We start from the raw sequence: 62,111 nt of genomic DNA on the forward strand, positions 1-62,111 counted from the left end.
CCAAGCCACAGGCACAGCATTCAAGGGTTGGAAGCCACGGGTTAGTACAGAAGCTAAGGCTCTCTGCCATTTCCCCTGGGAAGAGACATGAACTGCTACTTTCTGTACAAGAAGGAGATATGGTCTGAGGCAGAATAAATGGGTCTCGGAACCCAGAGATGTATAAGGTGGGGATTGGGAGTTACCCTCAGAGCACCTGCTCAGGAGAAGGCTTGAAGTTCCCAGAAGGCCACTGGACAAGGCAGAGCTCGAGGAGCAAGAAGCTCAGATTCTAGTCTGGGTGAGAAATATGGGTAGGTCATTTTAATCAGACATGTTTATGCCTCATATGCAAAACAGGTTCTTAAAAAAAAAAAAACAACCACGCAGGTTAACTAAGAGGCAGGTGCACCTGCTCACTGCAACACGGGGGGCTGTCATCAAGAACAAAGAAATGCCTTGTAAACTGTCGTACAGAGATCCCCAAAGCATGGAGAGAAAGCGGGGGCAGAACTGTGTGTCTGACAGGCTTCTGAGATGTACAATGGGTAGACCACATACACATATGCACGTCTACATGGAAGGGATCCAGAGGAAACCCGAGATGGCACGCAGGTCCCTATCTGGGGGCCTGAGGAGTGGGAAGGAGATGTTCGTGGCACTTTATGTGTTTAATATATTAAACTACTGGTTCAAAAAAGTATAAGGAAAAAAAAATCTGAGGCTCTGCTTTGTCCTGAGTCAAATGGAAGCAAAGCTGTGGGAACAGTCACCTGTCTCACCATTCCAAATACCACAAGCCCCCAGGACCCTGAAACAAGAGCTAATCAGCTTCCTTGCAAGGCCTACCCCAGAATGGCATAGTCAGAAATCCCTCCTTTGGCTTGACTTCATTTCCTATTGATGACACACCCAGCACTGCCTTCCTCTCCCAAGTACCTCTTAACAGGTACTCCACCACCCCTAACCTCCCTTACCCCCCTTACCCCCTCTGACCCCACCCCTACCCCCTCCCACCCACCACCACCCACCCCCAAGAGCCCTCCCCAGCTGGGTAAGTTTAAGCCCCTTATTCTCCCTCTCTGGGAACCTGGGATTGTTTGTGTTTCTGGGTGAGGAACAAGCTCACTAGTTCCTGTAACCAGTCAGGGAAGGGGAAATGGAAAGTAAAGAAAAGAGAGGCCAGAGAGCAGAAGTCCATTGCCTGACGGCTCTTCTCTATACATTCCCATCTCCCCTTGTGTCCACAAACGCAGCAAATGTGTGAGTGCATGTGCATATGCACACACGAGTAAGGACAACACACACACACACAAACACCCCCCCTCCGACTATCCCTCCTACTCCCTTATCTTCAGTGGCCTCTCCCTGGACCACACAGGTGAGTGCCCGAACCTGCTGTCACCATGACGACTGCTCAACACCAGCAGATGGTATAGGAATATGTGTCCATGGAGTTCTCTAGCTCCACCACCCACATGGAGACCTTCTCCCAGACAACCAAGACCGTGGGAGGCAAGTGGAATGGGTGAGGGAACATGAAGGGGGGTCTCATGGGTAGCCTGAGTGTTTGCCATGAGTTGGTCCTTCAGGAGCCCCCATACCAGAAGCAACCTCCTCTGTTCTGATCCAAGGTTTGAGCTGGATGGTCGGCACAGCTCAAATCTCCCGGGGAGAAGAGACTAGGAAAAACATGAATGGCACGGATGTGTGTGAAGGATTGCTACAGCATGAATGTGTGTGAAGGATTGCTACACTCTTCAATTGCTTAAGACTTCCAGAGCCCGGGGCAAATGGACTGTGTGAACGTCACACTTGCAGGAAGGTGTAGTTTATCTACATTGAGGAATACTAATCCCACTTAAGAAATGGGAGACCGACCCAGCCGACAGCAGAGGCAAGACAAGAGCACAAACAAAAGCCCTAAGTGATCTTAATCCTTGGGGGCTGGACTTGAAGGAGAAAGCACCAAAGGGAAGCTGAGGAGGGGTCTCAGGGCAAGTCTGTTCCAGCTCTGTCTCTGGTGGAAGCAATTAAAAGATGGCTGGGGGGGCTGGAGAGATGGCTCAGTGGTTAAGAGCACTGGCTGCTCTTCCAGAGGTCCCGAGTTCAATTCCCACCAACCACATGGTGGCTCACAACCATCTGTAATGAGACCTGATGCCCTCTTCTGGTGTGTCTGGAGACAGTGGCATACATAAAATAAAAATAAAAGATGGCTGGGAGCCAGGGTATGGAGCAGCTTCCCTCACAGCCACTGAATCTACCTTCAAGGTCCCCAAAGAACAGAGTCGAAGTCCTCTGTGTACAAGGTCATGAGATAAACACCATATCACTCTGGCCAGTGAGATAGCCTTGAAGTAAGAACTCAAGGTCTATGATCTAAACGAGAAATTGCAAAATGGTCTCTTCTCATGACTCTCAGCCCTAGCTGTGAATTAGAGCCATCTCAGCAAAGGGGTGGGGCTGGAAAAACTAGCCATGCCCAGAGTCTCTCCCCACACCATTAAATCGGGAATGTTTTTAAGCTCCTCGGGGATTCTGGTGTGCAGCCAGGGCTGAAAGGACTGACCAGCAGAGTTCAGGCAGGAAATGGGGAAACGTGTATGGGGGAAAGAGTGGGGGACACTTGAGAGAACACCCTTCTGAGGAGATGGTTGTGGTTCACCTCCCACTAACTAGCAATTGAAATTCACATGTGACATCTTCCCTTTTCCGTGGACGGCTACTTTTTGTTTACACGTTGTTGGAGGTCAAATAAAAGACATCTGCAGGCCAAGTGCGGCCTCGCCATGGCCTGTTTAAGACCTCTGGTTGCTATTTAAAATCAAGACATGAGAGAGAGTGTCTTAACAAAAATGCTTTCAGTCTCAGTCCTTCAGACAAATACAGATAGCAAAAGCATCTACTTCACTAGGCTGCCCTGAGGATCAACAAAATCACCTCTGACATGTGCCCCCACATGGCTCACGACACAGGAAGGACTTCACAACGCAGGGCAATTATTATTCATTGATAACTTATGGCCCGTGAAGCTCTTCTGTAGTTTATACCGCAGTGATAGAGCACTGGCATAGAGCCTCTCGGGGTTGGCAATGTGTCCTGTCCCTCACCCAAGTATCACTACTTCCAAGAGAACTAATATTGAACCCACAGACTGGCTGAGAACATCTAGAACTGAGTCAGCCAAGTTACAGCCCTCCCAAGAAGAAGCAAGCCCTAGAACCTTATACTAGGGGACCAGAACTTCCAGGAGAGAAACCCAAGAGACAGACAGAAAGACACCAACTGACAGGCTGACAGGCAGGCAGGCAAGCAGACAGACCTCTCTAAAAGTCTCCCTTCACATATCTGTATGAGCCTCAAAGTGACCCTATAAAGGTCCTTGATCACTGAGTGGTGGAGAGGTGTTAGTGCCCCCTAGTGGCTGAAATTTGATAGACTTTGATGACGATCATCTCTGTGGTGGGCCACAGATGGCTTCCTGTCCTGTCACTGCCCTTGCTTTCCATGCTCCGCCCACTCAAGCAAACCAGAGCCCTGAATGCCTGCCTGCATTCCCACCTGGACGCTTCCAGATTTCTCTCTTGACCCATAGGAAGTTGTAAAAGGAACACAGCACAGCGTCATTGTCTGCCTGCGGCCCTGAGCTCCAGCGCCCTGCCTGGAGAAGCGTCTCTGAGTTCCTAAGAAACCATCCTATCACCTCCCTGAGGGTGTACCTCCCCCTGTAACTCCCCTAGTCCTTTTTCTCCCCCAGCCCCCAATACACAAGCTCCCTACTCCGGGCTTGACCCAGATCCCCAGGAGGAGGCAAAGAGTGTTAGTGCTTCCAACATACAGGCTCTGGAGTGAAATATGTCCTGTGCTTACCATAGGAAATAAAGCAGTGTCCAGAACCCTGGTTCAGAGAACCCCCAAGCCCACCCATGTCCTGGAAGAGGGAAAGAGGGAACTGCTAAGATCTATCATAAAATCAACAAGAAGCACATGCTAAAGGTGAGGCTGGACCCCAAAGAGATAGACGCCTAGAGACCACCCACCCATCACGTACCCCAGCTGGCCCCCTGCCAGGGCAAACTGGTGGCCTCAGAGAGCCACCATGGCAACCCAAAAATAGTGTGGGGAAAGGGACACTTGCAGGATGAGAGGGGTCTTGGGGCTGAGGTGTTGCCAGAGCTAAGAGGTGTCCAAAATTATCTTCAGGGCAAGGTGTTAGCTAGGACAAAGCCAGAGGGCAGGGATACAACCAGATGAGAGGGAAGCATGGAGTCCAGCAGACAACGCATAGGAGTCAACACAAGGACTCAGTGGAGGCTACATAGTGAGTACATAGGGGTCATGATGGATGGAGTGACACAGAGAGCTGCTGAGGGACATAGGGACCTAGTAAGGGACTGGTCATAGGGAAGGGGCTGGAGATCCTGGAGTCTCCAGAAAAGGCTTGTCAAGGACCAGTCATCCTTGAGGTATATCTACCTTCTGGGTCACTTCCAGAGACTTGCTGCCCAGCCACAGTTTCTGGCTTCCAGAGGCTGCTGAAAGGAAGAGATGGGTCACTGGAAGGCTCTATAATTTCTAAGGCCCTCCCGACTCCCGCTGTGAAAGGTAAAGTTCTGCCCCCCTCCCCAAACAGAAGTCGGCTTCTTTTACCACAGCCCCATCTTTGGATCTTCTGCCCACACGCAAGCTTCCCCGGAGTGGCCTCTTGCACACGCCCTGTCACTCAACAGGCTCTCTGAAAGCCTGTGAGTGCCGTGCAAACAAGAAGCAAACCAAGTTTATTCCCTCCTGTTTCCTCTAGGGTCTAGGCCAGTGCCTGAGATGAACATATCAATTGCATTAAATGAAATACTCATCTCACTTGGGAAAAATGGAATATAAATTCAGACTCAGGAGATCCATGCCCTTTGGGAGCTCGTAGCCCAGGGAGAGTGTGATGTGGAAACTGATCTTTTGCTACAGAATCAGCCAGCGCACGCTCATTCCCACATGGCTTGCCCAGTTTTTCACACGTAACACCAACACCACCCCCCACCACCACAAAAAGCTCTCATTTTTTTCTTTTCCCTTCTCATAGAAAATTTCTGTGCCACCCGCCTCACCCTCTCATGGTGTAACTCTAATCCACCTAGAGTGGCTGACCTCAGATGACTCAGGCAACTACAGATACATTACAAACAATAAGCACACAGATGCCATTACACTGTCCTTGCTGGCAACAGAGGCCAGGCCTGTCTCCCCCTCCTCTTCCTCCTCTTCCTCCTCCTCTTCCTCTTCCTCCTCTTCCTTTTCCTCCTCCTCCTCTTCCTCCTTGTTTTTTTTCTCCTGAGAACTAGGCTCCTGTCAGACTGATCCCTCTTTCTGTCCTCTGGTCAAGAAAAACTAGATCAAAAAGCTGTTAAAGAAGATGGGAAGTGAGGGGAGATCCCTGGCCCAGGATCCAGCTGAAGCATTTCAAAGGCTTTTGTCACAAAAGCCCTGAGTTCAAAACCCACAGAGAGTGGAAGGTTATCTCAAGATCAGTACAGAGGGAAACGGTAACAATCTTGGTCCCCCTCTAACAGTCTAGGGTTTCCCTGACCCAAAAAAAGAAGCAGGAGGTGACAAACGAAAAGGAGATGCTGATGACTTGGGACAAAGTACCCAGTAAGGACTTTGCAAAGGTCTATGTGGAGTACGACTCCCTGACTTGGGAAGGCTGCTCAAAAAATAGAGGGAAATAGAAGTGGAGGGATATGGAAGTCAGTGCCCAGCAAGGAGCAGGAACCTGGGATCAGGCCTGGGCTTCTCCTCTGCCTTGCAGAGGAGAAGACATACACATGCACGCACGCACTCACGCATACACCCACGCACGTACACACGCACAAAGATAGCCTGTGTGCCACAAATGCAGCGAGGGAACCTAGCACCTTCCTACCTTTACTCCACATCCCGGGTTGCATGCATGTGAACTCAGACAGACCTAGATTCAGATCTCACTTCCGTTATCTTGGGTATCTCACTGAGTTTCAATTTCTACATCAGCATAAACTATACCTCTCTTGTACATCTATTTTTCTATTGTTGTCGTTTATTTGCTCAGTCAACGAACTCTTGCTAAGCACTAACCATGTAATTATAGAGTCTGTGTCCTGGCCCAGACACATAATGACTGCTCTGTGAATGGTGGTTCCTTCCCCATCCCCTGAAACCCTACTCTTCCATTTTCCAATTGATTAATTCATTTAGTGGGGCAGGAAGTATTTATTACCTGATGAGCTTAGCCCCTTAAGGGGTTTCCTCCAGGATTCTGGGCACAACCTAGACAGAGTCCAAATGCCTCTGATCCTTGAGTTTTAATGAACCAATCTCTCTGGTCATTAGAATTCTGAAACCACTAGAAGATGTAGAAACCAAGGTTGACACCACCAATGTCTTCACCTGCATTGGAGCGAAAGGACCAAGATGGTACAGGTCAAGGTGGGCAGCACCTAGTCAGGGAACCACTCTGGCCCTACCATGGCTTCTGCATCATCTGCCTTCTCATGCTCTCTCATAATCTATAAGCCAGTTCCTCTCATAGCCAATCAAGAGGACACCCTCTGATACTGTTGGAAGAGGCTGGTTCCTAGACCTTGTTTCTAATCATTCTGCCATTTTTGTTTTGATCTGAAATTGTCACTTTCCTCTTCCCATGCCTTTGTCTACCCACCTTTGAACAGAAAGCCTGAACTAAATAACCCTGAAGGTAATGGAACTTCTGCTCCTAGCAGGGACGCATCCAATGGGTTCATACAGATTATGATCCTTACAGGAAGACAAAAAACTTTGGGTATCACCAGGCTGGATGACGAAGGTGGAGAGATTTATGGGGCCTGGGTATGTTTAAAGAAATGTGCATGCATCCTCCAGAGTCTGTCATGATCACTCTGGGGAACAGGATCTCTTTCTAAACCCCTTCATTGCCTTTCACACCTGTTCTCAGAGGCAGGACACTGAGCCTTTCAGTAAAACACAGACGGACTCATTCTGAGCACTAAGTTCATGTCACAACCACACTGAGTGGACCAGACATGGATGTGCATGGTTTTGATAGAAAGTCAACACTTCAGCATTGCAAATGCTGTAAATGTTGTCTCAGATATGCTAATAGGATAAATCACCTGAAAACACAGAATATTCTTACAATATAGTGATGTGGAAGAACAGGCCGTCACTCATGAATCGAAGGTTTATTATAGAATAATATTGTTAGTGATCGTGACAACAAACTGAAGAAGGTATTTGCTATGTGTAAGTTTGGGGTACACCACGTTGGGTCACACGCTTCCAGCCACCCACCCAGGAGCTCTTTGGACTGAGAGTGAAACACAGGCACACACCAGTTAATTTCAAAATGCCTTGGCCAGCTCTAAGGCTGGCCACTCCTAAATCTCCCCTGCTACCCCAGGCCCAATCAGGGAAGTGGCCAATGGCCACCCACCCAAATTCTCACATAGCTGTTTGGCTTTCTCTCCTGCAGCTTCTACGTCCGATTCTCACTCCAGCCCCAGTCATGGTGATTCTCTGTCTCTTTTTTCCCAGTTCCTTGCCCACACAAATCTAAAGGTCCCGCCCCGTCTACTTTTGCCTAGCCATTGGCCACTGGCATCTTTATTGATCAATCAAAAACCAATTGGGAACAAGGATCTTCACCGTTTGGACGTGCAGATTCCCCATTAAATCAAAAACCTAGACTATCACCAACGCTATCTATGATAAAGATCAATGTTATCAGTAATATAATGTTCATAAATAATTTTTTAATATAAAGTAAGTGTTGGTATCAGGAACTGGCTTTACAGTTGAGGACCACCTCCAAACCCAGCAATGACAGTGACATCACCCATAGGCGACAGGGACCTGTGCGTCTGTTGCCATGGCAACCACCATATATTCCCAGCATCCACCTGGCTCACCTCCTGCCCTTCCCTGCAAGCAGTTACATCCCTGCCCAAATAAAAAGCAGACCCTTCCTGACCTTCACCCCTTCTTCTCTCTCTTTTCCCCTTTCATCTCTGTTGCCTCCTTTGCCCTCCCTCCCCCCAGTAAACCTCTCTCACGCGGAACTGTACTGGCTTGTCTGGACATGATTCCAGCACAGTAGTAAGGGCTGGTGAGGTGGTTCAGTGGGTACAAGGCTGATGGCTTGGTAAAGATTTACCAAAAGGGTTACCAGATTTCTTCCACGTTCTAGGTCTGTACAACTTCAAGGCTGAAATCACTCAATGAGTGATTTAATGAGTATTTTATCCTATACAATTAAATACTATATCTAGGATCTCTGGTAAGTAAGTAGCCTACAGCTCCGGTCAGCTCATGAGGTAGTTGGGTACCAAGTGCATGCTGGTTACCACTAACATAAACATGAGCAATGCCAGTGCCTACAGCCTGAGTGGGAGATACGTGGATAAGCACCATGGCAGTTTGAGAATGAGAATGGTAGGACTGTTTGGGAAGGATTAGGAGGTGTGGTCTTATTGGAGAAGGTGTATCACTGGAAATAGAGGTTTCAAAAGCCCATGCTATTACCAGTAAGCTCTCTCTGCCTTGTAATTGTGTCTCAAGACGTGAGGTCTCGGCTGCTGCTCCTGTGCCATATCAGATGGTCTGGTCTGGTCTGCTGCCACACTCCTTGCCGTGATACTTATGGCAAGTACCCATAACCCTCTGAAGCTGGAAGCCCCAACTAAGCACTTTCTTTTATAAGCAAGAGAAAAGTAAGATAAATGCATAAATTGCCATGCTGAATAGGAAAATAGGCATCGAGGCCCCAAAGACCTGTCAGGGTTTCAGGGAAAGAAAATGACCCTGAGGGGTCTATATTGGAGAGAGGACTGTGCTCTAAGCATGAAGGCAGTACATGGAGATTGGAGTTGGTACGAAAAGGAAACATGAGATATATGGTATAGATATTCCTTAGAGACTATGAAATACTCTCATGGGACAGTGTAGCATAGTGGTTAAGAGGACAGACTCTGGAGTTAGACTACTGGGGTTCAAGTCCCAGCTTCTGCTACTTATAGATGTGTGATTTAGAGCAAATTGCCTTAACTTCTTTGTCCTAGTTTCTCTGTCTGTAAAATGGGGAATCATCATAGAACCTACCTATGAGAATTAGATTAAAAATTAGTTATAATAATGCCTGTCTGATCGCTAATACTACATAAATGTCCTTTAATTGATGTTAATATTACTGGATGGGGAAACTATAAATATCATAATATGGAACTCCAGAGCAGATGGTGACAAGCAAATAGAATAAAAAGAAGAGTGCTTCTGCAGCTGTAGGCCACAGAAGGTCAATGACCTCCAAACTCGACCTCCCTGCTCCCTGCTGCAGATGAGCCAAAGTTCATGGAAGAAGTGAAACTGGTGGCAGTGACTATGGCAGACAGCTGTGTTTGAGATCCACCCCTCCGAGGAAGAGAATGACTCTGCGTGGCAGTTCAACAGGAAGGGGTAACAAGTATGATCTCAGACCATCTGAGAATGGTCTGACTCATACAGTTAAGATCAAAAATGCCAGACTCAGCAACATGTAGATTCTCTGCCCAGTCAGGAACCTGGTACTGAAGGGCCATCTCACTGTCCATTGCAAATGGCTCAGTGAGAGCTGGTCAGTTGGAATTCCTGTCATGGCAGCCCCCATCCATCCATCCATCCATCCCCCATCCACCCACCCACCCACCCACCCATCCATCCATCCATCCATCCATCCATCCATCCATCCACCCATCCATCCATCCACCCATCCATCCATTCACCCATCCATCCATCCACCCATCCACCCATCCATCCATCCATCCATCCACCCATCCCTCCATCTACCCATCCATCCATCTATCCATTTGCTTTTGACAAGACTCTGTGATGAATACTGAAAAGAGAAGGCTCTTCTAGTGAAGGAGGCAGAGGTGAAAATGAAATTATAATAGTTACTAAGCCAGAGTCAACACACATTGGGGTCATATTGTCAGCTGAAAAATCATAGACCAAACGCTTATTACCTCTTAGCTGTGAGACTCCCCCTGTGAATCCCTGTCTGCTCGCCCCCAGACTGTCAGATTGCACCGACGATATCCCAAAGACTATTCCACCAAGTCTAACCTGGTGGCCCAGTGAGTTTATTGACGTCACTTTCACTCGCTTGAGCTAGGGGTTGCAGGAGTATGGGTGTCTGGAAAGCAACTGCACCACCAAAGCCCCACCTCAGAGTGAGTGACAACTCACAAATCTTCCTCACCGGAGCTTCCTGCTCAGTGTTCAGTCTCCTCTGCCTACCTATGGTTCACTGCTAACATAGTCGTGGGGAAGGGCCTAGCAAACCTCCGTTTCCTGAGGGTTGCAAGTTTCCTTAGCTTCAGGTGTCTTATGAGCCTCCATTCCCTCCAGGAGGGAATGTGTCAGTTCAGGAAATAGCTCTATAACAGCTCTATGGTTCTCACGTCATGTATTCCACCAGTCTGACATATTCCCATATTATACGCAGTTGTTGCATGTGTGTGACAGTGAGAGGCCACACATGTGAACCATGCCTGGATTCTGCCCTACGAATTCACCATTGCTGTGATGGAGGTAGGCATAGCAGCTGTGGGGAGCCAAAGGAAGGCAATGTCACAAAGCCATCGCAAAGCCTCAAGATTATCCAGAAGAAACAAAAGGCAGTTCAGCCTTCAGAGAAGGAAACAGCATCCCCACCCAAAGAAACAACCTGAACAAAAGCCCATACATCAGAGAGACAAGGCAGGGAGGGCATTAGGGCTCTGGACTGTAAAATAAAAGTTGTTGTCCCAATTTACATATTAGCAAACAGACCAGATGGGTGAATGAGTTGTGTAAAGCCAACGCTCTCTCTACCATCCACTTCTATAGGTCACATATTGCACATAAATATACCAGTGCTTCAAGTTATTGTGATTTCTGGGGTTAGAAAAAGAGGGAGGGGTTGGGGATTTAGCTCAGTGGTACAGCACTTGCCTAGCAAGCGCAAGGCCCTGGGTTCGGTCCCCAGCTCGGGAAAAAAAAAGAATTAAAAAGGAAAAAGAGGGAGGAACCTACAGAACTGTGGCGAAAGTGTGTGGGGGTGATTTGGGAGGATGCTAAAAATTAGTCTGTCTACGGGCCTTCCCTTTAGATCTATGAGCAGCTTCAAAAATGCATGTGTAAAAGAAAGGAGCCGCTCACCCCTTGAACGTGAGCTGATGTCTAAGGATGCGTCAGTAGCCTGAGAGGAAGATGGGTGACTGCTGACAAATAGCCTCAAGTACAGTGCGAGCCACACAGGCAAGCAAACTGAGTTGGTCATTAGTGATACACAGAGCGGAGATGGCAGGGAATACACCACAGTGGCCATGGAGGATGGGGACCCTGTGAATACAGTAGTATGTCACCCTCACTGTGGAAGGTACACATTCTCTCTCTGCTGACCCAAACTGTTTGACCCCAGCATACCCTCCTGATGGACACTGAGTTACCCATCTCCCAGTTCCAGCCCTTCACCAGACCCTAACCGACTTGAACCTCCTCCATTCCCCGATTCTGGCCCTCTCTAACCTTTCATATTCTAACCATCCATACTTCTACTCAACCTCTGCCTTGCAGATTCTAAACCAGTTTACCTAACCTCATCTTTTACTTCCAGATTCTGACCATCTCCAGCAACCCTAGTTATCCCATCCCATCCCGACCATCCTTTACTCCCTCTCCATAACTGCTCCACACTGCCTCTTACCACCTCAGTGAGTCTGGGGCTCCCATAGACCAGCCAGTTTAAGTACAACTAAACATCCCAACTCCAGTAACCACCTATATCTCTTCCATCTATTTCTTTCAAGAGAGCATGCCAAGTCTCAGAGGTCCATCCTCCACTAACCAACCTCCCACAAAGCACCTCCTGGTCCTCCTGACCGCCAAGCCTCTGAGCTTTCCTCAGCACCCTCCACCTGTTGTTCACTGCACTCTCATCACCCGTTAACCATTGCCAGCCTTGTTCTCATAAATTTTGATTGACACAGCAACCTCAAATGTCCCCATGACTGTGGTACCCACTCTTTTCCCTTCATTCTCTTTCATGTCAACACTCCGACCCAGTCAGTCCCTGCCCTTCCTTCTCCTCCCTCAGAGCATCTGGCAACCATGAAGAATGGCATGTCAACCAGGCACTCAGACCCTGGCTGAGTTGTGTATGACAAAAGGGTGGCTGAAGAATGACAGCAGGGAGGACGAGACAGGGACGAAGAAAGGGAGCAAGAGATGTTGGCTTGGCCAATGCTCACACTCATACATGCTCCTCACCTCAGATCACAGGCTTGCCCAGTATGTCAATGGTAAAGCAGGGTGAGGAATAACATGCTCATCTTCCCCAACATGAGCACGAAGCATGAATGAAAATACACATTCTGGGCAAACGGCACAGAAAATGAAGTCTCCATATCCATTATAGGTAAGGCCCTCTAAAGGTAGAAAAGGCTCAAGGATGCTGGGCCAGCCTGTATGCTCATAGCCACCACACACACACCCCTATGGCCGCCAGTTCCTCCCTTAACCCCTGATGCCTTGCCCTGTAGATCTCCTTCCACTGACTCGTCCATTGGGAAACACTAGCTGTCTTGTGACCATGAAGGTGATTAAGATGCCCTTCCAAGCAAGGCCTGTTACCCAAAGTGACCTAGTTCAAGGACGGTGTGTAGGTGACCAAGAGGAAGCATGTGTCCATGGAACTCAGGGAAGACCGGGACCTACTCACCATCTCCGATTGTATACATAAAGGCATCAGCTTGGTCCTATTCAGCCTCAGAAATGTCACATAGCAACTGCAACTGTGAACCTCAATGTGCTAGGTGAGGGCACAGCCATGAAGTTGTTTGAGAGCCCTCAGCTCTCAGTAATCAAAGAGGGTGGCTGGGATGGAGCCCTGGACAGTTTGAGTCTTGACTGGGAATGGGATTAGAATATTGGCTTTATAACCAGAAGCCAACCACCTAATATCATAAGTGGCCTTGGTCAAGAGACCTGTCTAAGCCCCTTTCCCACCAGGAACAGGGTAGGGGTTTTACCCTAGCATCTTCGTCTAATGCCTTTCAAATGCACAGCCAAGCGCGCAGTACACAACACATCTTGTGGTAGTCACTTGAGTGTTGGTAAAAAGTGAGGATGCGTTTGGAGGTAAGGAGGAGATGGGGTGAAAGAGAGGTGGGACTGAAGTGTAGAGGTGAGGTTGGTTGCAAAGAGCACTGAAGTGGGAAATAAAATGGGATGAAGTGGGAGGTCAAAGGGTAGGGATAAAGTAAGCATGGGAAGCTGGAGTTGGGGCAGGAAAGGGAGTTCAGATTGGTTTGAACATGATAAAGAGCTGGCCTTGTGACCTTCAACATTCATCACACACACACACACACACACACACACACACACACACACACACACACGCCATGCCACAAAACTGGCATGGGAAGGTTTGAATTTTCATTTACCACCTCTGTGTCCTTGGTGTTGAGGACACAAAGTTGCAGAATACCTATAGGTGTAAAACTAATAGACAGATAAGTAGCTGTAACCCAAGGTCAACAGTAAGACTAGAAAGCATGGCTATTCTGGAACCTCCAAAAGGGGAGAGAACTTATCTGGGAGGGGCTTACGGTGTGAGAGGCAGCTAAACGTGGTTTGCCAGGGGCTGCCAAGCAGACATTTCTAGGTAGGCAGGAGGCTCAGAGAGGCAAGGATCAAACTCTCTGAGCACATCTTAGGAGTGCTGGGCACAGGACAAGTGAGGGATTCAGAAAACTCAGAGCCTGGTGATGCCTCCTCAGGCTAGCCAGACCTCTGGTCAGTGACCTTTCTAACCTTTGCCTCCAAGCCCCATTTGTGAAGCTGTTGTCTGTCTTGAGACCATCTGAAGCCTCCTAAAGCCATGTGCAGTTCCTAGGGCTCTTGGGTAACCATGCACATGAATAGAAGGCCCACCTGTAAAATTGGTCATAGTAGGATAAAGGCAGTTGGCAAGAAATCCTGGATTAAGACAGGGGAGGTGGATGACAAAGTGCCCAGCTTCACCGTAGAAGAGGGAAAAGCTTATGTGCGCTGTATTCTGGTGGTCAGTTGAGAGGGTGGTAGTGACCCACCTGACACTGAGGAAACCTTTCCTCATAATCCCATAGTTGAGAGATACTGCCTAGTGTTAAGGAACGCACCTAAGGGTCAGGATGGGGCTGTTTGGCCACTGAGGTATGCTGATCTACAGGGAATACTACAGGCTCACTCACTAACCATCCTGTAGGGCGTGCCGATTGCCGACAAAGAGCAAACGTCATTACAAGAATCAACCCCACTTCTTTCTTCATTCCAGAGATCATTTTGGAAGCTGAGGGTGCGTGACACCAACTTACTTGGACATAAGCTTGAAATCGCTTTCATTTCTTTCCAAAGAAACCCCTTGGCAGTGTCGGTATTTTAATTATGATTGCTAATTAATTACTAGCTGCACCCCTCCCAACTGATTTCCAGGAGTCGGTGTGTCAAGACTGAGAACTGTGGCGCCAGAGTTGCAATAGCTAGAGGATTCCTATTGCCCAGATCTTACACAGTAAAACCACCTGCACTTTAATAAACATCCATGCCTGCCCTCTACCCCAGGTAAATTCAATTAGGGCTATTTTGAACTAGGACCCAGACACTAATATGTCTCCACATATTTCCCATTTAATGTTTAACCAGAGTTAACAATCATTGGTTTAAGGTGTTTTACACAGGGACAGAAATCAAAATGGATTGGAGAACTAGACATATATGCTCCCCTTCCCAGCTTTTTCCCTCTCTGTTACCCACAGAATCCCCTGATAGATGATGTAACCAGGGACTTGGTAGCCGTGATGTAGAATGTCCCTGCCCAGGATGGGATGGGCCAATGCTTGGCTACTCTATCAAGTGAAGAAATCTGTGGGTACCAGTTAACAAGGATCTCATTCAGGGTGAGGTACCAGCGACAGGAGTTCTGGACCAGGAGGTGGGGGACAGAGGAAGTCTTGCTGAGTGGGCACACTTCCTCCTCAAGCTTCTTTGGGAGTTCTAACATCCCATTATCTCCTCTTCTGTGGTCTCCCACCCTTTGATCTCTTACCTCATAGACATCCCCAGTCTCCTGACCTCTCATCTCCCCACCACAAGCACAGACTACACTGTGGAGACAGCACGCAGACTATAAATTCTGAGTTATAGCTCTGTATAGAGCCACTCTAGGACATCCCAGCATGCCAAGCAGCTCAGTGGTGGTCAGGGGTCCTGTTAGTATGAGGCTGGGACCAACACATTAGTAGAACCAGCCCCCGTAAGAGAGAATGTCTTCACTGGGGAAAGTCTGCGCTTCTGGCCACTGGCAGCCTCAGAGAGGAGGGGGGCTCACACTCAACGAGAAAGCCAACAAGCGGGGATCGAGCATCTGGGACAGTGAGAAGGCGGGGTGGGCAGTGTTCATCAAGCTTTGCTGTCTCTTGTTAGCTGAGCGAGTGGGCTTCTTGGGGTTGAGTGGGGATGCTAAGTGAATGCTTAGGACATCTTGAGCCCCTGGCTGAGGTGGAATACGGCCTGTAAGTGGAAGTGGTGGAGGTAGGGAGACTGAATCTGGGCTTGGAATGTGGATGAGTTGAATGTGTTGGGTGTGTTGAATTTTGAGGAGACTGAAGCTACCGAGTTGGTAAAGTAACTAAATCGGCACATTGTTGAGTAATCAACTTACTATGTTAAGAGTGTTTTCTGAGAGAACCGTTGTAGAAGTGATGAAAATTAAGATTCGAGCATACTGAGTATAGGAACTAGGGGTGGGATTGGGATGGATGAATTTGGGGACCAACTAGACCTCTAGAGCCTCCAGGCCTGGCACAGGGCCTAAACATGTCTGAGTCCTCTGACTCAGTGGTTCTCAACCTGTGGGTCACAACTCTTTTGGGGGTTGAGTGACCCTTTTCACAAGGGTCACCTAAGACTATCAGAAAACACAGACATTTACATCATGATTCATAACAGTAGCAAAATTACAGTTATGAAGTAGCAACGAAAGCACTTTCATGGTTGGGGGTCACTATAACATGTATTAAAGGGCCGCAGCATTAGAGAGGTTGAGGACCACTCTTCTAACTCAAGCATCTTCCTTGGCTGTGTGAGCCGGTAGACAGGACCTACCATCCAGCTACAACCTTGAGAGCTGAGGGCAGCAAAGAGTACAAAGTGCATGGAAGACGGCATCTCAGGTGCGCTACGTGGCAGAGGTCCTCACCGAGATGCCAAGAAACTTCTTTCATATCCAAAATGTCAGTAAGGCTGGGTTTGGGGACCCTGTGGAGCTAGATAAGGATCCATACCACGTTACCACCAGGTGAGGACACAGAGCTACAGGTTCAGGGTCCCCTGAGGTTTCATCCCACAGGGGAAAATGGGGCAATGTACTGATCAAGAGCAACTCATCATATTTCTTATGTCTGGACGAAGCCAAGGGTAACTTCTGGGATCCCCTTGCTTGAAAAAAAAAACGCAAAACAAACACTGTGCCGAAGTAGTATCTCTGTGTGCCAATGGAGGGGGGAGGAGGGGGGAACAAGTAAGACACAGGACCTACCTGCCCAGATCTCACCGCCTGGAGACACAGATGGAAAAGTGAATACTTCCCAGTGTTCTGGAGCAGTCAGACATCTTGGTATGCCCTGTAACTCCACCACGAAAGAGGCTGAGAAAGGCTCTGGAGTGAAGGCTTAAACCTGAAGAGTTCCCTTCCTTACCTGTGTGTCTTCCACCCCAGGAGCCCCCAGTCTGACCTCAGCAGCTGATTAGAGCCCCACAGTGGCTACTGGGACAACCCTCTACATACCCAACTTCTTCTCTGAGTTGTCACCCATTCTGTCCCCCAGACCGCCTCCCCCTGCATAACTGAATTGTGTGCTGTAAGGCATTATTGTTCTGTTGTCACTGATTCTGCCAGTCACCAGATCGCTGTCCCTGGAGCCTAGAAGGAGAATCTTCAATAACCAGAAGAGCCTCCTTCTTCCAAATTCTTTCCAGTGACTGAGTGTGCTGCCTCCTGTTATTACCCAATGCTCACCACTGCCCACTGTGTCCTGACAGAAAGACAGCCTCACCATCAAGGGCTGGAAAACCATCACCAAGGGCAAAAATTAGCCCTAATTCCTCATTAACAACATCAAGTGTTCTGACTACAGAGAGTATCAGATCTTGCTTCAGAATGAGTTTGGAGTCACACACTATGCTGTTTACATGCTAGTAGCAGGTTCAGGAAGGGTCCTGGTTGGGGGAGGGGGTGGTACTACTACTACTACTACTACTACTACTACTACTACTACTACTACTACTACTACTACCACTACCAGCACCACCACCACCACTACTACTATTTGCATGTGGTAGGTAAGGCAGTGGACAGAGGGGGTAATCCTTGCATACTTTTCATGCTTGTGGCAGGTACAGAGGGCAGCAGAGGCCATTTGCAGCCACCCTTCTACACCCTGTGTAGCTCCCCACAGCTACTTAAGCAACCTAAGGCACAACCTTTGCGGGTGAGTGGACAGTGAAGCCTACTTGGACAACCACAAAGGGAGGCTTTATCTGCCTTTGACCGTAGAGAGGCTTTTGTACCCTCTTATCTCAGAGTCCAGAAGCCCTGGAGACATTGACCTAGATCACAACCCTTGTTTCTGATCCTGTGGTTGGTCATATCTGATGAGATAAATGAAGCATAAACAGAGTAAATCTGCAGGGAGAGGGGTAGAGATGGGGTGAGGGCCAGGAGGTGCCAGAGAAGAGGTATCTACTAAGAATTAGAATGACCTCTTAACAGAGGATTGGAAGCTTTCAATAAAGGTCTGGACAGCCCCAAGAACAGAAAAAAGGAGAACCTTTATTGAATATTAACTGCATGGTGGTCACCTTACTCCTTAACCCTGTGAAATGAGCAGCCACTGTTAGTCGTCCTCTTGCAAATGAGGCAATGGGTATCATAAACTTGCCAAAGGTCACAAGCTATCAAATGGCAAAGGAGCACTTCACAAACAGGCTTGCCTGACTCCAGGACATCTGCTGCCTACCACTCACAGAAGGAAAATGTGCTGTTCCATCTTCCAAAAGGCTGGGCAGGTGGCTACAGTAAGGGCACAACCCTGTCCCCAGGGTAACCAACAAACCTCCAATTCTTCCACATTTCTGGACCTCCTGCAAACCTAAAGCTATTTGAAGAGGCCCCCAACACAGTGACCCTGACCTGGAAGCAAAATCCTGATCTCCAAGAAGATGGTGATGCCTACTATGAAGAGGGATGAAAGTCACCCCCACCTGGTTCACTGCAACTGTGGGTGCCCTCAGTGACAAGTACATGGTGGCACAGCAGGAAATGCTACTTCAGAGTGGTGGCTCAAAATGAAATAGGTGACAGTGACCCACTGTACTCCATGGATTCCTGGCTTGCCAATAAAGACCATAGTGAATACAGAACTTGGGATCTGTGCGTTGTGTCAGGAATCCCTGATGGTGAAGAGGACATAGGGTCACCAAAGGGTGCCCAAGAGTTAAGATCAAAGAACTGTGAGGTGGGTTATCGCTTATGAGCCCTTTGAGAAACTCCTCAGAGATGTACATTAGCTTGTGAGTGCTATGAATGATGGACTGATACAGAGGTGAAAAGATACCCTTAGGGGCCCAGATAATGGTGAGGGGGAGGAAGATTATGGAACCAGTTTGAAGCCTGCTATAAAAAGAGGGACCGGTAGGAGTAAGGGCTGGGACTCTGAGTAACAGCAGTTATCTGAAGGGATACAGATAACATCAGAAAGCTAGAAATGAGGGCTAAATGGGCCAAAGAGGAGACCTTAAAATTTGAGTTGACATAGGGGAAGTGTGGAGAAAGAGTTCTAGGATACAATAAAGAGCCGAGAGTACCAGAATCCAAGAAGTAGGAACAGGGAAGGGATCTAGACTCCCTTAATCTAGGAAAACATAAAAACCTTTGAGTCTGCTTCAACTAGTCGAACCCTAGAGTAGCTAGGGGCACTGTGAGTGTGCAAGAATCCTTAGGGACTGTATACATGTGACATACATCGTTAGTTCTAGCACTTGGGAGACACAGGCAAGTAGTTTTCGGAGAGTTTGAGGCCAGCCTGGTCTACACAGCAAGGTCCAGACCAGCCAAGGCTGTATAGTGAGACTGTCTCAAAAAAAGAAGGAAGGGGAGCGTCCCATGGCTCCAGTCGCATATGTAGCAGAGGATGGCTTTGTCAGGCATCAATGAGAGGAGAGGCCCTTGGTCCTGTGAAGGTTCCATGCCCCTGTGTATGAGAATGCCAGGGCAGAAAGGCGGAAGGGAGTGGGTGGGTGGGTGGTGGGGGAACACCCTCATAGAAGCAAGGGGAGAGGAGGGGGGAGGGAATTCCAGAGGGAAACCGGGAAAGGGGATAACATTTGAAATGTAAATAAAGAAAATATCCAATTTTTTAAAAAAGGATAGAAACTGAGAAAGAAAGGAGGAAGAAAGGGAAAGAGGGAAGAAGGGAGGAAGGGGGGGAAAGGCAAAGAAAGGTACAGAGCTGAGCATCCCATAATTGTTAGCACCCGAGGCTACAACCCAGGTCTTCCAGGTTCCACTGAAAACAGCCCTAGGGTATCTTTTGTGCTCCAAGATGAAGGTGGCTCACAGTGCCCGTCCCACCTATGAAGTCCTATCATCAGGACTGGCACCACATACCCCACTTCTTGACCCCATTCAAGTCACTCACTGTGGTCTTTGGCCAGGACTACACCATGACTGGTACCTTGGCTCATGGTGCTATCTACAAGGGTGATGTTTCAACATCACTGTCTATTCAAAGTTCTGACCCAACTTCACCGGCATATGTAAGCCGGTCAACATAAGTAAAGGGCAACAGTGAGTATTGCATGGTGCTAAGAAAACAAACTAGACACGAACCAGAGACACTCCCTGCTATCTACGGTGAAAACACCACCTGGCATGGCCCGGAGAGAGGACACATCCACCCTGCCCAAGGGCAGTGGCTGGAGCCGTTTTTGATTTAATCTGCCATCGAGTGGTACACATAATCTCCCGTCTTATCAGTGACATACATAATGTGCCAGGCACCTGCAGATGTGGGAGTTCATGATCCTTGTTAACCTGTACTGGTGGGGCTGGAGAGATGGCTCACAAGAGCACCCGACTGAGAGGTCATGAGTTCAATTCTGGTGGCTCAAAACCATCTGTAAAGAGATCCGACTGTGTATCTGAAGACAGCTCAGTGTACTCATATATAATAAATAAATAAATCTTAAAAAAAAAAAAAGATACTGGTCATCAGGTTTAAACCAGACTGACCCATCACAATGTATCCAGCAGGGTTCTGCATGAAATCCGTGCCATTTACAAATCTTCTCAAGTGGTTTTGGTACGCATCAATATTGAGGCACACTGGTCTAAGGTAAGGGAGGTGAGAGGCTCGAACACCAGGAAGACGGAAGGGGACCACTCCTCTCACACATGCCTGCCATGTTTTTCTTGGAATGTGCACGCTTGAGATACTGGACTTGTCACGTAGTCTACGTCCTTCACGGCTACATGACTAGCAGTCTGAGCCCTGCAAATGCAAAGCCAGCCTACCATGCTTGGTTGTTCAAATTCCTCCAACCTCCTCCCAATCCTCATATTCAAATCCCAGCATCCTGTCCCCTATCTCTCTAGCTTCTTGCTCTCTCACGTCCTCAAACTCTCTGTGGTGGTGCACCTCCATGGTTGTGGTCGCCATAGTTACAGATCTTTGTTTAGCCAGTTAGAAATGATGTCTTTCCTTGCATTGGAGGAAGGGATGGTAAACCATTGCTCTGTCTCCCAAGTGCTCAACTAAGTGTCTGGCACTAAGAAGATAAGGCCTCCAAAATGACTGCTGAAGTGTGTACAGAACTAAGCCAGGAGGGCATGGGCAGGTTGGGTGTGGGGAAACAGCACTCATTACACCCCCAGAGATCCCTGAGTCACTCTGGTTGGTTTTAGGGACATGGATTAGGAACACGATGTCACCGTTGCCTAACTACCTGTTTCCTCACCTACTGGGTTATGAGTAAGTGCCTAACACAATTCCTGGAAAATGCCGAGCGTGACCAGATGGCAGCTTTTGATCTCATAGCTTGGGAGACCCAGGGACCAATTTCTATGTAGTGACTCTAAGTCCAGCAATTTCAGATCTTTCAGGAGCACTAATAAATATTAGCTTTGATCTTTCCAAGCCAAGTCTAGTCTAACAAGTCAAGTTTAGCGCTGATCACTGAGAATCTTCAGAAAGCAGAGCGCCTCATACCGGCTCCAGCCCGGAGGCATCAGCATCCTGTGCGATAGGAGTCTTCTCACCGAGCCCGCCTTCCAGTACCTGTCACCGTACACGTGCAGTGAAGGAACTGAACGAGAAACTCACTGAGCTTGCCTTCCCTGCTCCTCAGGGTGGGTGGAACAGGAACCATGGGGATGAACATATATGGAGTGGACCGACTCCAAAGCCACCCACAGGAAGTCACCCCGAGGCTTCCCTTCCCTCTTCACAACCACTCTCAACCCTCACCATCCCCTCAGAGCACAGGACACAGTCTGCTGACTTCCTCCTTCTCCCCATCCTGCTCCCTCCCATTTCTTCACACCCTGTAGATCTGTGGTCAGCATTCTTGAGTTTAAATGGATCCCTTAGCATTCAGCCACCCTCCAAGGGAAGCAGGAAGGAGAAGCTCATACAGCTCACTGGTTTTAAATATGTTTTGCGTAGGAAAACCCCTTGAAGGATTTTAAACTAGAGGCTTGAAATGAGGGAGGGTCCCTGAACCCTGCTCCTCCCTGTATTTCTTTGCTCTCTGTCCCCTTGAGAGGTCTCTGTAAAAACTTTAGTTTGGGTCTAGCTTAACAGCTCAGAGTAATACACAGCTTAATAGCAGAGGATAATTCATGCATGTGAAATGCCGTGGGTTTGATCCCCGGGACCAAAAAGAACAGCAACAACAAAACGTTTGGAAAGGAAAAAAGTTTCATTGAACAGCCATGAGGTTTGGACTGCCTACATCACACTCCCCAAAGGCACAGCAAGTACACCAATGGCACAGTTACCAATGGCCCTTTCTACTTCAGGACTAGGGGCTGCTTGTCAAAATCTGAATGCCTCTGGACTAAAGGGGAACAGTATTCTACCAAGGCTTCAGGTCTAAACATCAGCCATTCTAATCCCATTCCCCCCACCTTCCCAACCTTAGAGTATGAGTCTGCACCATTTGGAGAAGCAGCAGATCTGGGCTGGGGAGGTTGAGGAGGGGGACGCTCCAGAGCTAAGGGTGACCAAGATTGCTGGGCACCCATACACTGGGGACTATGTCAAGGACAAACGCAGAACAATGCCAAGATATTACTCATCCCCCCACCCTCCCCCTCCCGACTCTAAACACACACACACACACACACACACACACACACACACACACACACACACGGGAAGTGAGACCCACTGAAACAAGTACAAGTGTCAGCACAGCCAGGGAGCCAGCCTAGTGCCAAGATGCCTGAGCCAAGATGACTCTGACCCAGGCTGTGAGGACAACCAGGGCTCCTGGCACCATGCCTCCACCCCCTGTCTGGGACAGGCACGTGCCACACAGGCAGACAAGTTAGGAAACCAACAGACCTTGGGTTTTAATTTAATTTTATTTTTTTCACACGGGCAGTAGAGGATGGAGTTACCCCATCCTTACTCCCCTTGCATTGACTGTGCCTCGGGTCTTAAGACCCTAAAGTGTCATTTAGAACTCACTCCCAGAGCAGGAAGAAAGCATTGTTGGTGGGCTAGGGGAGGGCCCCAGCTCCGAGCCAGGGTAAGCCCCCCTCAGGAGCTCTCTGAGGCCTGCCGCTTTAAGTCTTTTGCAGACAGCAGGACAAAGTCATATAGCTGGAGACTGGCCCCTTCCTTTGGCATGGTCCACCCTAGCCCTGGGGACAGAGGCTGAGGGTGATGGAACGAGGGTGAGAGAAAAAGGACCCATCTGAAACCATGGTACCCTCAAGCTTCCAGTCCAACAAAGTGCCCTGTACTACTTCTCATGGACAGACACCCATTCACCACTTAAAAGACTTCAAGCCACAAGGCTGGACATGGAAGACAAGACTCCACCTTCAACCAGCCTTCCCAGTTGGGGAGCCTGGGGAAAGAGCTTTTCAAGCCTGCTAGTCCGTGGGTCATCTTGGAGGAGAAAAGGTGGGAATGGAGGGGCCTGACATTGCCATTGGTCCTGGACATAAGAGATAGCCACACTCTTGCATCTAGAAAAAACAGAGGGGTCAAAAAGCACCGTCACCTTCCAGGAGGGCTTTGCTAGTCCTGATGGGGTGAGGGGATGTCTACCTCTGATCAGGTGAGGGATATGAGGCTGCATCTTTGAGCTCTCTGGGTCATCCTGGATTACCAGCTTTCCCAGGAGCTCCTTCAGCCTATCCTCCCTCCCCCTTCAAGCCTGCCACCTTTCCCAGAAGCTGCCTGCTGATCCAGGGCCTGCACACTCCCAAAATCTGGGCCCCAGCCGCAGGAGAAAGCTGAGCAGACCCCAGTCCCCTCAGGCAGCCTTCCTCAGCCTGTAGTCTTCCACTGGCTCCCGGCTCTCGACGGCCGACAGGGCGATGAACATCTGAGCAGCATAATAAGTGGACATGATGAGGGCTCGGGAGTAGGGCACGGGGAAGCAGAACTTGTTGAGGGCGATGGTCAGGTCGGAGAGGATGAAAAGCAGAGCGCCGACACCGGCCGCCAGCTCCGTCCACCGCCAGGCTGCCCCAGCCAGCCGCAGTCCTGCCATAGCCCTCCAGCCCATGAAGCTGATAAGAGTCACGTAGACCCCCACCAGGTAGGTGAAAGCACCTGACAGCCTCGGGTACAGGAGGGCATAGCACAGGCCTGACAGCACTCCGATCACCAGGCCTGTCCGCAGAGCCAGCGGCCGCATGCCAAAGGCCGAGGCATAGAGTATGTGTGCCACAGCAAACATCAGGAGACCTGCAAGTGAGAGAGTATAAAGAACGCTAAGGGAAGGCTTTCATGGCTAACAAGTGCTTGGGAGAAGGGGACTGGGGATGCCCAGCAGCTTTGTCCCCATGATTAAGAGGGGGTGAGAAGAGCTATAGTTTTAAACTCACCGGTTCACAGTCTCCCTTAAAGAACTGGTCCTACTTTAACAGAAGACCAAAGAGCCCAGCCTCAGAAACTCTCCCACCCCCTGTTCCCTCTTCTGAAGCCCCATCCCGCCCCCCACCCCAGGACCCTCTTTCCTACAACCCCAGGTACCCTCCCAGGCAACTCCTCTAACTGCTGACCATGTTCAAAGTATCCGGAGTCCTGCCAGATGAGGAAGGCATCGCCCACAGCGGAGAAGACAAGTCCCGCGAAGATGAGGGAGGCACTGGGGTGGGCCAGCAGGAATCGAAAGCCATGGGCCAGAAGAAAAAGCCAGAGGCAGAAGATGGGCAGGCACTTGATAAGGGCGCTGAACCAGGATGGGCTGGAGGAGGGCAGCCAGAGCACGAAATACACACAGGTAGCCTTAAAGAAGGGCACCAGCTTGGGCCCCTCGCTCTTCACCTGGAGGAGAGAGAACAAGGACAATATTCAGAGGTTGGGGCACAAAAGCTCACGGTGGGATCTAAAACCCTACACCTTTCCCCAAGGCTACAGTGCATACCCCAGCCCTACACCACTGAGAACAAAGAGTTCTGACAGAGAAACCTAGCCTGGCTGGCTCCAAGCAGCCAGCAGGATGTGAAAGACATTATCACCCTGAAGCTCAATTTACCGGGACAGGCAAGGGCTCCACTGTCCGGTCACCCTGGTCCACTCTAGGTTCTGGAACTTGGCCAACAGTGAACCAACAATAACTATTAGGATATTCCCTTCTGCAGCCTAGCGCTGTTCCCTTCTGGCTTTCTCCCCCTCTTCCCCTCCTACAGGCATCCCTTACCACCTCTCTCCCCGGCAGCCTGAGCTCCCAACTGTGTGGAACTGGAGTAAGGTCAGAGGGAAACCACAGAAATGCACTAACTGACCAACTCATGATCCAAGCTGTAGAGCCAGGACTCAGGCTTAGAGCCCTGGCAACACCAGGTGAGTGCCAGGAATGTAGAAGTGACAGTACCCCCACCCCACAAGGCTTTCTGTCCTGCCCAGTCTGCCCCTGACCTTCCACTCTACCTGTGTTAGACTAAAGGTGGCATCAAGGACAAAGAGAGGTGCTAGGGATGCTGGGAAGGGAAATAGATCTGTGTTGGGAGGAATAACCAGTGCTTGAAACACCAAAGATTTCCAGGGCTAGGAAAAGGGGGTGTTGGCCATTTCTTTCCCAGAGAACAAGAGCAACTTGAGGCACCAGAGACAGGAAGGGGGTGGGGAGGGCTTCTGATCTGGAGCCAGCAGACAGGCTGGGAGGAGATGGGGAACTGAGAGGGGGAAGTTGGCCAGCTGACTGGGTCTCAGCTGGATTAGGGGGAGGGAAGCTAAAGAAAGGTTTTACTCAAGGCCACTGCAGGCACACTCTGAGCTGGGGGAGGAGACTCTGCAGATGTTCTGTGGTCTCCTGAAGCTCCTTCCCCTGGGTTCAGGGTTACTGAGCATGAACTGGAGCAGTTGGGGTTCCCTATAGGTTCACACTCCAACGAAAGTGCTTGGGCTGTATGAGCAAGCTGTTCCACACAGGACTCTGTCTGAGGAGACACTTAGATTCCCAGGCTACCAGGTACCTGATACAACTAGGGAAGGGTAGGGAAGAGACAGATAGTGGGTCCAGGGTACAAGCCTGTTCTTGTTTTTTCAGAGGTTAGAGATGGGAGCACAGTTGACACTCCCTTCCCATGGAAACTCCCTTATCAGGGGACAGTCAGGGTGAGGGCATGGCCAAAGGGAGGAAACCTGAGGGGATGCCCAGCTCCACCTGTCAGCCCTCAAAAACATCAGCTTTGCTCCCCTCTCCCACTACTCCCCAGGCCCGTATTTCCTAGAAGAAGCTGGCAGTAGGTGGTGAAATCATGACAGAGAAGTCAGCCTTAGAAGTGTGAAGAGACAATTCAAAGGTGTGAGTTGAGAAAGTCTGAAAAGGAGGTCAAGTCAATAGAGAGAGGTCCACCTTCACCTGTCGCCTGAACAGCGTTCCTAAGGCAGAGGTGTCACCTCCTGAAGATGAAACCAACTTGGAGCAAGATTCCCAGGAGGTCTGTCCCCCTGACCCCCCCCCTTCCCGCGCCCTCTCGAATGCTTCTCTGAGGGCCCACCACGCAAAACCCTACGGCCTGCAGCATCCAGTCCCAGGCCAAGACCCGTAGACCCGCTCCAGACACACATGGATCAACAGAGTCACGCTTCCGAGTCACGTGCACAATGTTTTCCTCCCTCCCGCGGGCAGACAGGGGGGCGCGCGGAGGAGGGGCGCTACCAGAGTGAGGAGCAAAGGACCGTGACAGCCGCCGCTTCCCCGGAGCGGACAGCAGCTTCCTCCGCCCCCCTCGGTTGCCCGGCTTGCCGCTGCCTTGTCCCAGGCCCGGGGGGGCTTGGCCGCGGGCTCGCGCGCTCGCGCACTCACCACAGTGACCGGAGACACCATGGCGGCGGCGGCTGCTGCTGCTGGCACCCGCTCCGGGTTGCACCGCCAGGACGCACCCAGAGCTAGGTGAGCAGACGACTGAACAAAGCTGGGGTGAAGCACAATACCTCCCGCGCGCCGGGCGCTTGGAGTACTGTCTGTGAACCCGACGACGTCACCACAAACCCAGCCAATGAGCGGGCCGGAGCCTCGTGTGGGCGGAGCCCAGTTGGCGGCGCCGACCGGGCTCCCTCTGTTTCTGGGCTGAAAAGGAGGCCCTCCCACCCTCTGAGCGTGGGCGTGGCTAAAAGGCCACGCCTCTTAGGGAGGCGTGCCAGGGCATCCCGGAACGTGACTGCGACCCCCAAGGTTGAGGAGTTAACTTGACTAAGAGATGACCACAACGCTGCCCTGGGAGTACAGGAGATGCATCTCGTCCTGATAAAAAGAAAGGCAGATTCTCGTCAACCTTTGAACGTACTATCTAGGCGGATGCAATTCCTTTAAGATATGGCTTTGACAGTGTAGTCACACCTCCCAATGGGTGTGCACGAGAGGGTGAACAGACTCTCAACCTTCAGCATGGTAAGAGATAAGTATCCAGGCACACAGTGTACTGTATAGACTTGTAGTAGCACTAAGCGAGCGTGGACACTTTTGCACTGAACAAATAAAGCTACAGAAAGGGAGCTGTGGGTTGACCGTCATCCCTCACCATACCACAAAAGCCAAGGAAGAAAACAAGCAGCAGCCTATATGTGGACCCCATAACAGCAACGAGTAAATAAATTACAGGCACTATGTTGCCTTGATCACACACCCCTCACAGCTGCAACAACAGTGACCAGAGGACTCAAAGGAATGTAAACTGACGGCCAGAAATGCAGTGTAATAGTTATAATACTAATAGGTTGGAGCATGTTTAGAAGTGTGTGTTCAGAAGTGGATGGACTGGCAAGGAGTCAAATGGACTGCGATGCAGCTGTGTTTGCTGCTTCCATGGCCTCTGCCTCTCTCACCTAGATTTCCTCAACTGTAAAATGCATGGGTGACCACTAAGGCTCTCTGCTCAATCCAGACAAGTAGTGTAGGATGAAGAAAGGGAAAGGTGCCTGGCTTCAGGAAGTACAAGTCTATCCTAGCAGTCTTCATGGAAATGCAGGTTTCCAAATACATCCGAAAGGGCAGGAATGTGGTCTGTGGTGTCAGCTGTTGGGAAGGCAAAGAGCTGGACCCCAGCCTCGTGCTGGCCAGGGAGAGACACACACTAAACTCTCTCCAGTGAGCCCTTCCTGGGGTCGTTCTCTTCATTTTCCTCCAGGCCTTCCCCAGACATCCTGGTCCCTAAACTACCAACCTAACTTCCCCTCAGAGAGGGACAGCCCTTTTCCTAGTGACAGTATTGACAACCTAAAATTCCAAATCGCATCCCAAAAAGGTGAGGGTCAAAATTTGAGGGAGGGGAGTCACATGCCTAATCTCTAGGCATATTCATGGGGGATTTTTTGTTGTTGTTGTTGGGTTTTTTTTCCTAGTTAGGAGCTTCTCACCTACATTATCCAAGGGAGAAATGAGAATGGCTGTCCCCAAGGCTTTGTCATATACACTATTACCAAATGTGTTGCTCGGAAAGAACATTGAACTGAGACATTAAACTGAGAGCAATATGGACTTGGCTCCTCCTTGCCTGGGACTTACTAGTGGTGTAATTGGGCATTTGCTACTCCATCTTTAGGGCCTCAGTTTCCCATGAAGGGGTTATAAAATCTTACATTTATAAACCCTCCCCTTCACCTAAGGGAGTAGTCAAGCCAGACATATTTGTTTCTCTGGACCCTAGTTTGCCTAATTATAAAGATGAGAATGTGAACTTTTAAGAAGATTTCTCTAACTGAGGGGAGAGTGAGTGTGGTTGAGGTCAGAGTTGTCAGAACTCCCTAGATGTGTCATGGCAGTTCTGCTGAGAACAGAACTCTGGTCCTCTGCAGGAGCCATATGTGCTTTTATCCACAGAGCCATCACTCTATTATGTAGCCCAAGCTGTCCAGAAACTCACTGTATAGACTAGGTTGGCTCACAAAAACCACAACTTTATTAGTTGTTCTCAAAAACCGGGGCCAGCCAAAATTACTGGAGAAATCTTTTTTAAAAACATGTTGTTGGGGGTTGAGGATTTTGCTCAGTGGTAGAGCGCTTGCCTAGCAAGCACAAGGCCCTGGGTTCGGTCCTCAGCTCCGGACCAAAAAAAAAAAAAAAAATGTGTGGGCATAGTGGCGCACACCTCTAATCCCAGTGCCCAGGAGGCAGAGGCAGATGGGTCTCTGTGAGTCTGAGGCCACCCTGGTCTACAAAACAGCCGGGGTTCTGTTACACAGAAGAAAGAAAGGGGAAAGAAAAAAAGGTCATTGTCCTACCTTAACTCTACTTAATTCACCAACTGTCATAAGCTTCATATACAAATACCTAAATATACAAAAGATATAAGGTCTAGAAATGTTATTCACAGGATCTTACTACCAGTAGGCAAAGTATATACATAAAGAGGTGGCCCACAAAAAACATAGCGTCTCTCTTCCGTGCTGCTTCTAGGACTGTCCTCTTGCCCATTCGGAGTGGTTGGTTGATTTGTTTTGAGACAGAGTCTCACTGTATGGCTCTGGGTAACCTGGAACTCTATGTAAATTAGGCTGGCGTTAAACTCAACAGAGGTCAGCTGCCTCTGCTTCCCAACTGTTAAAATTGAATGTGTGGGGGTTGGGGATTTAGCTCAGTGGTAGAGTGCTTGTCTAGCAAGTGCAAGGCCCTGGGTTCGGTCCCCAGCTCCAAAAAAAAGAAAAAAAAATTGAATGTGTGTCCACCTTACCCAGTCCGGATATACCCCTGGTCCTTCTTAAGTACAGTGCTTCCCAGGACTCCCACTGCTAGCTGAATTCGGCTGAGAGCCTGCCAGGGCGGGAGGAAAACATGGACAAAGCCTACTTGACCAGGCTGAGAATCTGGCATTTCTAGAAACTATGCTCCTCCCTGGCGAACTCCAGGCTCTCTCCCTAAAAACTCGGGCCTTTGGTAGTGTGTTTCTGGACCGATGGCTGATTTTGTTACCCAATCCTCGTCTTACTCTGCCTGCTTGAACTAACTGAATTTCTGCCCTGCCCTAACCTTATCTTTGAAGACAGGATGCCCAGTGGCCAGAAGTTCCTCTTCAGGTGGCTAACTAACCGGTCAGGTTAAAGTCCTATGATAGTGTGCTAAGTGACACTTCTCAGCACTGTGACAGGTGACCGGGAAGAACCATAAACAGAACAAAAATAGGGGCATCCGAATTCCCGGAAAATTTCTATTCATTCCCAGAAAAGATAGGGACTCTTTCTGTCCTTCATTTGCCTATCCCTCCCTTGTTTCTTCCACCGATGGCTAGACCTTCCTGACGCCATTAGAGAAGCTACTTTGCAAAGTTATCTTTCATTTCTATTCTTGGCCAAGAAAAAAAAATCACCACTGCTCAGTGAGCATTCCATTTTATTGTGGACTCCATAACTCCAAGAGGGACAAGGAAACCAGATATTAGTAACGGTTTGGTTAATCTGCCCACATCTCTACAGGTGGTAATTGAGACTCCTCAGTTGAATGCTGCTGGGCCCCGTCTGACACAGACACTGAAAAGATTGCGCTTTCCCTCCAAAGAAGAACTCATCCTAATTGTATTCACACAGTTAATATATTTCCATTCAATTTTTAAATCTCTTCTTCAGCGGTTTGGGAAGGTTGTTCTGGGCTTTCTTGATTCTCTATTCCAGGTAGCAGGGCGAGTAGAGTAGGACCTAACGAAAATTGGCGTTTCTTCTTTTCTGTGACCAAAATGACTTGTCATCTGGTCCTTCTCACACAACCCCATCGTCTTCTTTGTGCCTGCCCATCTGACAGAAGGTGAGCCCATTCGCCGATTGGTTTGACCAATAAATGTATATATGGACGGGCTATCATCTTAGATACTGGAGTTATAAATATTGATTAAGATCAGCCTCTGAGCTCATGGAGTTCACAGACAGAGAAGTAAACAGGCAGGTGGTGTGGCAATTGAAGTAATTGCCATATGAAGCTAGGTGTGGTGTCAGAAACCTGTAGTCCCAGATGTTCAGGCAACTCATGTGGGAGGCTGCCTTGAGCCTACAGTACAGTCAACACAGCCTCAAGAAAAAAGAAATGATAATAATAATTGAGGTTAAGGTATGTCAGATGTGACATAACAGACATCAGAGTGGTTCATTGCACATGTCACAGTAGGAGGAGGTGGGGCTTAATCTAGAAGAATAAGTCGGCAATGGAGTCAACTGTGTACAAAACAAGTGACACGCTGAATCAGAGAAAAACCAGGGCACTGGGCACTGGGAGGAAGAGGCTGATTGTGCGAGCTAGAGAGTCGATATTAAGAAAGTGGAAAAGGACTAAGAGGAGTTAGGTCAGGAAGGATCTTGAAGGGTCTAGGAAGGAAATTGGGCTTGGCCCAGTAGATGCTGATTGTCTTCTGTTCTTAACGTCTCTGCTCGGTTCTTCTCTCTCGGTCCTGACTTCCCCGAGCACATCTAACCAGCTTTCAGAATCTTCGCTGCTGTTATACTCCCATTGAATCGGAAGATCTGGAGAAGAAATACTAGAAGTGCAACAAAGTCAGCTGAAGTATGAGAGTAGGTTGATAAGGTTGTTGAGGTTGTTTGTTTGTTTTTGAGGCAGTGCCTCATTATGTAGCCCAAGCTGTCCAGAAACTCACTGTATAGACTAGGTTGGCTCACAAAGACCCACTTCCCAGTGCTGGGATTGGAGGCCTGTACCATCAGGATGAAGTTTTGTTTTTTGGTTTTTGTTTTTTTTTTTTAAGAGAGTTGAATGTGTGTCCTTCAGCTGGAATGCACTGGATACCAATCCAGAGCTCAGGCCAGAAATAAAGACCAAGGTCCAGACTTTCCAGTCACAGTCAATTCTTTCTTGGGCTTCTGACTAAGATAAAGCCCGTCAGTAGTAGCAATACTGACAGCTGTATAGATGTGACTTACCAGTGGAGGGTCTTGATAGAGCAGAAAAGAAGGACTGAGCCAAGCTCTGAGGAACAATGACATTAAGGGAATGGCAGACAAAGGGAAACATTGGCAGAGACAACCACAGGTAAAGACACTGAAGATGTGGCTGGTAAGCTCAGACCCAAGTGCACTCACAGGGGAAAGACAGGCACAGATAAACGATATGCACCCCAGAGATAACATGGGGTTTGTGATTTGGCTACCTCCTTCCAGAACAGGTGACGAATAGTGGGTGTACTCCTTTGTGATGCGGCAGAAGCTTAGAAGATGGTGAGAATTTTGACGAGATAGCATGTAGCATTAAAAATAGGTCTCATAAAGATGCTCAGGGCTCTATGATTAGACTCTGATCTTGGGGCTGGGCATATCCTGGTTTAAGTTCAGGCTCCTCATGTTCTGTGTGCCCTTGGAAAATTGTTCAGCCTCTATAAGTTTCTTTTTCTAGATAATGCCAACCTGGCAGGGGTGACGTGTCAGCAACCTTGTCATACATGTACCACATCCAGCGGCCGGAGGTCCTGGCTCTCTTTGGTTTATTGGCAAGGACATCATTTGGGCTTAAGGTCCACGTGGACTTTCATAACTAAAAGACTGTCAACCCAAGGGTCTCCTGGGAATGCTCAGTACCAGGGATGCCCCAGGAATGATTTTTCAGCGGGGTTAGGTGACAGCAAGCACCTAAACTTCCAGTATTCTAGGTTCTCTGAAATCTGGGGGTTTTTTTTAAACATTTATTTGTGTGTGTGTGTGTGTGTGTGTCTACATGTATACCATAACACACATGAAGAGGTTAGAGAACAAATTCAAGAAGTCAGCTCGTTCCTCTCTTCCTCTCTGCTGCCATCATGTGAGTCCCAGGCACTGAACTCAGGTCAGGCTTGGCGGCAATCGACTCTACCCCCTGAGCCATCTCAGCAGCACCCTTCACCCCCTCACTGTCCTGCCCTGTCCCGTGTTGCTGTCTTTCCAGCCCCACCAATATCACACACCCCATTGGATCCTAAAGCGTCTGGGGCTCGCCTTGGGGTTGTTTCTTCCCCAGCGATGGAAAACTAGGAGGATGAAGAGCCTCAGGAGCTGAATAAGGAAACAGCCTTGGGGGGGAAACACCATGAGACTCTGCTCATTAAGCCCTGGGGCTCTACTCTTCCCTGCACAAACCACTTCTCTAGCTGTCCCCATTCCGATGTTACTGCTCCTTCTACGGTTGGCTACATAAATGGCACTCGCTGGCCACGTACACCAGGCCAGGCTGCATCTTGAGATACAGATACCAAATCAACAGAGCTCCCATGAAGCCCCCAGTCCATCCAGGACAGAAAGTGGACAGGAACATAGAAGGTTGGCCTGTGCCTTTAAGGAGATTGCTCTCAGACCAGAAATGAAGCTAGTGACAGCCAGGCTGGAGGTTAGGGTGGGAGAGAAGGGAGGAGGACATTGTCCAAAGGTCAGGAAAGTTATTTATATTACCCCAGCCCTCTCCAAACCCTTTCCTATTCCAGCCCAACTTCCTGTCTCCCGTCCGGAGGACCACAGGCTTTGAAAGTATGTCAGCCTCCTGTGTTACAATGGGGTTCAAACTCCAAAGGAGGAAGAGCTGGAATTCTGACAAAAATCCCCGGAAGTAGAGGGCTGCAGTCAATTAAGGAAGGGCTTCAGCCCTGCTTCCTCCAACCTCTATCCTACACAACTGAAAATTCGATCTTTTTTTTTTTTAAGCTTTACAATGAAGCTTATTTTGAAAGACTGTGTTGAATCCTCCCTCCTCCTCCCCTCCATCTTTTTCTTTTGAATTTTCAGGGCTTTTAATATGGTCCAAATAAAGAGGACTGCTTCATATCTGCCCCTTCCCTGCCAAAGAGACTGCTACAGAGTCTTTACCTTCTCCTTGTCTGTGGAGACCAGAACACGAAGGTGTCAGGTGCACAGAACTTTGAAATTCACACTACCCTTGCTCTTGGTGGTGTCAACTGATTCAACATCCTTTTGCCTGGCCATCAGCAGAGAGTGCTTGATGCTCTCAATTTCCTGAGGCAAGGCAATGAGGAGAGTAGCATTTATCGTGTCTTTTACGATTTTTCCTAGGACCGTCAAAAACCCACCAAGACCAGGATCCGTATGCCAGGCACTGAGGATAGTGGGAAACTGGACACACATGGGGTATGGCAGGTGCGGGGAGGCAGCTCAGTGTCAGAGGGACAGTGTCAGAGGGACAGTGTCAGAGGCCAGAAGTTCCTGGTTCCAGCACCAGTAATTCCTCCTGGACAAGCAACTATCTCTGGCCTCAGGGTCTCTTGAAAAAGGAAGGCAAATGGTTTCCTTGCACAGTTCTTATAGGAATTTAATAAAAGCCATACCTAAGGCTTTGAAATAAGAGAATCCTGGGACATAGTGTGTTATAATTCATGCTCTCCTTCTTTTAAGGGAGCTGAAATTCAGGGTGAGTTTCTGTCTACCTGGAATGCTGTAAGGATGAGCTTCTGATGGGCAGAACTTCTCAACAGTGACAACGTGGGGCACATCAGAAGCAGTAGGAAGCTCATAAAACACATGGGCGCCCACACTTTACCCACAAGCCTCTGATTCAAGAGCTTCAGGGTGGATCTGTGACATCTGCCTTGTAACAAGTTCCCTCGAGTTACTCATATGCACGTGCGGCTTGAGGTACTTTGGACTAAATAACTCATTGAGTCATTCAGCTAGCAAGCCCGAACCAGCAGCTGGGCAAAGGGCATGAGCTTTGAAGGAAACTCTTGCCTCGTACAGAGCCTGATACACAGTGAGCACTGATTAAATGGTTGCCCCCACCCACAAAAAAAAAATAGCCTTCAAGAAGATGTATCATGGACAGACCCATGGCTCCAGCTGCATATGTAACAGAGGATGGCCTTGTTGGGCACCAATAGGAGGAGGAGCCTTTGATCCTGCCAAGGCTGGACGCCCCCCCAGTGTAGGGGAATGTGGGGGGGCAGGAAGGTGGGGGTGGTTGGGGAGGGGAAACACCCTTATAGAAGAAGGGGAGAGGGATGGGATAGGGGGCTTATGGCCGGGAAACCGGGGAAAGGGAATAACATTTGAAATGTAAATAAAAAATATATCATTTAAGGACAGCAGACATAAATCTATAGATAAGTTGCAAGCAAAAGAAAAGGTGGGCTTAAAAAGCTCGAATTACCCAAGATGCAATCCACAGACCACAGGAAGCTCAAGAAGAAGGATGGCCAAAATGCGGATGCTCCCACTCCTTCTTAAAAGGGGAAAAAAAATCCATAGGAGGGGATATGGAAGCAAAGTTTAGAGCAGCGACTCAAGGAATGACCATTCAGAGCCTGACACACATGTGGCCCGTATATATACAGCCACCAAAACTAGATAAGATTGATGAAGCTAAAAAAAAAAAAAAAAAAAAATGCATGCTGAAAGGGACCGGATATAGATCTCTCCTGAGAGACACATCCAGAGCATGTCCAATACAGAGGTCAGTGCTAGCAGCCAACCACAGAACTGAGAACAGGACCCCCTTGGGGGGAATTAGAGGAAGTATTGAAAGAGTTGAAGAGTTTGCAACCCCATAAAAACAACAATGCCAACCAACCAGAGCTTCCAGGGACTAAACCACTACCGAAAGACTATACATGGACTGACCCAGGGCACCAACTACATATGTAGCAGAGAATAGCTTTGTTGGGATACCAGAGGAAGAGGAAGCCCTTGGTCCTGCCAAGGTTGGACCCTCAGTGCAGGGAAATATGGGGGGCAGTAAAGGGGATGTATGGGGAGAATACTCATATGGTGGAGGGGGAGGGGAAGGGATGGAGGCTTATGGACAGGAAACCAGGAAGGGGAATGACATTTGAAATGTAAAGAAAATAAAGAAAAATAAAGAAATATATCTAATAAAAAAAATTTTTAAAGTAAAACAGAGAGAGAGAGAGAGAGAGAGAGAGAGAGAGAGAGGAAAGAGAGAAAGGAAGGAAGGAAGGAAGGAAGGAAGGAAGGAAGGAAGGAAGGAAGGAAGGAAGGAAGAAAAGGTAAGGTGGGCTCGCAGGGGCTTCAATTGCCTGGGCAAGACCCACATAAGAACAAGTCAATCAATACTCTAGCATGGATAAGGAAGGGGTTCATGAGCCTCTACCCGTGACTGGGGAACTGTGGTCAATCAATGGCTTGGAGTGGGAATGAGTCAGTCTTTTAGCATGTGGCTCCAGTGGATGGCCCCACACTCAGGGGGCACAAATTGGAGTCAGTGGGTTATTTAAAGGCGTGGGGGGGGGCGGGCAGGAATGAAGTTGAGGATGTAGGGGCGGATCTGGGAGGAGTTAGAAAAAGAAGTGGCAGTGACCATGATCACAATACATTGCATGAAATTTTCAAATCATTAACAAAAATGCTTAGGGGGAAAAGACGCTTGCAGAGGGAAAAGATGAGGAAAAGTTTCCTAGGGAAAAGAATGTCTGACTTTAAAGCATGAGGCTTACCAGGTTCCGCTGTAGACGTGTGCTGAGTTACCGGTGTGAGGGGCAGAGTGACGAGCTACGTCTGCATCCCGGGTACCAGGGGAACTGGTGGGGACTGAAACAGGGTCAGGTCTGTGGGTCTGAGGATTAGAGTGCAACAGATCTACTCAGACACAGAGCTTCAACCTGGAATGAAGTCCGCGGGATGGTACAGGACTCACGGCAGGCAAAGAACAACTAAGAAGCCTTTACTGGAGAAGATCCATCTGGAGGAACGTCAGTAGGTTGGTAAGGGATCAACTCCAGAGGGTTTCCTTCCCCTGAGGGAGCCGCGATTCTCATTGCTGTAATGAAACACTAAGACCAAAAGCTGTTTGGAGAGGAAAGGGTTTGTTCGGTTTATACCCCCACATCACTAGGAAAGTCGGGACAGGAACCCAAACAGGACAGGGACCTGGAGGCAGGAGCCGACGCAGAGGCCATGGAGGGGTGCTGCTTACTGGCTTGCTCCTCGTCGCTTGCTCAGTCTGCTTTCTTATAGAACTCAGTCTAGGCATGGCACCACCCACAACGGGCTGGACTCTCCCCCATCGACACTAATTAAGAAAATGCCCTACAGCCAGGTCTTATGGAGGCTTTTTCCCGATTTAGATTTCCTCCTTTCAGATGACTCTAGCTTGCATCAAGTTGATGTAAAACTAGCCAGGACATGGAGATAAAGACTTGGCATCTCCAAAAGTGCCAAAAGGGCATCTTGACTGTTTCCAGCTGAAACCAATTAGAAACTATAGATGCAGGGCCGTTTGCCTGTCTTTCCCTACATGGGGCAAACCATAAAGACTCTTTTGAGAGGAAAGTCCCTATCATTCCAAGATGGAAAATGCCTTTGGTCATCAGAGACCGGCAACTGGGGCCTCAGTGAGACTGAATAAGCAAATTGCTTTGAAATTAATCATATTTTCCCACCAGCTTTAACACCCCCTTATCCCTCACTTACTGGAAATTCCCACGGAATCTACCGCTCAAGCTAAATATCTGCGTGTCCTGTCATTACTTCACAAATTTATAACTTTTTGTTTTCAATGTTTAAGGTCCCTTGGTCCTCAGGCTTCACTGTGGTGAAGATCTCCAAATTAATTGTAAAATTTATTTTTAAAAAACTTTTTTTCCCTCTCTGGGCTTCTTGGCTCACACCTTTAATCCCGCACTCAAAGGTAGAGGAGACAGAACACTGTGGGTTTGAGACCAAGCTGGTCTACATCGAGAGTTCCAGGCCAGGCACAACTACAATAGTAAGACCCTGTCTGTTTTGTTTTGTCTTGGTTTGGTTTTTGTTTTTCGAGACAGAATTTGTCTGTGTAGCTTTGGCTGTCCTGGAACTTGTTTCATACATTAGGCTGGCCTTGCCAAACCCTGTCTTTAGGAAAAATAAAATAAAAGTTTGCTGGAGACATTAGTGCTTCAAGCACTTGCTGCTCTTCCAGAGGACCTGAGGTTAGTTCCTAGCCAGGTGGCTCACAACCTCCTCTAACTCTAAGCCCTCTCTGGCCTTTTAGCCCTCTGCATCTCTCTGTGTGTCTGTGTCTGTGTCTGTGTCTGTGTCTGTGTCTGTGTCTGTGTCTGTGTCTGTGTCTGTGTCTGTGTCTGTGTCTCTTATCTCTTACACACACACACACACACACACACACACACACACACACACACACACACACTAAGCTGAAGCACTAATGTAAATTAAAAAGCACTTTGCTGCATCTACCTTGGGGATGAAGACCATTCTGAGCAATCAGACTGTTGGCTCTCCAGAAAAATGTCAGCACCACTCTGAAAGGACCCCCATTATTATAAAGGGGCTCAGAGGAGCCTTCACCCCATGGATGGAAAGCTGAGTCTCCCTGAGGGGGAAAGAGGGACCTGGATCCAGGTTGACATAGGGTGGAAAAACAGAAAGGAACTGGCTGCTGTGTGTGTGTGTGTGTGTGTGTGTGTGTGTGTGTGTATGTGTGTGTGTGAGAGAGAGAGAGAGAGAGAGAGAGAGAGAGAGAGAGAGAGAGAGAGAGAGCGCTATCTGTGCTCAAGTACAGGGCATGATCAGGGGTGCAAGGTGAGCTCCACATATGCTCCCAGTCCCATCAACGTTGTCAGTTATTCAGAAAGATGGGTCTCTGAATTGAAATCCGAAATTTGGGGGGTGAAAAATACATCCATGGGATTCAGATGAAGACAAGTGTTTCTTGTTCTATCTCTCACAAAAGATTTAATCCTTAAAAATTGATATTTAACTTGTTTCGAATTCAAAGGCTTTGATCCAACAAACCACAACAGTTAAAACAAGGACATCGGAACATTTTGGCATCCGCATGTCTGAAAAAGGAACCATGTAGCAGGCTAGTGAATGAGATCCAAGTTAGCCATCTCCAGAAACAAGACCCTGGCTTATATGAACAACTAGGGATGTGTTCTAGGATGATGAAAGACCTCTATTGATTGGTGAGACTTCTCTTACTAACCAGCTCTGAATCCAAGGAAAGACGGCTCATATCTGTACACTTGAAATAGAGGCAGGAGGAGGATCATGGGCTCAAAGTCACCATCGTCTCTCCCTCTGCCTCTCTGTCTCTGTCTCTGTCTCTGTCTCTCTCTCTCTCTCTCTCTCTCTGTGTGTGTGTGTGTGTGTGTGTGTGTGTGTGTGTGTGTGTCTGATTTTTTTTGAGACAAGGTTTCTTTGTGTAGCCCTGGTTGTCCTGGAACTAGCTCTGTAGACCAGGCTGCCCTTGAACTCACAGAGATCTGCCTGCCTCTTCTTCTCAAGTGCTGGGATGCACCACTACCACTTAACAAGACCAAGACCTTATCTCAAAAAAAAAAAAAAAAAAAAAAAAAACCCTGAAATCGTCAGGTGTGGTGGTGCCAGGTCAGCCAGGGCTACATAGTGAGATCCTGTCTTGGTCAGGGAGGGGGGAGTCCAGCATTCGGGAGGCAAAGGCAAAAGGATTTCGGTGAATTCTAGGCCAGCCTGGTTTACATAGTGAACTCAAGGCCAACTAGGGCTACAGAGTGAGACCCTGTCTCAAAAAGTAAACAAGTAAAATAAAATCAGTTCTTGTATTCACTGAGGGTCAAACTGTCTTTTTTTTTTAATATTATTTATTTAACATATATGAGTACACTGTAGCTGTCTTCAGACACACCAGAAGAGGGCATGTGATCTCTTTACAGATGGTTGTGAGCCACCATATGGTTACTGGGATTTGAACTCAGGACCTCTGGAAGAGCAGTCAGTGCTCCTAACCACTGAGCCATCTGTCCAGCCCCCAAACTGTCTTCTAAATATGTGTTCCTATGCCCATGGTTTGCGCCACTGCTGGCTTTAGTGCAGCCTCCTTTCCAGCCAGCAGGGTTACTGCAGAGAGTAACTGGTCAATGAGCTAAGTTAACACTGGATGTTCAGCCTTACATGGGACGTTTATTTCACCCCCTCCACGGCATTTTAAATATCGAGGAAAGGGGAGTGGGGAGACAGATGTAAGAGGGCAGAAGAAGGGACAGAATATTACAGAATATTGTCTCCCTCCATCTTTCAGGGATGGCGTGGCCTTTGTGCTCTTGGACTCTAAGCAACTGTGACAACCCGTGTAAGACTGGGATCACCAACTTTTCATCACTGAGCAGTGAGGGTCTCACAAGGCTTCACCTCTTCCTGTGGATCTATGAGCAGTCGAGGAAGGAAATGATGTTGTGTTCAGGAACTGGTGAACTGCCTATGATCCCATGAGATACACTAATCAAACACATTATAAAACAAGAATAAAAGACATAAAAATAGAAGGATGAGCTGGAAACGGGAAGGGGGTTAGTGGGAGTGAGAAGGAGACTAGAAAGGGTGATATGGGGAAAATACGTTTAAAATGCACTGTATCAGACAGATGCAGACACCCACAACCAAACAGTGGGTGGAGCTTGGGGACTCTCGGGGAAGAGTTAGGGGAATGGTTGAGACCCTGAAGGGGATAGGAACTCCACAGGAAGACCCACAGAGTCAACTAACCTGGACCCTTGGGGCTCTCAGAATCTGAACCACCAATCAAAGAGCAAACACAGGCTGGGCCTAGGCCTCCCAGCTTAAATGTAACAGATGTGCAGCTTAGCCTTCACATGGGTCCCAAACAACTGGAACGGTTCTATCCCAAAAGCTGTTGCCTGTACGTGGGATGTGTGCTTCTCACTGGGCTGCCTTGTCTGGCCTCAGTGGGAGAGAAAGCGCCCTGCAGAGACTTGAAGTACCAACACGGGAGAATACAGGGGTGGGGTGGGGGGGTTCCTGCTCAAAGGAGAAGGGGAGAAGGGACAGAGGAAGGACTGTGGGAGTGGCCAGGAGGAGGGTAGTAAGCAGAATGTAAAGTGAATAAGTAAAAAAAAAATGTAAATTGAAAATAAAAAATGTACTAAAGTCATGTATGAAAATGTCATAATAAAATCCATTGTCAGGTATAATTAGAATATGTTAATAAAATTTTAAAGGACTAAGAAGATTAGAAGGGATATCATTCCACTACGCTAGTGTTATCTCTGTGAGATCCTCTTTAACAGCTTACTGGAAACAGTTTTCTCTCTGATGTTATTAATTCAGATTGTGAATGTAACATATTTATCATGAAAACTTTGGAAAATAGAGAAAAGCATAAATACTATAATAGGGACTTCCTATAATCCCACAGTCCAGTGAAAACCACAGCTGGGATGATTTAGCATAATTCTTCCAACGGTTTTATACGAGTATCAGGCTTTAAAATGTAAATTTATGATGGCTTATTTAATCTACCCATATTTGGGGATATGCAAATTGCTTTCCTATTCTAAAAAGGCACCAATAAAGACCACATACACCAGACCTTGTCTTTAGTGTTCTCTCTCTCTCCTGCTTCCTCCCCACCTCCTTTCTCTCTCTCTCTCTCTCTCTCTCTCTCTCTCTCTCTCTCTCTCTCTCCCTCCCTCCTCTCTTCCCAGGCTGACCTCACAAATTTGCCATCCACCTGCCTCATTCTTCTTAGCACTGGAATCACAACATGTGCCACTATGCGTGGTTTTATTTGTTTGTTTTGTTTTCTTTTTATTTTCTTAGGATAAATCTTTGGAAGTAAGATGACTAGGGAATCATATTTGCAAGCTATAAATTACCATCCAGATAAACTGCCAAATCGCTCTGCAAAAAATAGTTTACGCTTTTGAAGAAACTAATCCATCTGACTAATGACTGTCTGAAAGCTGAAGCATAATTTTAAAATATTCTTAAATGTATATGTGTACATGTATGAGTACACACGTTCATACACTTGCCCTTAGAGGCCAGAGGAGGGCATAAGATCCCCTGGAGCTGGAAGTAGCAACTGGAAGTTATGAGTCACCAGTTTAAGTTCTGGGAACCAGAACTTAGGCCCTCTGCTAAAGCAGTGCATGCTCTGAACAGCTGAGCACACTCGCAAGTCCCATTAAGCATTTAAAATCACAATCTGGTACTGGAGGGATGGTTCAGTGGTTAAGAGCACCAGCTACTCTTCCAGAGGATCTGGGTTCAAGTCCCAGCACCCATGTGGCAGTTCACAACTGTCTGTAACTCCAGTTCCCTCACACTGACATGCATGTGGGCAAACAGCAATGCACATATAATAAAGATAAATGAATCACTTTCTAAGTTTCAAAAGGTAAAAATTACATTCTCCTTTCAATTAATTTTCTGCAAGCTTTACTTCCTGAAGCAAATAGTTCGTGGTGTTTGCTACACGCCAGCCAGCTTACATTTCCCCTTGAGTCTTCCCAATACTTTTATGACACGGGGACTAGTACTACTTCACTTCACAGATGGAGAACTAGAGTCTTACAGAAGCCAGCTAGAAGACTTACCCTCAGTCACAAATGAGGAAACAGAGTCAGAATGCCAAACAATTCTTTAATCGGCCCTTTGCAGAAACTGTATCTGCCACTAGAGGTCACAAGCCTTGGTTCCTCGTTTAATAAGGATCTGTAAAACAGAAAACAACAAAGTCCCAGTGCATCCTGAACAAATAAGTAAAAGAATTAAGAATATGTATAGGTTAGTTCCTAACAAACTAGTTTAGGTTGAGACTGGAGAGATGGCTCAATAGTTAAGAGCACACACTGCCCTCTGAGGGGACCCAAGGTCATTCCCAGCACCCATGCCGGGCAGCTCACATTACCTGTAACTTCTATTCCAAGGGACGAGACACCTTTTTGGCCCTCTGCAAGTACTATGCTTATATGCACATACCCAAAAGCGCTCACATGCACACACACACACATTATAGATAGATAGATTGATAGATAGATAGATAGATAGATAGATAGATAAAATCTTTTAAGTCAACAGGATAGTGGTTCACGCCTTTAGTCCCAGCAGTCAAGAAGCAGAGTCAGGCAGATTTCTTTGACTTTGAGGTCAGTCAGGTCTACAGAGCAGGACAGCCAGGGCCACACAGAGAAACCCTGTCTTGAAAAAGTAATGTCTATGTTTACTCTATAAGCTGTCATGTTAGTTTCTGTTATGGATTGAATATTTGTCTCCTCAAAATTCCTATGTGGAGTCTCTAACACGCCCCCCCCCACACACACACACACCCAATTGGGATAGTATTTGGAGATAAGGCCTTTGGAAGATAATATGATTCAAATCCAGTCATGATGGTCATTGGATCCCCAGGATGAGCTCAGCACCTTAGAAGAAAAGATTAGAGTTTCTCCTCTCCGCTGTGAGAGAAGGCAAGGCCAGGGCAGAGGCCCTCCCCAGAACCTACCATGACAGCTGGGCTTACATCTCCAAAACAGTTTCTAAGGTCATCGAACGTTGACTGTCTTGGGATCATGGTTTTCCTGTGTAGTACTGGGGTCATCCAGGGACCTGCAAGTTCCACCCGAGTTCAGCCACACTCGACTACGGTTCCAGTCCTTATCTACATTTGCTTTGAGACAGGATCTCCCCAAGTTGCCTTGAACTCCCTACGATGACCCAAGCAGGCCTCAAACCTGGGGTTCTACTGCCTCAGCCTCTTGTGTAGCTCTGCTCAAGAGTTCACAAGTATTCTATAAGAAATTACTCCCACTGGGGTGTTCGAGCCTGAGGGTTGATTGGTTTTAAAGCAAGCACTTGCTGGGTAAGCAGGAGAAGCCATGTGCCATCGTGGAACCCATGTAAAATGCCAGGCATTCTGGCTTAGAATAACAAGCTCAGCACTGGTCAGGCAGAGACAGTGCATCCCTGGGGCTCACTGACCAACCATCCTGCCCTAACCATTGAGCTCCAGGGCTCACTTTCTCAAAAAGCCTAGGAAGCTAACTCAGCAGTTAAGAGCATTTGCTGCTCTTGGAGAAGACGATGGTTTGGCTTCCAGCACTCACAATTGGCCATAACTCCTGTTTTAAGGTATCCAAAACCATCTTCTAGCCTTCACTAACAGGCACACACACACACACACACACACACACACACACACACACACACACACACACACAGTTCATATGCACACACTACTCATGGAAAACACTTATCCATATATACAAAAATATATAAATACTTTAAAGAAAGAAAGGACGGACAGCTCCTGAGGCATGACACCCAGGCTGACTTCCGCCTCCACATGCACATGCACGTACATACACGTGAACACGCAAGGGGTGGGGGGGAGCCAGTGTCTCCCAAGATTAATTAATTTTAAAAGTAATAAAATGTTTCTGTTTGTTTGGCATAGGGATGTAGCTGAATTGGTGGGGCACGTCCTTCGCATACGTAAATAAAGCCCTGTGTTTGATCTCGAGCACCACGTAACTCGCTCTGTGGCACACATCTGTAATCCGGCACTGGGGGTCTGGAAGCAGAAGAATCAAGAAGTCCAGGGTCACTCTCAGCTACACAGTGAGTTTACACGGATCTGGTGGGAAAATGTTTGTTACAGAAAGCTGAGCTGTTGGCCGAGGGTCACAAACTATGTCTATCAGCAAAGGTTTATGGTAACTAACTCTGACTTCCTTAAGTTGCCTTACTAGTGATTTCACTTGTTCAGGACAGCACCATGGCAGCTGCCTTCACTCCTCTGATATCTCGTGCTATTTATGTCATCTTTTCCTTTTGGGGGTGTTACCTCCAGCGGTAATGCTGCACGAAATTAATTATATCGTTTTATTGTCTGCTTTCATGTTAAATTATGGGCTCCAAAATAGTTGAGAAGAACAGATGGTGGCCCGTGCCTATAATTGTGGCCTTTGAAGGTTGAAACAGGAGGAAAGGTCAGGTTCAAGGTCAGCCTGGGCTGCCCAGAGAGACCAACTGCCAGGATTGGAGGCAGGTGGTAGGAAGCCGAGCATAGTGGTACACACCCGTTAATCCCAGCACTCAGGATGCAGAGGCAGGTGGATCTCTGAGAGTTTGAGACCACCCTGGTTTACAGAGCAAGTGCTAGAACAGCCATTGATATACAGAGAAACCCTGTCTAGAAAACAAAAAACAAAAATGAAACAAAAAACAGCAAGCCAGGCACAGGCCTTTAATCCCAAACTCAGGAGGCAGAAGCAGGGGATCTCTGTGGGTTCAAGGCCAGCCTGGTCTACATAGTGAGCTCCAAGACAGACAGCTAGAGCTACATAGGGAGACCCTGTGTCAGAGGAAGAAAAAGGAGTGGGGATTTCGGGGGGTATAGAGGGGACCTGTGCATCACATTGAACATAGAGCCTGGTGCCCAGTACTATTCCTAAATGACATTGTTCCCTTATGTTAGTGCTTTGGTTTGGTTGTGCTTTCCAGAATAACCTCCATACCCAAAAGCTCTCAGATATAAGGAACTTTGTCTTACTCAGCACAGAATCCCTATACCCTGAGCCAGGTATGATGCACACACCTATAATCCCAGCACTGCTGAGGCTAATGCTGAAAGATCAGCCATGTCAAGTCCAGGCTGACCCTACACTGTGAGTCTCCGTCTCAAGCCTCACTCCAAGGGGAGGTAATCCCAGTGCCTAGAAAGTTCTCGGTAATGTTTTAACACACACATGATTGAATTAGTTAAAATAAAAAGCTAAAGTACCGAGAGGCAAAGTTATGAGACCAAGGTCGTTCAGCAAAGATTGGAAGAGCCAAGGTTTGCTGTCAGATCTAGAAGGTTCTAAGAACCCAGATGTTCTCCCGGCTGCCTCCCAGACCTGCATGGGAGTACAGCTGGGAAGAGTCTGCATTCCATCCGACCCTCTACCTCAGTGGTTCTCAGCCTGAGGCTGTGACCCTTTAATACCATGGTGGTGATCCCCAGCCATAAAATTATTCTCATTGCTATTTCATAACTGTGATGGTCATGAACCATAATGAATCTGTGGAATCCAAGGATCTTAGGAGACCTCTGCAAAAGCACTGATCGACTTGCAGGTCTAACTCTGGTCTAACTGCCTTTCTCTCTTTCCTAGAAATTAGACCATGTCTAGCTGACCCGCCCTTGCTGTAAAAGTGAGAGCACTCAGATGCAGGGCAGGGGCAACTACAGCCACCTGCTCCCCGGTAACTACAAGGTAAGTTTGCAGTCCTGGTCACGTAGGTTAAGCCAGACTCAATCACATGTCTTTCTGCATTCCCACCACTCTCTGCAAAGGCATGAGCACCCCCTTTACAGGGACTTTTCTGCAAACTCTCATCTTCAGGAACCCCAGCACGCTGAATGTGGCAGCTGTCTCTCCTAATGAAAGATTCTCTCCCTTTAAAGACCTACCATGCTTCCTCTGATAGGAGGCATGGTCCCTCCTAGTGTTTTCTCACCTCAGACCCAACCCACACACACACACACACACACACACACACACACACACACACACACACACACACACACACACACACACACACACACAATGTCTGGAAGATCTTTCTTATGATAAAGCTCCTTCCCGAGGGGTAATTGATCCCTGATTTCTTCTCCACAAACCTGCAGCCCTTTGCTCTAACAGTAGGGCATACTTAATCAGTTCCGTGAACACAAGCTTCTGCCTCTCAGCCCACTAGTCAAGGGACAATGCGTTGTTCTTCCGGTCACCACTGCTGTATCAGGTAGCTTCCGGGCTAGCAACCAGCTCCACTTCACGCCAACATGGCAACCATGCATGAGCTCTCAAAAAGTTCAGAGAGCCAAAAGCTGCAGCAATGGCCCCAGCCCCAAAAGAACTCCAGGGGCTCAAAAGCAAGTCTAGAGGACCAGAAGCCAAGAAATACAGAGGACCAGGAATGCAGAGGCCCAGAGGACCCCCCAGAGGCCTGAACAAGGATGCTGGTTCAGCAAGTTAAAAAAACAGTGTAGAGCATCCAAGGCCCTTAAACTCAGACAACCTTTCTTCTTCCTCCTTTCTCGTTTGTGCTGGAGGCATGATTTTATCACCACAAACTAGTCAACAACACGTTTTAAAAAAATAAAATAAAATAAAAAGAGATCGCTGCAGTGCCAACTGTCGGCGAGGCTGCCTGGGCCTAATTATGGCTAAATTTTAAATGTCATTTCTGACAGGAAGTTTCCAAAATTTAAGTGGAAAATGCTGTGGCAAATGGCCAAGGAGTTCAATTACTCAGTACATTTGAATTTTTTTAAAAAAGGCATAAAGTGGTCCTTTCAGCCGAGTGGAGTGGTACACGCCTATAATCCCAGCACTCGGGGAATAAATGAAGGCAGAACATCGACAGCTACGTAACAAATCAGAGACCAGTCTGGGTCACATTAAAAAATAAAACTGGTTTATAATATGCTCACCTACACTTTGGGTACATTCTTCTACACTTTGTATGTGGAATGGCATGATTTCACATCTTTCTACAGAAAATAATAACAACAATAATTGTTTTCTTTCACGTAAGAATATATTGTGAAACTTGCACAAGATAATGTGTATTGAACATTTGGGAGAGTGTGGTTATTTAGGAAGCTTTCGATGCATGGTGCTTTATTCATTATTTCCGTGTTTATTTCCTATTATTCTTGAATTTAGCAACTCAAAGATAGGCATTTACTATCTTGTTTCTGAGGACCAAAACCAGAAGTGGCTTGGCCGAGGTGGTGCTGGCCTAGAGTCAGGTGAGGTTGTTGTAGGCGGTCAGTCAGTCAGCTGGGGATCCGAAGTCATGCCAGGGCCAAGCTGGGGTGGAGACCTGGTTTCCAAGCTCGCTCACGTGATGGATGGCAAGCTTCCGTTACTAAGTGGGCAGAAGCATCTATTCTTCCAGGAGCTTCTCCACAGTCCCCACACAGCACAGTGGAGTAAAGTTCCCCAGAACAAAGGACAAAAGACCAAAGCCACAGCCACTTATCACCTTGTCCCAGAAGTGACAGTCCCCTGTGCTTCTGGCCGCACATTCCAAACAATGTGGTGCACACGGGCTTCTGCTCCGGAAGTAGGAACCATTTTGGAGGCCATCTTGGAGGCGACTTACTGCACTGCTTCTCGTTGATCTTGATTGAATCCCACTGTCTGCCCCCAGTCCAAGGGCCTCTCCTTTAGAAGTGCTGCAGTAGCTACGGAAAACGGGCAGGTGAAATATCCTGCAGCTGATTAAAGCCTGAGTTCAGTGGGTCAGCACATCGAGGAAACAAAAAGACGTAAGGAAATATTTTAGATTTGATGTTCCTTTTTAAAATACTAAAATCGTTAACCTGGAAAGTTCAGAGTTTTTCAGACTTATGCATGGTTGCTATTTGAGGGTTGTTTGTTTTCAAGATAGTGTTTCACTATGTGTTCCTGGCAATCTGGCCTGGAACCCACAGAGATCCACTAGCCTCCGGTTCCTGATTGTTGGCATTAGAGATGTGCTCTACCCCTTAGTCTTGTCTTTGCTGACTGGCTGGTTGCTGATTGGCTAGTTACATGCGTGCGTGCATGCGTGCTTGGCTGGCTTGCTGGCTGGCTGGCTGGCTGGTTGGCTGGTTGGTTGGTTGTTTTGTTTTGTTTTGTTTTTTCCACGTGGAAGAGGTTTATTGAGGATGACGGAGACAAGATAGGGAAGAGAGAGAGAAGAGAGAAAAAAGGAGAGTGGTTGGTTGTTTTTTGAGACAGGGTTTCACTAAGTTGGCTGGCCTGGAACTCACTATGTAAACCAGGTTGGCCTCAAACTCAAAGACCTACTGCTTCTGCCAGCTTCCTGAGTGCTGGGGTTAAAAGCATGCACCACCATGGCCAGATGGTCGTAGTAGTTTTAAAATAGTCTCTGTTTGGGTTGGAAAGATGGCTCAGCCATTAGGAGCAATTGCCCCCCTCGCAGAGACTTTTGATACCAGCACCTACGTGGTGGCTCACAACTGTCTACGTCTGTAGTTCCCTGGGATCTGATGCCTTCTTCTGGTGTACACACAAACAACACCCATATGTACAAACAAATAAATCCTTTTAATTTTATTTGTTTGTTTGTTTGGTTTTGGTTTTTTCAAGACAGGGTTTCTCTGTGTAGCCCTGGCTTGAGTAATGGGATTAAAGGCATGTTCTTCTGCCACCCAGCATAAATCTTTGATTTGTTTGTTTGTATTTCTTATTGTGGTGGGGCATTGCTTGTTTTGGTTTAAAGTTTTAGTGGTTTTGAGATGGGGGTCTCATGAATTTTAGGTTAGCTGCAAATTCGCACTGAGGATGACCTTGAATTCCCAAGTGCTGAGATGACGGTGTGCCCTGCCACTAGACTCTACTTTTCAGAACACTTTTCGGTATGCAACCAAGTGGAGTAAAAGCATCCTTCGTTCTGAGTCTTTATTTCTGCTATCTCTACAGAAGGAAGTGCCTCTGGTTTTCTCGGTTAGGGCCTTGACTGGGAATCCACATTTTGGGAACTGCTGTTCTCACACCAAATTCTAAAAGCATCTTTCTGTTCCCCAGTTTTGGCACCTGCCCCATGTCCAGTTCCTCCTTTCTTTTCTCACTGATGCTAATCTTCAGCAACCCCCACCTATAAAAGAGTGTCTGTGGAGGATGGCCCCTTGCATGGGACCTGGGTTCCCTGCACCTACAAAGTGTCTCACTCCAGTTGCAGGGACTCCAGTGTCCTCACCTGGCCTCCAAAGACATCAGGCACACATGGAGTAACTTACTTTTATATGTGTGCAGGCAAAGCACTCACACAAGTAAAATAAAAACAAATCTTTTTAAATTAATACATAAAAGGTCCCTCCACAGGTAAACAATATCTTAAATACCCATTGGGAAATGATTCTCTCTCTCTCTCTCTCTCTCTCTCTCTCTCTCTCTCTCTCACACACACACACACACACACACACACACACACACACACACACACACACAACTAAGTATCGTAGTCTTCATTTTGCATCTTGTTTTTTTTTTAATTTGTCATAATTATTTTACTTACTCACTTTACATCCCATTCACTGCCCCTCTCCTGGTCACCCCCTCCCACAATCCTTCCCCCCATCCTCCCTCAGCTTCTCCTCTGAGGGGGGTTATCCCCCCACCCTGACACATCTAATCACTGTGAGGCTAGGTGCATCCTCTCCCACTGAGACCAGACAAGGCAGCCCAGCTAAAAGAACACATCCCACATACAGGCGGCAGCTTTGGGGACAGCCCCCATTCCAGTTGTTTGGGACCCACATGGAGATCAAGCTGCACATCTGCTACGTATGCAAGGGGAGCCCCTTGCTTTTTGAACTACCAAAATACCTTAGAATTCTTCCCTCGTTACCATAAAGATCTGCCGACTGAGACTAAAACTAACATAGCCAAAACCCAAGAAATCTGCATTTATTCAGGGCTACTCGGATCCTGGAAAGCACAAATTCAAGCAGCCTTAAAAGTGTGCTCCAAGGTCTTGCGGAGTGGCCGCTGTGTTTATGGCTTTGGACGTCAGGGAACTAAGACCATTTCTGGGGAAAGTGAGATTATCTTGTTTGAGAAGGGGGCTGAGCAGGTCTCAGTTCCTGGGCAGTTTGGAGTTAGGGGTCTGCTAGAGGAAAGATAGGTGAGGAGTGGAAAATGCTCCAGGAAAATAATGCCCAGCTCAGCCCACGGGGCAGCTTGAATGTGGGTGGGAGGTCACACCCAGTTCAAAGGTTTAACTGTGGAAATGTCTGAGCCCTTACTAACAACGACCTCCTGACTCCATATCGAATGCCAGCATCACCCCATTTTGACTCGCATTCCTTGCCAAGTCTGCATCATTTTCGAAGGCACTGCAGGAGCCTATAATTATAATTCTACCATAGACTGCGTCATCATTTATTCAGCCAGTTGCCCTTGGGCGGATGGCTGGGTTTCGTGCTTTGTTTTTGTCTGGTACAGACTGAAGTGAATATTTACCTATATGCCTCTGAGTATAAAGGAAATTTGCTGAATAAAAGTTTGGGTTTCACTAATTTCCCTAATTAAAGGCTGTGTATATTTCTGGCTTTGGGGTGTGTGTGTGTGTGTGTGTGTGTGTGTGTGTGTGTGTGTGAATGCTGAGTGCACATGAAGGGAAGAGATCAATCTTGGACATCATTTCCCAGGATACTGCTGTCCACCTTATCTGTCCCTGACCCAGAACTAGCTGATTTGGCTAAGCCAGCAAGCCTGAGGGGTCCACCTGTCTCCACCCGTTCAGTGCTGGACTCAGCCGCCATGCCTGACTTCTTTTTTTAACACGGTCTTGTTAATTCTTGGAGAGTTTCACACATGCATGTGTGTACCGTGTAGATAACGTAATCACATTTTCCCAGCCCACTCCTCTCCATAACTTTATTCTCCCATCTCCCTGCCCACTCCCAGTTTCATGATCTCTCTTTTTATTGACCTGCAGTCCAGGCCGGAGGTGCATACACTCCATAGCTTCGTGGGTATGAGGCCACCCACTGGGTCATGGTCAACCTGCCACGAGCCATACCCCTAGAGAAAACCAACTCTTCCTCAGAAGCTGTCAACTTTCAATAGCTCCTCAGACTAGGGGTGGGGAAGCCTAGAACCCCCCACTTGATCGAGTTCAGACGACCACAGTTGCTGTGAGTCGTGGGTGCTGCTGTCCTGCCGTATCTGGAAGACACTGTTTCTCTCTGGCCTTCCTGACCTCTGGCTCATACAGTCCCTCCTCTCCCCCCTTTTCAAAATGGTGCCTGAGCCTCGGGGGAGGTGTTGTATAGATATCACACTTGTGGCCCTCTGCTCTACACTTCCTCTCTGTTTTGACCAGTGTGGGCATCCGCTTTAGCCACCATCCACTCATGCCTGGCTTCTGAAGGTCAGTTCCGGGGACTGGACTCAGGTCCCTGGGCTTGCAGAGCGAGCCCGTGACTGACGGAGGCAGCTAGCTCCTCCAACCAGATTTCATATTGTACACACTTATTATGCATCATGTATACATTGTTTTTCCGTGAGTTGTCACTGTCCTTTTCTGCATGAATTTGATTTTTTTTTAAAGATTCATTTATTTTATGTGGGTACACTGTCACTGTGCTCAGACACACCAGAAAAGAGCATCGGATCCCATTACAGATGGTTGTGGGCCACCATATGGATGCTGGGAATCGAACTCAGGACCTCTGGGAGAGCATTCAGTGCTCTTAACTGCTGAGCCATCTCTCCTGCCCTGAGGTTTTGGGTTTTGTTTTGTTTTGTTTTGGGGGGGATTACATGTATTTATTCATTTGTGTGTGTGTGTGTGTGTGTGTGTGTGTGTGTGTGTGTGCGCGCGCGCGCGCGCATGCGTGTCCAATGCACAAGTGTGGAGTCAGAAAACAACTTGTGGGAGACAAATCTGTCTCTCCAGGAATCGAACTTAGGCTATTACGCTTGGCAGCAAGCACCCTTCCCCACTGAGCATCTCACCAGCCCAGAATGAGCCGAGCTTCTACACGGCATCTGGAGGAGGCCCCTGTGCTGTTTAGTGCTCTACTGCCACCCAGTGGTAAAGCAGGAGGTAGCACAGGCCCTCTCTGAGGCTCTCATTTCCTAATGGAACCATGCCCTTGGTTTCTAAGTAGGGTTGTTGAAACAGGCAAATCAAAATGTAGGAGACGCAAATTTAAATTTTGGATGAAAAGCAAATAACTTTTTATTTGAGTTATACTTTTAGTTTTTAAAAAATGAATTTATTTATCTAAAATCCCAATTTAACTAGGTAGCCTGTAGTTTACCTGAGAATTCTATTTCAAGGGCTCTGTGAGCTGAAGTTTCAAAAAAAACAGCCACACCTGTGTTAACAAGGCTGCCTGACAGACAGGCTGATCATCATGACTGTAGTTTGGATGTTGTAAATCAGGAGCCAGAATTATCTTTGGCTGTCTCTAGTCCCATTAATTGCCACTATTTTCATATCAGGTCCAACATTTTTTCCACTGTAAGGTAAAACTTTATTGTGTACTAACTTTTTAATTTTGTAACTATATTTATGTACATTTTACCCAGTTTAGTGCCCTTGCCCCTTCCAGCTTGGCAATGCGAGTCACAGACTTAGGACCCAGGATGTTGCCTCCCCAGTGGCGGCGGATTTCGTCATATCTGTCGTTATAATTGGTCCTAATAGCTTCCACCAGCTTAGCCAGAGCACCCTTGTCTTCCGAGTTCACCTGTGTGAAGGCAACAGTGGTGCATGTCTCCTGTGGACCTGGCACCCCAGCCTGGCCTTTCCCTTGATGATGCAGTAGGGCACCCCCATCTTTCGACAAAGGGCAGGCAGGAAAACCACCAGCTCAATGGGGTCTACATCATGGGCAATCACCACCAAGGTAGTGACTGTATCGACCTCTGCTCGGAGGACAGGCGGTCTCTTAGCTGGGACGTCCCCTTTGTCAGCAGCTTTCTTCTCAGTAGCCTTTGCTCCTCCTCCTGCTTTGTCTCTGGCCTGTACTTGTGGGCAAGCTTAAGCAGCTGAGTCACTGTTTGCCTGTCCAGGGCCTGGGTGAACGGGTTAATGGCAGGAGGTACCATGAGCCGCTTATAGAGGATGGCTTTTTGCTGCTGCAGCCTGGTGTAGCGGGGCCATTTGACAAAGTGTGAGATCTCTTTAGGGCTGGATGTCCTGCCCTATGCGGAAGTTCTCAGGCCTTTTTCCAAACAAAGGATTGACCACCCTTTTGGCCTCCTGTTTCTTGATAATGATGGGTGCCGGGACCACCTTCTTCCCCTTGGCCTTCTTTCCTTTGGGCATCTTGCTTGGCTCCATTAAGTACTAACTTAGCAGACCAGCCAGCGTCTAGAACCTATGGGACTCTCTATGTAAACCAGGCTAGCCTCAACTCAGACTAGCCAGAGTCTAGAAACTATGGGACTCTCTATGTAGACAACGCTAGCCTCAACTCATAGAAAACCACCCGCCTTTACCACCTCCTCCCAAGTGCAGGGACTGAAGTTGTGCCCCACCATGCCTGACAATCTGTGACTTTCTTACATTCCATAAAGCCATTCCATAATGGGACATATTGTCTGGAACAAGCAGAATCTGCAGCTGGGCCATGGTCACTCAAAACTGCCTCAGGAATGAATGATCTCAGCCAGGCAAAAATCTAAAGAAGACACTCTGGTCCGGGTGGAGACCTGAGACTCCTGATGAGCTGTTTCAGTCACTTTGACTAAGGGACTACCCCAAGGAAGTCCCACCTTACACCATCTAAAAGAGGTAGGTGAGGTAATTAGTCCTTTAATGCAGCGGTTCTCAACCTTCCTGGTGCTGCGACCCTTTAACACAGTTCCTCATGCTGTGGTGACCCCTAACCATAACATTATTCTCATTGCTACTTCATAGCTGTAGTTTTGCTACTGTTATGAATCATAATGTGAGTCTCTCTTATGAGACCACTGCCCCCCCAACCCCCACCCCCGCAAACCACAAGTTGAGAACTGTCTTCAAGGCTACTGTGTCATTCCTACCCTGCCCCAGTGCGGAGCCTCACGGGCTGCAACTGTGTGAGGGACAGACTGTTTTCTGGATTACCCAAGGGGAGTGTGACCTTTCCTTTTCCTCCTTCTCATTTCTAAGTATGCCTTCCTCAGCACTTTGGGCTTCCCCCCAGCATTTTGGCCTCTGTTACGCATTGTCTAATGCCTGCCCGCCTGCCATGCGGCTGCATGTAGCTGACCTCTCTGGTAGGTTAAATAGCATGGCTTTTTCGTCCATTTCTTCATTGCCCTCCTCCGGATAACTGCTGAAGTTTACAGCCTTCCTGCAATGTGGTTATTTTTAACTCTAATAAAATGGTCCCCAAGTTTTGATTTGAGTCTACTCCTAAAACCCTTTTTTTTTTAAAGATTTACTTATTTTTATTTTTTAGAATGGGTGTTTTGTCTGTACATATATATGTCTGTGCACCACATGTGTTTCCTGGTGCACTCTGGTGCCTCGGGAGATTAGAAGAGGGTGTCAGATCCCCTGGAACTACAGTTAGAGATGGTTGTGAACCTTCACTCAGGTGCTGGAAGTTGAACCAAGGTCTTCTGAAAGAACAGCCAGTATTCTTAAGCACTTGAGCCATCATTTTTCCAGCTTTCATTCTTAAGTTGTTTTATTAATGACACTAAGAACCCCAAAGGGGGACCCAACATCCCCTGCACCCAAATAACAGCTATCCTTTGCAGCCTTGGTTTCCAGGGGAATGCTCACAGAGGAGGGGAAGTCAGTGGACGGGGACTGTTTCCCGTGGGACTGTGGCTGTGGGACAGGAAGGTGCCATGTGTCAGTACATTATGGCAGCAGAGCTGGGGGCTCAGAGCACTGTTCTAGGAGCAAGTAATGAAAGCATAGGTGGGTTGGTGTTTTTGTGGTTGGTTGGTGCTCCTTGTGTTTCAGCATCCCTCACTAACCTGACTAACCAGATGCGTCAGTGAGCCCCAGGGTTCTTTCTGTCTCTCTTAGCCTCCCTAACACGTGCCCAACTTTTTTAGGTGGGTTCTGGGCTCCAAACTCAGGTTCTCACGCTTCTGTAGCAGGCAGTTTACCAACTGAACCTTCTCTTCCCAGATCCATGGGAAATTGTTTTAACACAAAATAGGGGAGTGGGGTCTACCTCATGGTAGAGCACTCATACACGCCCAGGGTTCCATCACCAGCAAGAGAGAGATAAACAATCTTTCTTCCTGGGAGGCGTTTGGGCACAGGGGCCAGGTGCTGAGATAAGCCTCTCTAAGGTTCAACTCCAGTGGGTCTGGTCCATATGCTTCCATTGGTCGTCCTTTCTCTTCCTCAACTCCCATCCATTGGTCATTCTTTCTCTTCCTCAACTCCCATCCTCCACACAGGAGTACTGAGACCACATGCATATGCCACTGCTTCTGGTTTTCACATGGGTTCTGGGAATCTAACTCAGGTCATCAGTCCTGAAATAAAAGTACTTTTATCTACAGATTTAGCTCCCTGCCCAAAACCACCTCTTCTAGAAGATTCTTAGCAACACAGCTCATAATGATTCCATACTGGAAACTGTTAAACATAGTGAAAGGGAACAGCAGCAGTTGGTCCAGAAAGGAAGATGGTGTATGATCTCCTCCAGAAGGGTGCAGTTTATTAGGAGAAAGAGTCCCCAGGCCACGGCAGGCCTTGAGGTGGGAGAGAGTAGTAGACAGAAACAATATGTACATCTAAACATGGCTGGGCTTTAGAGAGAAGAGTGGGCATGGCTCTAAACCCTGGAGACAAGTTTTATTAAGACTAAGAGTGGGCTGGAAAGATGGCTCGGTGGTTAAGAGCACTGACTGCTCTTCTGGAGGTCCTGAGTTCAAATCCTAGCAACCACATGGTGGCTCACAACCATCTGTAATGGGATCCGATGCCCTCTTCTGGTGTGTCTCAAGACAACTACAGTGTACTCCTATATAATAAATAAATAAATCTTTTAAAAAAAAAAAAAGACTGAGAATGAGAGAGCTAAGAAGACAGAGAGACTATGGGAGGTTCAGGGGGTGTGGCAGAGATGCCTCTTCTGAGAACACCCTTCATCCGAATGAGCCGCCAGAGGAGCCTCCAAGCCAATCCTCAGAGCAAAGGAGAAATCTGACTTTTCATAAGCTTTCGGGAATGGTGGGAAGGTTTACATCCCATGATTTAGTTCAACACGGCTTATCCAAAGAGTACTGAGGAGCCAAATACTCACCAGGCACTGCAGCTGCTGCTAGGCCACAGCCCAGAGAGTGCTTCATCCTCTGGAGGCAGCCCTGGGTGAGCTTGTACTGTAGACAGGGCACGGCCATGTCAAGGACTCCAATGCTTCAGCCTCCTGCAAATGCCAAAGCCTTCCCCAGGTAAGGCTAAGGGGGATGGCAAAGCCTCCCTCTGAGGTTCTCCTGTGAGGGAGTGACCAATGTGTACAGACAACAACAGGGACAACAGGTTTCTTCTCTCCCACATTTGCAGCCTGAGGGAAATGCTCCCTACATAGACCTCCTTCCTACTGATGCTCACCCCTCCTGCTGTGCTCTAAATAAGAAACACTCTGAGATTCTGGGTTGGGTGGCAATTAGGCGGCACGTCCTCAGAGTGAACACACCCCCACCCGAACCCAGCTCTTTTGCGCAAGTCTACGCACATCTGTCCTTGCTTCATTCCCTCAACACCCCTAGCCAGGGTTTCAGGACCCAAGCCCCCTATGCCAGAGAAAGCTGCAGGGAGGCTGCGGCATCTGGCCCTTTAAAAGCCGTGTTCTTTCAAACAATTGCATGTCAGCCAACAGGGAGTAGACTGTGATGTATCCATTCAATCACAGCGAAGGTGAGAAGAATGATGGAGGTGCTCACTTGTGCTTTGTTTACAAAAATACAATAAAAAATTATGTAGGAGAGATGGCTTAGCAATTAAGAGCACCGGCTGCTCTTCCAGAGGTCCTGAGGTCAATTCCCAGCAACCACATGGTGGCTCACAACCACCTGTAATGGGGTCTGATGCCCACTTCTGTCTTATGCCTCTTCTGTCGCGCAGGCACACATGCAAATAGAGCACTCATATACATAAATAAATCTTTTTTAAAATACAATTTAAAAAAAATGACACAGGAGCTGAAGAGATGGCTCAGTGGTTCAGAGTGCTTACTGCTCTTGCAAAGCACCCGAGTTCACTTCCTAGCACCTGTGTTGTGTAGTGCACTAAGGTAGGAATGACCAATTATCAGACATTGACTATTTAGTGACTTAAAGTGCTGCTTGCACTGCCCATTTGTCAAGAGTGACTTCCCTTGCTACCTGGAACAGAATGACCCGGAGAAGGAGCCGAAACAATGGGCCGTTGCCCTTGACAACCGACTGACTGCCACTTGTGCTTCTGTAAGATCTCTTGCTTGCCCACCCACGCTGTGGTTTTAGAGTAGAAAAAGAGAATGCAAACTGGACCCAGACTTTCAGGGCTGTCCTGGCTTCAGTCCAGTGAGGATATCTCTTCTCTTCCACCCTCTCTGGTGCTGGAGTGTTTATTCCAGAAGCTTCCTCCAATGTTGGGCAGCTCTTAACTGCTGTGACTCAAGCTCGAGAGGACCCAGCCTCCTCTAGTTTCTTAGGTCACCTGCACTCATGTGCATATACCTGCACAGAGACGCACACGCCTACACCTAGCTAAAAATAACAAAAATACCTGGGCATGGTGATGCAAACCTTTAGTTCCAGCACTAAAGGCGAGAGAGGCAGACGGATCTCTGTGAGTTCAAGGTCAGCCAGGGCTACAGAGTTGGATCCTGTTTCAAAACAGTATTTTTTTTTTAATTCCTTAAAAGTCATCTGTAATCTTATCAGAAAACCTAACTGCCATGAGTTGGGGGTGTAACTCAGTTGGTAGATGCCTGCCATTCAAGAAGCCCTGGGTTCAATCTCTTGCACCCACACGGTGGCTCGCAGCCATCTGTAACTCCAATTTTAGGGCATCTGATGCCCTCTTCTGGCCTCCACAGGCACCAGGTGCACAAGAAGGCAAAATACCCATGTGCATAAAGAGTAAAAAATTAATCAATACAACATACCGTTATCATTTTGAGGTAGATCTATCTGGGTGAATGTCCGCCCCTGAACATTGTAACAATAAGCCCAGGTCCTTCTATGTTCACCTTTCCCCACAGATCAGTACACATTTCAAAGACTCACGTGATACTTTTTGTGTCTTAAGAATGTCCATCACTTTTATTTTGGGGTTGTGAGCCTAGCCTTTAATAGCTGAGCCATCCCTCCAGCCCCACACTTGGAAGACCACGAACATGACCATCAACACACCACACACACACACACACACACACACACACACACACACACACACACACCACACACACACACACACACACACAACACACACACACACACACACACACACACACACACACACACAGACACACACCACACACACACACACACACACACACACACCACACACACACCACACACACACACACACACACACACACACACACACACACACACACACACCACACACACACCACACACACACACACACACACACACACACACACACACACACACACACACACACACACACACACACACACACACACACACAGACACACACACACACACCCATTTTACTTGGGCAGCACAGTAGAGCTGGCCCAATGGTGTGAGAACACGGAGCTGACCGACTCAGCTATCACCCAGGTCCAGATCCAGAGCTCTGAGTTGGCCCAGCCCAACATCTCCCCCATCTATGAACTGATGGAGTGCATGAAGGGACCAGTCCTCCAGAACCAAAGCTGCAGGAACTCCATGAGACAGGACAACAGATATCTGGGAGGAGTCCAGAAGCCAACCAGACTCAGTTTAATGAATCATTAAATTGAATATTTGCAAAAAAAAAAAGTTGTTTAGGCAAAAGAGTATAATATCTGACACACTGAAGCTTCAATGGCAAGCTTTGTCTGTCTATCTGTTTTCTTTGTGGAGGCAGGGGGGAGGTTGCAAAGGCAGAGAGTAGATATGGAGGGACAGGAAAACGAGTGGGATTGGTAGGCATGATGGGAAATTCACAAAGACTCAAGAGAAAGGGGAGAGGGGGATGTCTTTTACACATATGCACACCTTAATTAATGAATCGGCTTGAAGTAGCTAAACACGGAAGTCATCTCCCCCTTTTTGCCCAGTATAAAGTGGACAGGGGTGTAGCTAGACACTTGCCTAACATGGAGAAGACCCTGGGTTCAATCCTCATCGACACAAAATAAACAAGTAAGCAAATAAAAAACACAAGGAAAAGGGATATGGTGGCATACCTGGTGATCTCACCCTAGGGGGTTAAGGCCCACAAGACTTTCTGAGAGACAGAGTTGGGGAGAAGGCAACAAGCAAGTCTAAGTCTTTTATTGTCTTGTCATTTCTTCCTCCCTGTATTTTTGATGGAGGTTGTTTGTGCAGTACCCCCAGTACTAGGGCCTGGTGAACCCTGGGCAAGTCCTAGATCTTGAAGCTCTTTCCAGATCCAGCTTCTATTGAAGATACTTTTCTAGAAAAGACTTTATGTGTATGAGTGTTCTGCCTGTGTGTAAGTGTACTGTGCACGCCTGGTGCTCCCAGGGGTCAGAATTGGGCAACAGATCCCATGGAACTGTAGTCACAGGTGGTTGTGAGCCACCACGTGGGCTCTGGGAACTGAAACCGGTCCTCTGCAAGAGCAGCAAATGCTCTAACCAATAAGCTATCGCTCCAGTCCCACTTGGAGATATTTTTATCCCCCACCCCCACCCCCTCCTTTTCTTTTGTCCTTTTTCACTTCACAGAAAGCAATTGCAAGCCCCTGGAAGCCAGGTGTGGTGTGTGTGCTACTTGCCTGAAAGCCAATACTGGGGAGGTAGAAGCAGGAGGATCGGAAGTTCAAGGTTATCCAAAGTCAACCTTTGTCACCCAGCCAGTCAAAGGTCAGGATGGTCTACACGAGCGAGACCCTTTCTTTTAAAAGGAAGAAAATAAAATTTAGAGAAGCCAACACTCCACAATCCCTCCAGAGCAATGGAGATATATATATTTTTTGTTGTTGTTGGTTTTTTGTTGCTGCTGTATTGTTAGGGGTCTTGCTGTGTTTCTCAATCTCACAGTGTAACTCAGGCTGGCCTGAACCAAGCTAACTTCAGCTCACAGAGATCCGCCTGCCTCGGAGCCCTGGGGTCACAGGTGTGACCTGCTAATTGCTACATTTCAAAGTGTCTGCCACAACACCTCACAGAATGAGCGTTCAGTAGTCTTGATCAGTCGTTACTCTTTGAGAATACGCAGGTCCTTTCATTATCATTTTGAGAACGCCTGTGTTGTTTCTAGTTCTTAGCCATTACAAATAATTCTGTGGCAAGTAGAACCTGGCCGATTTAACAATTTATTGTCTCAGCTCCAAATGTACCCTTTTTGACTGCTCAATGGGATATAGTTCTGGACCCTTTAAATATTTTTCTTTGCAGTGATGAAGTTCGGTCATTAGAGGGCACCAGAGAAACATGGAAAGACCAGGTACAAGATGTCCTAGATCCTGTGCCCTCCACCCCACCCCAACCCTGGACGGATTCCATTCTAGTCTCTGGGGGCCCAGGCTCCTGCTGTATGAGAGTTTGCTGAGCAAGCACCCTCCCCAGTCTCCTCCCACCCTCACCCTCAGGCAGCCCGTAGGAAGAACTACAATAAGACTGCCCCCAGCACCCTAGCAGGCAGACATCAAGTTCCACCAGGCAGATTTCCAGCAAGTTCCACAGATCTGTTACCCAGTGACCCATAGACCCATCATCTCCAAGATCCCTGAATCTCAGTCCTGAAGGGACAGGAAATTCTTTCTCGGGTGTCATGCCAGAGAGTTGGTGGTGAATTCCATCACTGGGTCAGCAGACAGGACTATCTGTGGGGCTCTCTTAGTCAGAGAGCCACAGGTCCCAACGAGAGAGCCCCTGTCTTAAAAACCAAGTTGTAGCACATGAGGGATGTACATAAGGAGCATACCCACGGACACACAAGAGAGAGCTTTCAAGAAAGTCTCTTCTTACTGACGCTGTTGTTGTAAATATATAAAAATAAAAACAAAAACGGTAAATGTTTTTCGGGGTGTTTTACCCTGCTAGGGTCCTACACCTCAGTTCCCCAGATATCTGCTAGATATCTTGGCAGAAACACAGCCCAGCCACACACTTTCTTACACTCAGACTCTTACATAAAAGAACACACAACACAATAATCTTAGATCCAATTGGTAAGATATAATTGCCCACTTAAACATACAAAGCCCGGTACCATCCATCCCTTGCACCTTTTATTTGCCAGGTCTCCAGCTTCTCCTTCTCCCACAACGACTCCTCGCTTCTCCCCTCTTTCCATCTTCTCTTTACTCACTCTCCCAAATATATCAACTCTTCCATGCTTTAGTTTCTCCTTCTCCTACAACGACTCCTAGCTTCTCCTCTCTCTCCTTCTCCTGTCTCCTCTAACTCTTCTCAGTTCCCCATCCTGTCTCTAAACCGTCCCCTTTTCCTCCTAGCTTCCTTCTCTTCCCCTCACTCTCTCCACTGTTCCATCCTTTCCCCTCCTGCTCAGGTTCCACTGGCTCAACTGTTGCCAACTGTCCTCTCTCAACCTATTCTCTGAATCTAATCCCCCTCTTGCTCCTGATTCCTCCCTCTGCCCAAATCTAGCGCTCTTGCCTTTATTTTATAAATTCAGAGAGAACTCCAAGGCAAACCACAACATGACGCCCTCATTACTCAAAGCCCATATACTTCGTGATTCTTTCACATTGAACTTCCCTGCTCCGATATCATGGGCTGAGTGGGTCACCGTGAGTGTTCCTGCCCTCCTGAGAACATCCTGAGGGTTATTTCCAGGGTTTTGATGAAACACATAAGCCTGCAGTAAATATTGTACACATATCCATGTGCACTGGTGGCTTTTATGTCGGGGGATGGACCTCCATTTTAACTGCTGCTGCACGGGTACAAGGAAATTGCAACTGCTTCACAATAAAGTGTCCACAGACCGTGACCTGCCAGGTCTGTCCTCCTTGCCTTTTGCTTTT

At 47.9% G+C, this 62,111-nt stretch overlaps 2 protein-coding genes and 1 pseudogene across 2 annotated transcripts; 1 reads left to right on the top strand and 2 right to left on the bottom strand.

The window, feature by feature from the left end:
• Window positions 1-1,385: 1,385 nt before the first annotated feature.
• On the top strand, window positions 1,386-19,902 carry Igsf22 (immunoglobulin superfamily member 22). Its single transcript, XM_032895137.1, is given in 27 exon segments — window positions 1,386-1,494; window positions 5,115-5,230; window positions 5,547-5,656; window positions 6,346-6,429; window positions 8,307-8,425; window positions 9,344-9,389; window positions 9,391-9,453; window positions 9,455-9,541; window positions 11,114-11,381; window positions 12,303-12,347; window positions 12,349-12,461; window positions 12,607-12,655; window positions 12,657-12,801; window positions 12,804-12,886; window positions 13,925-14,155; window positions 14,889-14,892; window positions 14,895-14,966; window positions 15,163-15,282; window positions 15,857-15,924; window positions 16,242-16,366; window positions 16,418-16,433; window positions 17,110-17,272; window positions 17,464-17,558; window positions 18,189-18,303; window positions 18,306-18,378; window positions 18,380-18,584; window positions 19,720-19,902. Coding segments are annotated over 27 exon segments (2,907 nt in total).
• Window positions 19,903-22,695: 2,793 nt separating this feature from the next.
• On the bottom strand, window positions 22,696-26,760 carry Tmem86a (transmembrane protein 86A). Its single transcript, XM_032893564.1, has 3 exons — window positions 26,623-26,760; window positions 24,371-24,635; window positions 22,696-24,053 (listed from the first exon to the last, which is right to left on the bottom strand). The coding sequence occupies exons 1-3, from the start codon at window positions 26,641-26,643 to the stop codon at window positions 23,617-23,619; spliced, it is 723 nt and encodes a 240-aa protein (XP_032749455.1). The 5' UTR covers window positions 26,644-26,760; the 3' UTR covers window positions 22,696-23,616.
• Window positions 26,761-33,614: 6,854 nt separating this feature from the next.
• LOC116893316 lies at window positions 33,615-53,303 on the bottom strand (annotated as a pseudogene).
• Window positions 53,304-62,111: the final 8,808 nt, after the last annotated feature.

Source organism: Rattus rattus, chromosome 2 (genome assembly GCF_011064425.1).
Source record: "Rattus rattus isolate New Zealand chromosome 2, Rrattus_CSIRO_v1, whole genome shotgun sequence".
NCBI classification, from domain to species: domain Eukaryota; kingdom Metazoa; phylum Chordata; class Mammalia; order Rodentia; family Muridae; genus Rattus; species Rattus rattus.

Coding starts and splice junctions, on each gene's coding strand:
- Tmem86a (XM_032893564.1), bottom strand. CDS start 26,643: ATGGTGTCTCCGGTCACTGTG. Junction 24,636..26,622: donor TGGTGTCTCCGGTCACTGTG/GTGAGTGCGCGA, acceptor TCTCTCCTCCAG/GTGAAGAGCGAGGGGCCCAA. Junction 24,054..24,370: donor CTCCGGATACTTTGAACATG/GTCAGCAGTTAG, acceptor TCTCACTTGCAG/GTCTCCTGATGTTTGCTGTG.